Below are 58,459 nucleotides of genomic sequence, written 5' to 3' on the forward strand. Positions count from 1 at the left end.
TTTATCTGTTTTTAAAAATCTAATCAACATGAGCATGGACAAATATGAATGCTGTATGCAAATGCATGTTTATTATTAGTGAAACCATACTCAACATAGAGCATGAAGACAAAATATACATGTAAATGATTTAAATTAATTATGGTGTTTTGATTTTGATTTGATTTTGATATGAGACTCAGTGCATCAGTAAAACAAATGTTGAATAATTAAATATGATCATATTGAATAAATGTGTGTTGCATTAATGTTTTTATTATATAATATATATATATATATATATATATATATATATATATATATATATATATATATATATATATATATATATATATATATTATACATTAAGCCTAATATTTAAATAGTAGAATTGCAATAATTTCACTCCACAAGAAAAATTAAGCTTTTCATCTGGAATATGTGCCACTTAATGGCCTCAATTGAATGTTTTGGTATTGGTACACCCTCAAAGGATGGTGAGACAAAGGTTCAGTCGCAGGCCTGGCATCTCCCATAAGAGTACAATACGATAACAAGAGTGACTCTTAATGCACATGACTGTCAATCATCCATGTTATTACACTAAGTGGGTAATCATATTCCAAACCATTCTAATCAAAACAGCAGTGAACTGAAATTATTGTTAGGAAATAAATAACACAGATTGTTATGTGTCTTTAAAACAAACATGGCAAACAACTTTTACATAATTATGGATGTAATCTGCTGGATGAACAGGTTAAAAACAGATGAGTTGTGTTCAGTCACCACATGTTCTCACACACAGATGGAGTCTGGTGCACACTTCAACCACATTTCATCCATTAATAATGAGTGAACTGAGGGAGAGACCAAGAGAACAAGAAGTAGAAACTGAAGGGAAATTATAAATTAGGTTGGATATGGAATCAAATCAATTAATTCCTACATATTAATGGATATTTCCACATAGGTTATTTGTGTCTTTTTTTCTAGTTTATCTAGACAGTAAATGCAGGTTTTTTTTTTTTTATCCCTTTTGTATATTTTATATTATTTGCACTACAGCTACAGAAGGCACTAAATGTGTGATAATTTTCAATCTTAGTAAAAGTGCCTGCATTGGTAAGCAACCCATAACCCATGCACACACACACACACACACACACACACACACACACACACACACACACACACACACACACACACAACATATATATATATATATATATATATATATATATATATATATATATATATATATATATATATATATATATATATATATATATACACAACATTAAAATTACACAATTGCTGAATTAAATCAGATTTTGCAACAAAAGTGCTGAAGTACAAGCTTTATAAAAGTCCTGTAATATGCCTGCAGTTAAGTAGAGGTGATTTATGGGTATTTGCATTTTTATTCAGCATCATTATTCAAAGATTTAATTTCAAACTAAACTAAAACACTGGTTTAAGACTGTGTTAAAGTACACTATTGATTTTATATATATATATATATATATATATATATATATATATATATATATATATATATATATATATATATATATATATATAGTGAGGAAAATAAGTATTTGAACACCCTGCTATTTTGCAAGTTCTCCCACTTAGAAATCATGCAGGGGTCTGAAATTGTCATCGTAGGTGCATGTCCACTGTGAGAGACATAATCTAAAAAAAAAAAAATCCAGAAATCACAATATATGATTTTTTAACTATTTATTTGTATGATACAGCTGCAAATAAGTATTTGAACACCTGTCTATCAGCTTGTTAGTCTGCCTTTAAAATGTCCACCTCAACTACATTTATTATCCTAAATTAGATGCATTTGTTTGAGGTCGTTAGCTGCATAAGGATACCTGTCCACCCCATACAATCAGTAAGAATCCAACTACTAACATGGCCAAGACCAAAGAGCTGTCCAAAGACACTAGAGACAAAATTGTACACCTCCACAAGGCTGGAAAGGGCTACGGGGAAATTGCCAAGCAGCTTGGTGAAAAAAGGTCCACTGTTGGAGCAATCATTAGAAAATGAAAGAAGCTAAACATGACTGTAAATCTCCCTTGGACTTAGGCTCCATGCAAGGTCTCACCTTGTGGGGTCTCACCAAGGAAGGTGAGAAATCAGCCCAGAACTACACGGGAGGAGCTGGTCAATTACCTGAAAAGAGCTGGGACCACCGTTTCCAAGGTTACTGTTGGTAATACACTAAGACGTCATGGTTTGAAATCATGCATGGCAGGGAAGGTTCCCCTGCTTAAACCAGCACATGTCCAGGCACGTCTTAAGTTTGCCAATGACCATTTGGATGATCCAGAGGAGTCATGGGAGAAAGTCATGTGGTCAGATGAGACCAAAATAGAACTTTTGGGTCATAATTCCACTAAACGAGTTTGGAGGAAGAAGAATGATGAGTACCATCCCAAGAAAACCATCCCTACTGTGAAGCATTGGGGTGGTAGCATCACGCTTTGGGGGTGTTTTTCGTCACATGGGACAGGGCGACTGCACTGTATTAAGGAGAGGATAACTGGGGCCATGTATTGCGAGATTTTGGGGAACAACCTCCTTCCCTCAGTTAGAGCATTGAAGATGGGTCGAGGCTGGGTCTTCCAACATGACAATGACCCGAAGCACACAGCCAGGATAACCAAGGAGTGGCTCTGTAAGAAGCATATCAAGGTTCTGGCATGGCCTAGCCAGTCTCCAGACCTAAACCCAATATAGAATCTATGGGGGGAGCTCAAACTCTGTGTTTCTCAGCGATAGGCCAGAAACCTGACTGATCTAGAGAAGATCTGTGTGGAGGAGTGGGCCAACATCCCTCCTGCAGTGTGTCCTGTCCTACAGGAAACATTTGACCTCTGTAATTGCAAACAAAGTCTACTGTACCAAATATTAACATTGACTTTCTCAGGTGTTCAAATACTTATTTGCAGCTGTATCATATACATAAATAGTTAAAAAATCATACATTGTGATTTCTGGATTTATTTTTTTAGATTATGTCTCTCACAGTGGACATGCACCTACGATGACAATTTCAGACCCCTCCATGATTTCTAAGTGGGAGAACTTGCAAAATAGCAGGGTGTTCAAATACTTATTTTCCTCACTGTTTATATAGGCCAGCAAGGCCTTCTCTGCCTGCCTAAACACTATCAGAAGCACTGACCTACATTTACAACCTAAATTTTACTATTTCTTTCATGAAATTTTATTAATTTATTCCCTACTGTTTATTCTCTTTATTTTGTAGCATTTCTTTTGGTTGCACTGCTTCCAGTGTGTGGATGTGGATGTTAGATTTTTTGTCCAATCAGATTTCAGCCTCTTTGTGCTGCCATGGCAATCTAATCTGCCCAGGGCCTTCAGAATGGCCCATGTACCTTTGACTAATTAGCAATGGGCCTGTTTCTTTAACCAATCAGATTTATTTAGCTAGCTGGCCAGAATAGCATTCTTTCCATCCTCTGATTTGTTGGCCAGAGAGAAACTGTTACAAGTTTCACTGGCAAAACACATCTGTAGCACTCTGCACATTAATACATCTAAGATTTTTTATTGCCCACAATGGCTGACAGAGGAAGAGAAATTGATTTGTTATCGGAAATTCTTAAAAATACATTTTCAAGTAAAGCTAGACATCATGAGAAACTAGCTAGCTTGTCTTAGCCTTAAAGGGTTTGTTCACCACTTCCTTACCGGTGCCTATGAGCTCTGAGGAGCATTGAAAATGATAAGTATGTATGTCTGGTGAATAGGTTGTACTTAATTAAATTTTTTAATGTTTTTGTCATGTTATTAGACAAATATTGTTCTGAACTGCTCCAGATGATGTTGGTGGCACAGTTGCGACTGTAGTGTGGAGGTTTGCAGCTTGCCTTAGTAAAATGGTATTCACCCTCCATATGTGAAATGCCTCTCTCTCTGTAATGCCACACATAGTTATATTGCGTTTTTGTATTGTATTGATGATTTTTATAATTGCGACGTGATAGTGGGGGTATTAAAAGGGTGGATTAAGTCGAGTAAGTCCCCACTGAAGTCCCAGGTACCAAATGCACGGCCCATCACTGTTATATAGTGATATAATAAATGTAATTAATTTAATGTAATTAAGAAGATTAAAATCTACACATTCATTCAGTATATTAAATTTTTTTTAAATGGTTATACGACCTACAGAATGCCTTTGTACATGTGTGTATGTACAGTATGTGTGCGCCTGTGTGTTTGTGTGTGTACCGACATTATGTTGACAACCTACATCATTGAATAATATATGGTCAATTCATATTTTTATATATATATATATATATATATATATATATATATATATATATATATATATATATATATATATATATATATATATATATACAACATTAAAATTACACAATTGCTGAATTGAATCAGATTTTGCAACAAAAGTGCTGAAGTACAAGCTTTATAAAAGTCCTGTAATATGCCTGCAGTTAAGTAGAGGTGATTTATGGGTATTTGCATTTTTAATTCAGCACCATCATTCAAAGATTGAATTTCAAACTAAACTAAAACACTGGTTTAAGACTGTGTTAAAGTACACTATTGATTATGGAAAACTGGAGGCATGTTAGCGGAAAACACATATTACCTCAAAACCTGGTGATAGTTCCTCCTTAGAGATAAATTCTCATTCTCACTTCCATGCACACACACACACACACACATGCACATGCATCTGCACATGGCTAGGCAGCAGAAGAGTATCAGGAGTGTAATGGAAAAAACGTCACTGAGTAGAAGAGCTAGAAGAGAAGCACAGTAGAGAAAAACCATCTGCCAATCAGACACCTCACGTACCACATACTGAGACTGTACATTCCTCATAACCCTCATTGGGACACACTTCATATGTACCTGTGATTACAACTCCACACATTTTACACATACGCTCTGCACATATTTCACACACACACACACACACACACACACACACACACACACACACACACACACACACACACACACACACGCACTTTTAAAAACGTTTCTTACATGTACTAATGATTTGGTGCCCTCTACTGGATCATCATACAGCACATGAATACAGTTATGCCACTTTTCTAGCAAATGCAATGGGCACAGTTCAGTAGTAAATCCAAATCCAGATAAAAATATATGTATGTCAAGTGCGTAAGTCAGTTTTTTTTCATGCTATTAGTCATAATAGTAATAATAGTAATAATAGTCATAATAGCTCTGGGGGATAGTAGGTGCTACAAGTATTGCAAAACTATTTAAAATATATAAAAATTAAACCATTGGGATTGCTATGTGTTTTTCTTACAGTACAGCACTAGAGCCACAACAAAGTTGTTTTAATGGCAGTGTACCAGGTATGGTAATGGCAGTGTAAAACCAGGGTGCCAATACTATAATCTTTAGTGAAAAGTTTGAATGGAAACTTTACCAGATGTATTGCACCAAACAGTACGCCTTAAACAAATGTAAAGTATGAAAGTATGTAAAGTTTCAATTGTGAATTGGAAGCCACGTGTACTTCTAAGGGGAGTCTAAGTTGTAACCATATTAGAAATGTATAAGTAATTCAATGGGGCAGGACCAAATTAATAACAACATAGCCTCAAACAAAACTAAATTTTCTGACATATGCTAAAGGCTACTAAACATTCATCCAGCATTCCGTTTGCTAGCTCATTGTGTGGTTTTAGGCATAAAAACTGTGTTTAAGGTAATATTATATACCAAAGTTGACAGGTTCAGCAACTGGTGTTAGCTATAAAGTAGGATCTAGGCATCTGCTTGGTATTGTTAAACATGCCTGGCAATCCTGTAATTAATTGCATTTCCTCCACTGAAAAGCTATCATGGGGCAAATAATGTCTGTAGCACAATGGACCTCTACTAGCCTTTGCTGCAATTCCCATTTCTTATCACTTGATGCAATAATAGCTCTTTGGAAACTAAGAGGGGCGGTGAATGCTTTGTGATAGTGGTGCAAGCAAATCAACATTAGCATATATCTATTGAATAATGAGGCTCTTTAAAATTGCTAAAATTGATTTGCATGAAGCAAACAACCATAGACAGCACTAAAATGTCACATTCTTCATGTATGATGATTTTTCAGACTTAAACTGCACCTTCTTTTATTTGTTTAGTTTCTCGGAGGTTTCCCTTCAGTCTACTCTTTAGGAGATGAAATGCTGCTCACCTGGGTGAAGTCTAGTAATTGAGTTAGCCAGTCTTAAACCTTCCTCCTTTTTTACCTGATGAAGTCCTTTGTTATGTTGACATGTGCTTTGTGTTATTGCTTTGCTGCATGATGAAGTTCCTCAGAATTAGATAGATTGCATTTCTCTGTAAATTGGCAGATAGAATTCTTCTGTAGACTTTGAAATTCATTCTACTGCTATCATCATGAGTTACAGCATCAATAAATAATTAGTTCGTTTGTTTTAGAAGCAGCCATGCAAGCCCAAGCCATGACACTACCTCCACTGGGCCTAGAGCTCATATGTTTTGGATGATAAGCAGATCCTTTTGTTCTTTTTGGGACATTCCTAAATTATTTGGCTCTGACCAATTATTCCTCTTTTACTCAGCTACACAATGCCTTGCTTTTATCCCATAGACAGCTCTCTGGACTTCATGTAAATTTTTAACAACAAATGCTGTCTTCACAGGTGAACACCAAGAACACCAAGAGCTCAAAACAAGAAACACCATTCTTAAACAAGCTGTTTAAGGTCATGTAAACATTAGTACATTTTCGTTTGAAAACGCATATTTTTCTCTCCGTTTTGGCCTTCTGTGTTTTTTCAGATGTGTTTTTTCAGTTAACAAAAATGTAGGTTTTAAAAAAAAAAACATTTCCAAAGTGGATACATTTAGAAAATTGTAAAGAGCAGAAAAGTAAATAAACACCAGGCTAAAATGACGCAGGTCGAAGCATTTTATGATTTGCACATGCACAGTAAGTGTTTTTAGACGAAAACACTGTTTTCAAATTTATCTGAATTAGTGTAGATGTAGCCTAAGTTGAAAAAATTCTAATATATATTTTCCTATTCAACATTTGATCTTAACTAAAATTGATTGACTACTGGTAAAATATTTTTTAAGGAGACTGAGGAAACAATATTTTTTTATTAAAAGCACAGGAAATTGAGTCAGAATTAGACTGTAATTTAAGTGTAGGTTATTAAGCCAATTTATGAATACATCATTTGAGAATGAATAGATAATGCATTCTAAATAGTTAAAAAAACAAATGTGTATACAGAAAGCACAAAATTTGTTCCTCTGATTCCTCTGATGTTTACTCTGATCATGTAGTCTGGTAGTAGCAGTGAGAAATTACCGTAAGCTTGTAGGTGAAAGACCATGATCATGTTAATGCAGTGGTCCTCAACCTTTTTTGCGCCACGGACCTGTTTAATGCAAGACAATATTTTCACAGACCGGCCTTTAAGGTGTGGCAGATAAATACAACAAAATAAAATGATACGTATTTTCTAAATATAATAAAAACGTGAATCTACTGTGTTTTTTGTTCATTTTGCTAGCTTGGGGGTTTCAATTTAGCAGTAATGTATTATGAGTTACGGACCGGAGCAGCCCCTTTAAGAAGGTAGCGGTTGTAGGTATGACATGTGACCGAGTGTTAATGAACGACCCGTGTTCATGGTATTTACAGCATTCTTAGTAATTGCAAGGCGTGTTAGTTTGGGTTTAAGTTCAAATATTAATATGGATGTTTGGATCTTGGGCCAAGTAGATAAATATACAGATAGTTGCAGTGCATAACAGCCATTGCAAATGACAGCATTGAAGATTAACTTTATGCAGTTAAGTGGCATTAAAGCATTTGTGACTCGTACTACAATCAGATTAAGTTTAAATGGAAAGCTTGGAAAAATGGCGTTGAGCCATAAGCCAGTGACTTATTACTGTATAAAAGCCAGTGCTGAGGTTCAGATGAAGTCTGTATGCTTTGTTAACTCAAATTCCAGGTCTCCTAAGTAGAAGGAGACAGCTGAAGCTCTGAGGCTGTATTAAGGGCAAATTCAAAGGCATTTTAGCAGGACGACATGTCCCTATATCAAATAATCGAATTACCTTCAGGCAGCTGACGCCACGCTGCAGCGCAATTGCCCTTTATTGAATAAACACGCCCCGGCACGGCTATAAACTTCAATGGCCTTGTCTGCAGTTAGAGTCAGCCCTGATGTCTCACATACACACGTGAACATGTACACACTCACATGGATTGAGTCTCTGTTATGGGAAGTACTGTGTGTGTCTCAGAAGGGCAAAGCTGTTTTACAATGTTGTGCATTACATAGTTTAATTTGGGAAATAAGGCCATGCATACAAACGTACACACATGTGCACGTAAAACTATACACTGACGAGACAGGTGATTTATCACTAAACTAATAACCACTTTTACTTTTCTTTCATAAATCCTGACATGGCTTTGGCTTTATAACCACACAAAGCCTGTCAGGCAGCCAGATGGGTTTATCACTCTGGGCTTGGTTGACTTCACAGTGATTTAATTAACACGCTCACTCACAGCTTAAGGTTTTTAATAACCACAAAAAAGAATCGATTTATAGCTGTGATACAACCTGTATTAGGTCTAGGTTAGCTTGATTAATACTTTTGTCTTCTAACAGTACCGGAAAAGGTGTAATTTTCTTTAAAAAAAATAATGGAATAGTGTGCACTTCTTCAGTATCAGTTAAAATTAAATTTTGATAACTTTATAGAATTATGGGAGTATGAAAGACAAAGGTTGTTTACTCATAGTCAGCACAAAACCATGTAGTCTTTCGGGCTAATACAATTTTCGGTTGACTCAAACTCCTTAATTATTGCTTTGTAAAAGTGCACAACCTTTTGCAAATATCAGTGGAGGCACAGTATAAAATCATGCACACTGAGCGACAATCCTGTGAGTGGAAACTCCTTGGTAGATCCAGGAAGGATACAGTAAATCTAGTATTTACACGTACAACCATCATAAGCAGAAAGGCATCTCAACAAGCACAAACCATTGACCTTGAGGTGGATGGGCTACAACAGCAGGATACTTCATTGGGCAATGAACTGCAAAACTAGAATCTGAGGCTCTCTTGGGCTCATTTGAAGATTAGTACAAAAACCACATCTGGTCTTTTTCCAAACCTCAGCAGTCCAGGTTCAGACAGTGATTAAATGCATTGTACACCTGGCACATGATTGGCTTCTCTACTATCCCCCTCCAGAGACAGTGTCACCTACTTAAAACATGTATTGATTGTTTTCAAATCAAAGACTGTAATCTAAGGCTAAAGTTCATTATGCACAGGGAAGGTCTTAAACTATCATTGCCAATGTCATGCTGGTAACTTGAGTTGCTTCTAATGATTAGGTGCGAGTATAGTAACTGTACATTTTCAAAGTCAGAGAAAAATAATTACCAGCGGACATAAGGGCAACTTGAAGTAGCAGTTTGCTATTTCTTAAGCTGGACTGCATGTGCCAATTGTTAGGTGGGAGATAGAGAGATAGCTGTGGGAAAAGATTTTATTAAAAGAATGATCAGATTGCAAAGCGATCCCAAAACAGCAGACAATACATAAGGTTAAGTATTGTTAGAGAGAATCAAAAAGAATCTGCAAAAACTGGCAAAATTGACGAGCAATAACAAGTGGTGATACCTCCGTTGCATGCACAGTACTAAACAAAAACCTTGCTGTAAATGGTTGTGATGAGTGCAATAGCATTAAAACCACTGACAGGAGTGAATAACATTGATTGTTTTCTTAGATTGGCACCTGTTTAAGGGTGGGATTTATTATGAACCATCGGTTCATCGCTTCATGATGTCTTCACAGTAAATCTGAAAGTCTTTAAGGATCAGAGCAAATTTGACAAGGGACAAATTGGGATAGGACTGAATCAAAACATGGCAGGTCTTGTGAAGTGTCTGGCCTGATAGCATTGAAAAGCATTTATAACACAAAAAGTTTACGCTGGCTGTGATAGAAAGGTGGCAGCAAACACAGTGCAGTGTGGTCCAGAGTGCTATACAAATCCCAGTTCACCACTAAAAACACCTACAATGGTCATGTCAATATCATAACTGGGGCATGGAGCAATAGAAGCTGGCCTGGTCTATAAATTTTGGTTTCTTTAACATCGTGGGTGTTTTTATTGTGTACATTTATTTTTTTTTTTTCGCATTATTAAAAAATTCCTTCTTGATTACATGTATAAAGTCATGTTTAACTTTCAGATGCTGCACCATTAAAACTACATAAAAGTGAATATTAGAATTCATCATTATAAGTATTTGCAATTTTGCAATTTGGTGTGTGTGTGTGTGTGTGTGTGTGTGTGTGTGTGTGTGTGTGTGTGTGTGTGTGTGTGTGTAAAATAATTGCTTGTTTATTCATTAACTAAAGGTGCAAATGTCTAGCTTTCTTCATCGAGTGTAACATCAGGTGTTTGCTCTATGCTACTGAACTCCAGGTCTCAGGTAAAAAGTGTCAAAGGACAATAAATAAATTCACGTGAATGCTTTTAATTGAAGAAAGAAAGCAGGTTAGACCAAAATATCCCTTTGATAAAGAAATAAGAGCCAGATTTGTAGCATTGTTCCACAATACTACTTGTATCTTCATGGGGTTCTAATTTAATAACAAACTAGCATGCTAACCTGCAGAGCAGCACTGTGGCAGCATGAAACAAATTACAAAGTCTAATAATCTCCTGACCTCTGCATACAGAAGAAGGTCACAGCTTTGGAACAGCCCCATTGAGCAATAAAACGCTACCAATGGAACTGAATATGCCAGCGTTTTAAAATGGGGTAAAATTTTGCTAACTTTTTTAGACAAAAATTAGATTTGTATTTTAAAGGAGAAACAGTAGAAAAAAATTGAGTGATCCAATAATGCTGTACTATGATTTGTGTTCTGGAGCATGTCTCAACCTGCTGTGGTGTGTTTTTAATTTTGAACCTATATTATGTGGCTTTATATTTATAACTATGGGGTTATAGATTAATGATGCTTATAGTGTATCAACACAATATTCTATTATGAAGCTGAGGTGTGATCTCTGACAGATCTGTTTAATTAGAAAACAGATACTTGAGCCTTATCCATTTTCACAGACTGGCATTAAATGCTAAGGTGCCAAGTCCAACCTCGTTTACACTGTGTGTGTGTGTGTGTGTGTGTGTGTGTGTGTGTGTGTGTGTGTGTGTGTGTGTGTGTGTGTGTCTCTGTGTGTCTGTGTGTGTGTGTGTGTGTGTGTGTGTGTGTGTGTGTGTGTGTGTGTGTGTGTGTGGTAAAGGGACAACAGTCTCCTCAAAGATCTCTTCTGATCAGATCTAAATCTCATCTAAAAGGCTGCATGAATAAATATGTCAGTGGAAGGTCCACACAAAGACACAAATACATTTATAAAGATGTGCATATTTGTGGAAATGTTTATGTATATGTTTTAAGCTTGTTATAAACATTTTTAATCCAATTTCACCTGCTGATACAATCAGCATGGAAGCAAGAAGAATTATTGAAAAAACCTGCCGCACAGGTAACCGTGTTTTGCTTTAGTTTCAAGTAAGGTCAATAATGAATCAAGGACATTGTGAAATTCATCCAGGGAGGTGAAAGCCTCCTGGTTTCACATTACAAGTCACTGCTAGTGCAGGCAAAATCAAAACCACTCTGCAGACAGGATTGAAGAACCTTGAGAGTAAGTACATATTCTGATCACTGAAATATGATTTTAATGTTTTATTATGTTTCCAATAAAGTTAAAGAATTGTTTTTAGCCACATTTGAGGCTTTTATTAATGACTAACTTTCCATTAATTGATTACAAACTGCAGAAGCACAGAAAAGGAATGAAACTTTATATTTTTAGAGTTTTAAGTAGCTTGAAATATATTTGCTGCAATTAAATATATTGAGAGGTATCACAATTTTGAAATGATACCATAGCAAAGGCTTTTAAATCAAGAACAATAGAGCAATCGCACACAGTTTGTTTGTGTATTGCCACGGCTATTTATAATATTTGCTTATTAACACATTATGATGTATTTTTTGGGGGTAAAAGGGAAGAAAAATAGCAAAACTAATGTGGCTGATTTTATGCCTGGCAGATTGGAGTTACCTGTGCCAGTGTAAAAGTGATACTATAAATTAGAGCTGTCAATATTGACATGCTAATAACTTGTTACCCCAATTTTTTTGGGGGGTAACATTTAGGGTAACATAAAACATTTGGGGTAACATAAAACATTTGTTTTACTGATGCGCCAAGTCTCAAAACAAGCAACAAAATCCGCCATTATACACACATCTGGCAATTAAAACAGTGGGGGTTTAAACATAGGAAAAGTTCAGTTTGGTGTGCTTATGATTTACTTCATTCAAAACACCATAATTACTTTAAAACATATACAAAAATATATTGTCTTCATGCCATACGTTGAGTTTGGTTTCACTAATAATAAACATATATTTGCATAAAGCATCCATATTTGTCCATGTTGATTAGAGTATTAAAAACTTGAAAAGTATAAATTTAAAGTACATTAAGAACAGATAAATATGTGTGATTAAGTTGCGAATAATCACGTGTTAACTCGTAAACAATTGTGCGATTAATCACGATTAGACATTTTAATCGATTGACAGCCTAATATAAATCTTTTATCAACTTTCTTTCATTGTAGCGACATTATCTGAATTTGATCAGAGTATCAGCTGTGCAGGATGAATGGAAGCATTCAGAGGCGTGTGGTGTCTAAAGATGGCCACAACAACATCCGTATTGACAATGTGGATGGCATGGTGAAGCTCTACCTGCATGATATTTGGACAACAGTGGTGGACATGAAGTGGCGCTACAAACTCTCCCTCTTTGTGTCTACCTTCCTCACAACCTGGTTTTTCTTTGGCCTGATTTTCTACCTCATTGCAATGACAAATAACGACCTTAACACTGAACAGGCATTAAACCACACACCTTGTGTGATAAATGTGGCCACCTTAACTGGTGCATACCTATTCTCCTTAGAGTCACAGACTACCATCGGTTATGGTTTCCGACACATCTCTGAGGAGTGCCCCCATGCCATCATAACACTGGTGTTGCAACTGGTGCTCACAGGCCTGGCTGAGATCTTTGTAACTGGAGCTTTTCTGGCCAAGCTGGCACGGCCAAAAAAGCGGGCTGAGACGGTCAAGTTTAGTCAGTTGGCATTGATTTCCAAGTACAAGGGCCAGGTGTGTGTGATGGTGCGTGTGGCCAACATGCGCAAGAGCCCACTGGTTCAGTGTCAACTCTCAGGCAAGCTGCTTTTTCCTTATGTCACTGAGGAGGGTGAGAAGATCCAGCTCCACCAGGAGTCTGTCAACTTCCAGTTCGACTCCAGTGAGCAGTGCCCTTTCCTTGTTCTGCCTCTTATTTTCTACCATGTGCTGGATGAAAACAGTCCTCTGGCCAGCCTCACTGCTGAAAATCTGAAGGTAAGAAACTTTGAACTGGTGGTCACCCTGAACGGCACTATGGAGTCCACAGCTTCCACCTGCCAAAGCCGTACTTCCTATGTTCCACAAGAGTTTCGATGGGGCTATGAGTTTAAGCCTCTGCTATTTGGCACACACAAGGGCAAGTACGTTGCAGACTTTCACTATTTTGATGAGATTCAGCTCAGCAACGACTCCTCGCTTCTTCAGGACCCAATAAATGAGAAGCTCCTTCTTGAGCATGAGTACCATAAAGACTGAACAGAAGAAGAGAACACTGATGAATAAGGGCAGAGGACAACAGTTATAAGTGATTGTGCTGTTAAAAATATTTCCCTACTCAGACTATTAATTAAGATGATTATTAATAGAGACACATAAGAGAGTCCTTTCCTTGTTTGTTAATCCTTTTAGGAATAGTATAAAAATTTCTCTAACATAAACCCCATCTTAAAAGTCAGTGGTTTGGCAATATGTTTAGCACTACACCCTCTTTGTTGTACAGATCAAAGTGACTTCAAAGTTCACAGATAATTATGTATTCATCAGATTACATGGATTTACTGAATAGGACACTACATAGTGAATAGAGTGTGGTCACAGCATGCAGATTTTCAGCTAAAGTTTTGTAACACACACAATAGCAATGAAGGAGGTGAGGGTTATTAAAATGCAATGAATAAGTACAGCTTACAAAAAGGATAAAATCACCTACAGAATAGTAACAGATAACCATGACATGACAGAACATACTATTTCTATACTGAGCTAGTGTATGGATTTTATATGCAGTTGCTTAACAAAATGTTATTTGCTGTACAGTTAAATTATAGCATCATAGAAGAACAAAATGAATCATTTAACAAATTTAACTAAACTGAATTTCAGTTACAGCTTATACTACAGTGCTCTCATTTTTGGATTATGACATTGGATGATATTTTTTACTCCTAAGAATGTTTCGAACAGTCTCATGTTTCTAGATTTGTTTTGGCAACATACTGAATGGACATGCAAAAGATTCTTAGGAGAGCCTGTGCTTCTATTTACACACACACACACACACACACACACACACACACACACACACACACACACACACACACACACACACACACACACACACAGATTCTTTTGGCATCAGTTATGATTTTATACATATTTCTTATTGGTTATAATTAGAAATATGGTATTGATTTGTAGTTGTTATTTAAAAGTACAGTAGTTTGTAATAAGAAATGCATCTTCATCTTGCATCTTCATCTTCAGTACAAATATAAATTCTATGTAGACAATTTTTAATAATTAATAATCTTTAAGCCATTCACTATTAAAACTTCTTCCACTATAAAAACTAAAAAAAAAAAAAAAGAATTTATACTATTTTAGCACTCAAAGCAAATAAAGTTATTTAATAAAAATACAGATGTTCAGTTATTTTTTATTTATTATAATAACACAATGTCACATAAAAATCGAGTTTGGTTTTAAAATAGTTTATTAAATTTTACTCAGTAGAAAATCATATAATTTATGAAAGCATGCTTTCCTCCATTTGTCAGCAATCTCAGAGCATCAGTCCAGTTGTTCAGGTGTTAGAGATTTTACGGATCTATTTTCACTCAATTCTGTAAATGCTGCTAACACTGAGACAGGCCTGAATGCCAAACCACACCAGCTTTCACAAACAATTCATTTGACATTTGTGCACATGGCTTATATTTGTAAACAATCATATATAGAGCTTAAAGTTTAAAGGCCACAGCTGTTCACTTACTTTTGCTAAATTTGGTCCATGTTTTTTTTTTTCACGTTTTAAAACTATCATATAAATGTCTGTATTTAGCTGGCTGAGATCAACTCGTAGTGTTTAAATGCATAAGTTATATATTTGTCATATAAAATGAAATATAACACTGAAATGTATAGTTCAATCTAACAAACGCACAGCGTTCGCGACTCAGAAAATAATAACAACACATAAACTGGTACTTTGGTAAAAACCTCCACCAATGTGTGAAGAGCTTCTTCAATAAGGCGCTGATTTCAATAATCCACCTCTGTCTAAAAATGTCTGAGGTCATTTTAATCATTTAAAGAATCTTTCCATTTCCAGTATAATTTTTTTTTTTTACAAGCTCATTTTCATGGTCCTTCCCTTTATGGAAAATGACCAATAAAGTAAATATTCCTTCTCTTTCTCTCTGTAATGCCATATGAACTACTGTGTAGTATAAAACTGATAAATATGGCAGTTTATATTCAAAGCATTAACACTTAATACTTTTCTTTACATTCCCTCCAACTCAATCCCTGACTAATACTTAACATTTTTCTTGTTTTCTCTCTATACTTTTCTCTTACTTTCACAGCTTACCCACCTGTTTTAATTCATTTACAACTTAATTAATTTACAACTTACTAACTTTCTCTGATATGTTTGTTCAACTTAAGGTAGTTTAATATTTAAAACATATAGATTAATACATTTCATGCACCTACATTTTTTTGTCTTTGGTAAATTAAAAGCCCTTTTTACATGAATGCAACTTATCCTCTTTCACTTGTCCTCTTTCACTGCTTCTGACCTTACAGTCTTGAATATGCTGGCACAGTCTTGAATATGCTGGCCATCTTTGCCAGCCTTCCAGGGAGCATTTACAAGCTACCTGACCTTCAAATATTTATTGTATTATATTCAATTTGTGCGAGACCTTTTGTTTGCATTGTTAGTTTGCATTCTTTGCATAATCTGAGGCAATTTAGACTCACTGTTGTAAATGTAATTGAGAACCTCCTATAACAAAAAAAATTATTGGTTACAACATCTTATCAAATTTTGGTTTCTTTAGGTTTTTGTTGTTGTGTGCCTCCTCCGTGTCTTACTTCCTCCTCCTGTGTAGAAAATTACACCACTGTATCCAGTTCCCTGGCTCAGCACGAAGCTGCTATTTTCAGCCTCTTGGGAAAGCTCCAGTTCAACTCAGGAGAAATGCTGTGATTTTTCTGCCCACACCTAGTAATAGGTGCCGAGATGAGGGGGCATGTGGGTGGCTGGATGGCGTGGACTGGGGTAGAGGCCGGCTCCTGGTGAGTTCCAGTAAGGGTTTGGCGCACCAAAGAAGCCGGAAGACGTGACGGGCAGTGCTTGAGGGTGAGGTGAGACAAAGTTCATTTTCTGGGTATGGGGGTGGTAGGAGCTCATATAGGGCAGATCAGAAGGGTATTTGTACATGGCTGACTCAGGAGGATGAGGCTGTAAGGCCTGGGCAATGCCGTGGAAGTCAAACTTGTAGGCATAACGTTTGCCATGCACTTTGGTCATGATGTTTTTGTCATAGTAGTAGCGCAGAGCACGGCTCAGCTTGTCATAGTTCATGTTGGGCTTGCTCTTACGCTCTCCCCAGCGGCGAGCCACCTCGTCCGGGTCTGTCATCTTGAACTCGCCATTAGTGCCCTCCCATGTGATGCAGCTCGAGTTCGCACTGTCTGAGAGCAGCTCCAGCAGGAACTGCCACAGCTGGATTTGGCCCGAGCCTATGGAAAAAATTACACAAATACACATTGTTACATTCACACTCACATGATGCCAAATATAAATACAACAGAATATTGTTTGTTAGATAGATAGATAGATAGATAGATAGATAGATAGATAGATAGATAGATAGATAGATAGATAGATAGATAGATAGATAGATAGATAGATAGATCTCCCCATAATAAATAAAACATAAAAAAGAAAATAGAAAAAACATTCTTAAATCCCAGAGAAAATCCGACAAATTGAACTGCAGATTGATAAATTCTTCAAACTGTTAAAAAAAATACAACAAGCATAGTTCATTAGCTGCATACTGCAACTCCCAAATTTTTAAATGTCAGTTAAGAACGGTCTTTGGGCAGGTGAGCCTCAGGCCTACAGGCCTACTGTATATAGTATATACTGTATCATCATAATATTTCACAACAATCAGACTCCCCCTTACCCAAGTGAACAAAGACCTTTGTGGTAAAACTACATATACGCTGTTTGGATGGTCTGTTCTAGCTGAGGTGGTGGGGCTAATTTCTGGATCAGAAACCTGATATATAAAAGCCAGCCAGATCCACTGCTAGGAAACACTGTAAATCAATTTTGGAATTTTTTTTATCAGCCAATCCCCCCACCTTCCAGACAGCTCTCCTAGGAGATTCAACAGCTACCAGCACAAAAGGGTGAAGGCTTACACATGCTTTCTCTTTGACAGATGAAGTGCTGCTGGTGCTGCATCATGGGGTAGCATAACACATTTTGTGTAAAAAAAAAAAAAAAAGCCTCTAGCCTCTTCCACTCAGAAATGGCCAATTTTGCCCCCATGTCTCCTAATTATGGGCAACTGTGCAACTTTCCAGATTCAACTTTTAGATTTTCTGACAATAGGACGAATGATTTTCTGTTGTGCCACTTGGGAGTCCTAATTATGACAATTCACATCTAGGCTTAGGATGCAAACTTTACTGATATTATAATTTAGTCAATACCTGGGTTTGCCAGTCTGCTGCTTGTTGGACCCAAAACCTGATATGGATCTGACATATGCAAAATGTTCGGTTAGTGCATATAATGTAATGTCAAATTTTTAACAGTTGATTAATTATTGCAAATGTATTTGCATGAATACTACTTTACTGCAATATACTAAGTAATGTGTCATTGCATTGCCATGATGAGCATTGCTTGTATTATTTCCCAGCTCTGATACATTAAATTGACACAAAAAAAAATTATTCTCACCAAGCTGTGGCCTCTGCTCCTCTGTTTTGGTGACAATGGCGGGTGAGGACTGTGCAACTAACACAGACAGAGGCATCGAAATATCACAATGTTTCTGATACTGTACAACTAATTGCCATAATTTGTTACTATTTCAGGCAAAAGCCAGTGTCAGTCAAACAAAAACATAATCATGCCTGAGAATTCTGGTCATTCTTTTGAAGTTTTTTGATCGGCAAAGTAAAAATAACAGTCTTGAATTGTTTGTATTTACCTTTATTAGTTGATGCTGATTGGGGTGGCCATGCAGATCGTCTTGCAGCTTCATAAGCCAAATCTGAAACAGAATGGAAATGACTGCACTATATACTATATGCAATTGCATTTAACCCCACAGGAGGGCGTATTTTTGTGTGCACCATATCAGTCTGTCAGTATCAGAGAAAGAGAGAGAGAGAGAGAGAGAGAGAGAGAGAGAGAGAGAGAGAGAGAGAAGTAAGAAAAAGCGGTGTGCCACATTTCACGACAAAGGGGAAAAAAACAGCACCATGATTGAATATGCATACTTGAACATGATGCATTCTGAACTGCAATTAGTCTCCTGATTAGACCATGTAATGTTCTTATAGTAATCAGATATAAATAGCGAAGCAGAGACAGAACTGACCTGGTCTTGCAGGGGCTCTCGGAGTGTCAGGTGGGTAGACAGGAGCATTGGGGAAGATGAAGCTTGCACCTCCTGCACAAGATAGTTCTGATTACAACCAGATCATGTATAACACATCCCCACAGTATACAGCTGAGTGTAGATTTGCATCCTCAAACATTCTGAGGTGAAAATGGCAGCATTTATTTCATAGGGGCCAAAAATGGCATTATTAACTCTGATTGGTCAAAATGTGCTGAATCATTTTGTGAAACAGCATGGCCTAGGAGAGTTCTGCAATTCTTTCTGTATTTTCTGTTTTCACGTTTAAATTCTACATAAAAAAATAAGTTCAACTTTCTGTAAGGACACATTTAATAAAAAATGTTGGAAGAAGGCTGAAGTGACAGTATTTTTTTATAAAAGTCAGATGTTAAGAGGTTTGTTGAGGTTGATTCCCTAAAACGCATAAAACCGTTAATGAGCTATAGAATAACTAGTTTACCATCACTTCAAATTTTACTTCGAATGGACCAAACTTATGATATTAAATAATTGTTGAATTTGTGTTCAATCTACTTGAACTCAAACTCATAGTTAGGTGACATTCACTTTAAACCTGACTGAAGCATGAATTAGTCCTTAGTTAATGTAAATGTTTATTAAATACAGAAAGAAAGATGCTTCTAAACTGGGTGTACACTAGGCAGCTGTATGTATCTGTTAACTTGTGACACCTGAGTGGTATCACCCAAACCGGCAAGCATTTTCAAGTGCAAGAAAATTAAATAAACGTAGCTAACTTCAGCACAGCATGCATCTGAAGGCCCAAAACAAACAGGCTGTAAGCAGAGTGCTTGATAAATCTAAAAAATGTTTCAGATCAATGTATTAAAGCTGTGCAGTGAATATTTTGGCCAATAGACAATGCCAGATCAGAAAATTAATTCTCTGTGCTACCAAAGCTGACTGGTGCCACCTGCTGGCCAAAACTTCTTCTGCACAGCATTTTGGCTCCTGCTCCTCAGTAAAGCCACTAGGTATGTTGGCTGTGATGCACATACGGAGCACCTGTCCAGTTGGCGAGTGATGCATGAGCCTTCTTACCTGTGTTACGTGCATGCATTAACCGTGGCGAGTTTTGCAAGGCTTTGTCAACATCGTCTGAAGTCAAATGGGGAAGTGGAGCTGAGGAAGAAAACATTCTTTTGAAAGAGGGGAGTGGCAAAATACAAAACATATAAATAAAAAAAAAACCAGCAAAAAAAAAAAACATGTGGTGTTCTAATGAGATAGAGAGAAAAAAAAGGAGGTAGATATAGAAAGAAAGAGGGACAGGAAGAAATGAGTGAGAGGGAAAGTAGCAGAAAATGGGAGGGGAACATAAATAAAGAGCTCCTGGTGTAAGTACGGCACATGCTGCAAAATGCCAAATGAAACATTCAGTCAATCTTTAAAGTTAATAGCATGCAGTGTTCCACTTTTCATGAAAAATGTTTTTACCGTGTGTGTGTGTATGTGTGTGTGTATGTGTGTGTGTGTGTGTGTGTGTGTGTGTGTGTGTGTGTGTGTGTGTGTGTGTGTGTGTGTGTGTGTGTGAGTGAGTCACTCACTCTCCCGTAGGTAGTGCAGATGAGACAGTAGGATGTCAGCATTGTAACTGGGCGTAAGTCGCTGAAAGTTCTCTTTGCTCATCTTGCAGAGCTCCTTGCCATCAATGTTGTGGAAGAGCGAGACGTCCACCTCCAGCAAGCCATACTCCCTTACAGCCCACTCCAGCCACTGACGCACGTGATCTGGTGTCCATAGTGTCGGGTCTACAACCACACACAAGCAAACAGTTATATGTTATGCATTTTGTTGATGTGCAGGTGTATTCGTATGCATATTGTTGCACTCACATATGAACAATTAACTATAAACAGTTATAACAGCTCATTTCAGTTCATTCATTTAGTAACCACATTATAGTGGTCACTGTCAGGATAGATTTGTATGCAGTCCTAGAAACAATGGGCAGGAATACATTTTAGATGGGACACACACACACACACAAACACACACATACACACACCCACCTGCCTACACATACTCACACACAATAACTCACACATGGGACAATTTTGCATAGCTAATCCATTTAACAGCATCTAAACCAAAGAACCCAAAGAGAATTCATTGGTGCACTGGAGGAATATAAAATGTATATGTTCTATACAAAACAGACAGTAACCAGTGGTGGACAAAGGAGTTAAAGTAGAGATACACTAAGTAAAATATTACTCCAGTTACAGTAAAAGTGTTCCCTCAAAACTTTCACTTGAGCAAAATGACAATAGCATTTGCTTTCAAATGTATTTAAGTACAGAAAGTACTGAGAAAGTACTGAGAAAGTAATGATTCATTATGGCTGAAATGTCCTATAATCATGTTTGTCACAAAACTCTTGCTTAATCAACTTACACTTTAAAGTTACTATTTTAAAGTAACATCAATCTATTAATAGACATCAATCTATTAATATAATTATATTAATTGGTCAAACACTGATTGATATCTATTTAAATTATCATGAGAATTATCATTTTCCACCACTACATATATTGTGGCAAGTTAGAGTCAGGAGTTTCTTCCATTATTTATATAATTGCCTCCTTACAACTTAGGATCTAACAGGGTTTCCAGTTAAATCCTGAGCTCAGGTTACAGTGTGTATGCAGTTTTCTTGATGTAACCTGGTGGTTGGTTCTGGTGTTTTTCTGGTTTTCTCTCACCTCTCTAAAACTTGCCACATTATGTGTGATGGACAGGAGTCCAATGCAGGATGTATTTCTGCCTTGTACACTAAAGTGCATATTCATTATTATATTGATTAATAAAATGTCAGTTCATCAAGAATTTTAAATCACTAGGCAATAAATATGATTGATTATGATGCTAAAGTCTATAGGAACTTTTTCTGAACTTTTTGTAGGACACCTTTTGGTCACTACATAATTCCATATTTTTTTTTTTTCATTTATTTATTATTATTATTATTCTAAAATATAGTACAAACAAAGAAATATTTATAATTATATAATTATTATTGTTATCCTATTTGTACTAGTTTTAAATAGTACTTTGAACAGAGATACAAAACACTTCTGTGCATTTCTCAATATAAACAGTAGAGGGGAACAGTGGAATACAGTGGAGTGGAGTGCAGGACACTCACTTCTTCCTTTAGACTTGCTAAAATAAGTTCATTCTGATTCTGTTCTGATTGGACAGGACGGTATTACTTGTCGTGCCTAAAATCTGGCCAATCACTTAAAAAGCACATAGAGTTACGGTCTGAGTGTGTAACACTTCCGATGCATGGCCATGATGTTGTTTTAATCTTTACTAAACCTTTCTAACCTTTCGTAGTCTCACTGGGCTCTGCTGACCCTCCTTTTATGAGGGAAAGCTCACAAATCTGTTCAGCCCTGTGCATTTAGGGATGTGCTTCCTGCCGCTGCATTCCTGTGTCCCCTGTGTCCATTGTCCCTCTGCAGAGTGAAAACAGGATGCACTAAACATGCTGCCTTGCTGTGCCTGTCAGCTTTAGCTGAGGAGGAAGTTGCATTTGGGCTTTTGGGGACAGAGTGTGTTGCTCAACCTGAGAGAACCTGGCATCTGATGCATTAGAACACACCAACGCAAATACTCAGACACACGTGCCCGCGTTCGCATTTACACACACACACACACACACACACACACACACACACACACACACACACACACACACACACACACACACACACACATACAGAGAAAGATAGAATTGGTAGTACTTCTAAAAATATGTGTTGTCAGGTAACAGACAATTGTGAAAATTATATTATGAAAATTATTCATTATATATAAATATATACTATGATATATCATAAATAGTCAGGTAGTCAGATAGATCTGTTAATTCTGAGCCAGTGTGTGTGTGTGTGTGTGTGTGTGTGTGTGTGTGTGTGTGTGTGTGTGTGTGTGTGTGTGTGTGTGTGTGTGTGTGCTTGCTGGGGAATCTCTAAGCTTTGTTAGGAAAACCTCTTTCTTTTAGCAAAGTTTAATGGACTACACCCACTCAGGGTTCTGACCCAAGGAAGAAGTCCAGACAAGCCTAACACACACACACACACACACACACACACACACACACACACACACACACACACACACACACACACACACAAACAAAAAATAGCTTAAGCAAATCTAACTAAATGAAGACAAATGAAAATAGGTAAAGCTCCAGTTTAATGAATGGCTCATGCATCAAAGAGAAGAAGTGTGAGAGAGAGAGAGAGAGAGAGAGAGAGAGAGAGAGAGAGAGAGAGAGAGAGAGAGAGAGAGAGAGAGAAAGAGAGAGAGAGAGAGAGAGAGAGAGAAAGAGAGACCTGCAGGTACAATGACTCTGCGCTCGTTGGTTGTCATATTGGGCGGGGCAGCATGTTTGTCCTCCATGTAGCTGATGCAGGTCATAGGAGCAGCATCGCCTCCACTTGCCATCTTTCCTTTACCCACACTGCAGTCATCTGGAGAGGTCCTGTATACACACACACACACACACACACACACACACACACACACACACACAAACAGAAATGAAAATATTTTGAAGTACAAGCATAATCCAAGCATTTGTTCAAATAATTCTCTTTTGTACAACAGGCAGATAGAAGGAGTATCAGGCAGATACACAGAAGTCTATAAAAGTAAAGTAAATCATTACTGATCTTTGCTGCGCATTACAGCTCTGAAAGCCAGAAAATGAAGACTGAAGGAGCTACACATATTAAATTTATGGTCTTTCTGGATCCAAGATCCACCGCTGCTTTTCATTATGAGCTAAACATCTTGTGAGTGAATGTTTTGCGCCTGCATGACCACCACTTCCTGTTTGGTCAGCGGACTTGTGGCACTTGCAACCGAATTGTGGCCACATTTGCTTCAATTTTATTAAGTTTACATGAGATGTGGCTGCCTAGAGTTTCGTATGTATAAACATTAGTCTGCAAATAACAAACATTTTACATGATTATTACAAAAGGATGTGTCATATTCTGGGAATGAAAGTTATCCCAAAAAAAGCTAAAAACATTTTTACTGGCATCACACTTATTAATAGCATAATAGGTGAGACCAACTGCTGTCAGATATATATAATTGTTTTCTGGAGTTCCTGATATCCAACTGGATTTTATAAAGCCTGAACTTATGAGCAAAAAATTTAAAAAGAATTGAATGTTATCTTTTTACTTTTAATAGTATAATTTGTTCCTTATATATATATATATATATATATATATATATATATATATATATATATATATATATATATATATATATATATATATATATATATATATATATATATATATATATATATGGGAACACATTTGGCATTAATGACATTAACTCTTGATATACCAGTTCATTCTAAATACAAGTGAAAAAAAGGGAGGATAAGACCGTCACTTAGCAGTCTCACTGTTTCAGAGTGGACATTTGTATTCATAAATTGTTGTATCTTGAAGGTGCAGTCTGGCCTAAGCCTGAGGCAGCAGATGTGCAGGATCACTGCTGGAATTTCCCATCAGACACAGAACAGCTTGCCAAGGACACGAACAGCCTACAGCTTTTTAAACTATTCCAATCATCTGTTAGCCACCTATTGGTCTTCTTTGGAACAGCAACTCACAGTAAATAGCATTGCTCACTAAAGCCTATAAACACACCTGTACACACCTGTAACTGCAGACTCCATCATGTGCCACTAAGGTCTTTTTAAGAACATTGTTCCCATTTATATCTGAACTGTTTAACTATCTGAGCATAACCATTCATTAAAAAATACTTTGTTTCAAATCTGTGTCTCAGGCCATTTAACAAGAAAGCTCCAAATTGTCTCTCACTTGGACAGCAGGATGGTAACCATATTGTATTTTATGTCCTAGGATCAGTTCCCACATTTTAGAGTTGAGCAGGTTGGGCAGAAGATCACATGGTGTCACTCGTCCAAGAATTTCTGTCAGGCTGTGAACAGTGGCCATAAAACCATGTGGTGGTTGTGTTTTTTTTTTTATAAAGAGCTAAAGAGGAGATTTAACAGAAATAATTGGACATAAATGAAAATATGAGCATTCTTTCTAGTATATACTGGTGCGTTCAATTGAAACTTTTTGTGAAAGATTAAAGGTGAACAGCTGCTAATTGTCATTCAAGTGCAGAACACATCAAACACAGATATACACACAGACATGCAGCTACACACAAAAACAAAATTATTCTTTAGTTGATCCTCAAGTTAATTTAGAAAAATGGCTAAAAACATATGGGGTCAACGCCTTGACCTTGACTTACCGGGACTTGGTTTACTTCAACTCTATGAGAAGTAATTGGCATAGCCATAATTACACAGTTGCTAAACAACTTGTAAATATTAACATCAAGCACTGACTAGCTAATGACTGACAATCTAGTTAGCTTGCAGCTAGTCATTAAACGTTTTATTACAATATCAATGTAAACTAACCATGAAAACAAGACAGGAATTAAGGAATACCATAATTTCCCTCAAATGTGTCTTTATAAATCGGATATCAAGTATTGTTGCAGTGTATTTACACTTCCCTGTGTTCCATTATATTAAGAAACATAACCAAGTAATCACATTGCTAAATGTACGTATAGAGCTCCTAGGCACATTAATTGTGCATCACCATTTACAATGTCAATGTATAAAAGTTATAATAGATTAACCACAAAGATACACTGCAAAAGATTTATTTAATACAAAAGTTAACACATATTTACACAATGTAGAAATGGTTCATGTTAATTATGACTAAATTTTTCTGATCATGTATGAAACAAGTTTTAGTTCTTATAGTTCTTTGTGCTTCACATTGCCTTCTAAAAGCCTATATTCTACCGACCTCCCTCGTTATAACCTGTCTTTATTGCTCAGTAAGTCAAAAATCTTTTCCCTCTGCATCTATCTTATCTATAATGAGGTTTAATGAATAAATATTTTGCAACAGTATTGCAACATATATATTGCAACAGTTCATAAGGTAAAGTAAGGGCTTCATAAAACAGTTGTTTCAAGTTTTGGATTCTGCTGCAGTTCAACGTGTCACTATCTAAATGTGTCTGAGTCTGTGTGTCTTTCTATGTGCATGCTGGTGGATTCTGAGCCCTGTGTGAATTTGGCTGCTGTGCTTCTAATGGATCCAGATGGATATATTTCAGCCCACAAAACCCAAACAGCCATTTCTCTATCCCACACCGCCCTTCTTTTCTGCACTGGTAGCAGACATCTCAAGTATCAGTTTTAAGCAAGGCAGGCAAACTCACTCGTATTGCTTGTATTAACCAAACAAACCAAACATACTGACTCAGTGACTCACTGACATGCTGACTCACTTACTCTCGCTTACTCACTCACTCACTCACTCACTTACTCACTCACTCACTCACTCACTCACTCACTCACTCACTCACTCACTCACACACTCACTCACACACTCACTCACTCACTCACTCACTCACTCACTCACTCACTCTCTCACTCACTCTCACTTACTCACTCACTCTCTCACTCAATCACTCACTCACTCACACTCACTCACTCATTTACTCACTCTCTCTCTCACTCACTCACAGTCACTCAGTCACTCACTCACTTTCACTCACTCACTCACTCACTCACTCACTCACTCACTCACTCACTCACTCACCCACTCACTCACTCACTCACTCACTCACACACTCACTCTCTCACTCATTCATTCACTCACTCTCTCACTCACTCACTCACTCACTCTTTTTTCTAATTCTGTAAAGCTGCTTTGAGACAATGTCTGTTGTGAAAAGCGCTATAGAAATAAACTTGACTTTACTTCACTCTCTCTCTCACTCACTCACTCACTCTCACTTATTTACTCACTCACTCAGTGAGTGCCTATTTGGCCTATATAACGTTTTAGCATAGGTTAAACGAGAGTAAGCACAATACAAGCCAATTATAGTGCTCACCTTGATCCGTTCACCTGACCCACTCTTCCGCCTCCTCCTCCATTGCTGCACTCCATCTTGATGGTGACACGGCCAGGTGGAGGGGTGAGCCAGTCCTGCTGTGTTGCTCTGGGACTCAGCTTACTCTGGCCATACTCACTCACTGCTGATGCTGTCATGTCTGGCTTGGCCTGCTGGGCCACGCTGTAGACACACTCAAACAGAGATTGGTCCTCACTCACCACCGACAGCGCCTCCTACAGACACAGAGGAAGTAGAGAGAATATAGTAAAACTTTTTTTTTGGCTTCTCCTATTAGGGGTCGCCACAGCGGATCATCAGCATGTTTGATCTGGCACATGTTTTTACACTGGATGCCCTTCCTAACGCAACCATCCCCATTTATCCGGGGACCGGCAACCCTCCCTGGGGAGTGGCTGGGGTTGGTTCCCTGACCGGGGATCGAACCTGGGCTGCAGCAGTGAGAGCGCCACATCCTAACCACTAGACCACCAGGGAAAGTAGAGATAATATAGTATATATGAAAAATTACTTCATCCAAGAAGTAGCTGAAGTAGACAGAAACTATACTCAAGTAGAGGTTGTGTAAGTGCTGCCAGTAAAACAATTATCCCAGTAACCAATTAGGTTAAAAATACTTAAAAAATGGAGACTACACTCTTAAAAAGCATTCAAAATCTCATCTAGCATCGTAAATGGTTCTTCACTTTGTCTTCTAAAGGTTCTAAAAAGGAAAAAAAATAAATACCAAGTAAAACCCCTTTAAATGTTAGAACTGTTAAAAAACTTTTTTTTTTCTTTTACTGTAATTGCTACTTTTAATCGAAATAATATACACATTTGCCAGTCACTTCAAAGAAATTCAATATTTAAGATCTCAGTCACTTTAACAATAGCATGGATGAAGGTGCCATACAGGCTGAGTTGAGCATTTTCAAAACAATATGCTCAATCTTTGGATACAGGATTTCAATTCTGAAGGGAAATCGAGGATAATTACCAGCCTGGATTCAAGATATTAAGCTTTATTCTGCTGGCCACTCTTTATTACAGTGTTGAACAGAAAAGCTTGAGTTGGATGATCTTACAACAGCAGAGGACCACACTCCTGTCAGCATGTTAGTGAAATGTGTGTCCTACTGTGAAGGTGTGGCAAGCATTTAAGACCCAAAGCAACTAATAAATGAACTCATAAAATGTACCCTATTAAATAGATCAAAATCGGAGCCAAAATTGGAGTCAGAGACTGTGCCATAAACAGAGCTGACATATAATTGCAAGTGCACGATTAATTTTCTAAAGTGCTACATAAAATTCCATGTTAAGTAATATTGTGAAGTACATTATTAATTAATGCTGTATGTATGTCAGGGCAATGTAAAATGTTAAAATGCAGTCATATCATTTCTGCAAGGATACTGATTTTACTATTATCGCAAAAAGATGTAGGCCAGGAGAGATTGATTTGCTATTGGCAAGCAAGCTGACATTTTTCACCATTTTAATTGAAGTAATTGAATTTTAATGGAAAATGTTAGATAGATGGTAGATAATTTTCATCGAGCTCTGACATGTGCAGTAAGTTACCCATTTAACTGGAGAAGTGCTCTTGTTGTGCAGCCAGTGGAGTTTGCTTAAAAATAAATGTCTGTCTAACCTTATATAAGCTATTTCACATGTTCACTAAGGTATGGCAGTCAATAAATGATAAAATTAAGCTAGTGTAAGGTACCTTTGTTTATGTTATCTCTGAGCGACATAGTGGAGAACATGCAGAGGGTCTGTTGGAACAAGTTGCAGCAGAACAGGAAATCGACTTATGTCAAGAATGGATACTGTCAAGAGTTTCAGGTTCATTTGGGTTCATGAGGCTTGATTGTCATGTCCAAATCTGTCAATTATCTCATAAACCCTGTATTTTAATTTATAAGCAAATAAGTCCTACAAACCATATTAATTGTAAGGAAAGACATAGGGTATAGATATGGGGTATGAAGATATTGGGATCTCCCTCACATTTAAATTACCTCCCTGCTATGACTATATCTACTCATATATGCAGTCATTGGCATTACTGAACAATCCTTTTTTTAGTTACTCTTAATAATTTATTTAAGTAAATATAATAAAGAACGTCCAATGTGTTACTCTATTGATTTAGTCACATTACATATATACTACAATATGAATTCCCCAAAATGAAAGCTTCTCAAGCCCTGGCCCCTTGTCTGTGCGATAAATCGAGCAGGTCTTTGCTCAGTGAGAAAAAGAGGACACCATTTTAGGAACCAGATTAAAAAAGCACCCTAACAGTTCTAGGATCATGACTCAGATGCAAAGGTCATTACTTAAGTGTTGGGCTGGAGCAAAAAGAGGCGTCAGCTTGCATTTGCAGAAACCACACCCACCCATTTCCCACTGACTTTGTTACTGTAACAGATATACACACGCACATACACTCACTCAATGCCCGAATTCCAGCCTCACACTTCCTCTGTTTTTTTATCTTATGGAACAACTCATCGGGACAGCCATTACTGGAAGTCAGCATAAAGCCTGTCTTGAAGTAGTAGGATGGTTTTGGGCACAGAGAACTTTAATCTGCTCAGAAGGGCTACGGAAAACTGCAAACATTTTGCCAGACTCAAATGAAAACAGCTTTTGTGTTCATGTTTGTGCAAATTGTGGTTCCAAATCATCCATTTTTAGTGTTATATAATCAGCAACTATGAAATACTTAGAGTTTGTTGTTTTTTCCAACTGTTCTACTGTCAGCCATTTTCAGAGTCTGTTAGTCCTTTAATGTCAGTTGAAGCACAAAAAACAAAGCAGTGTTTTTTCCATCCATCCTATCAAATCTACATATGATTTTGCTTAAATCAACATTGTGAAATTTTATTAGATGGAAACAGCATGACACCTTCGATGTAATCACCTAATCAGCAGGAAATAACATAGCTCATCTTTCAGTAAGAGAATAAAGAGTAAAGCTGAATAAAATCTGAGGACTCATAGTTGCTGTGTGTTTTTTCCAAGGAATGACTAACCTACTATGCATTTAGTTCCAGAGTTTAGTCCTGTATATTTAAACCATACATGGCAGCTCTGATAAAGCTATTGCTCATATGTGCTCATTAATTGTGTTCGCTAGGGCAATCATAAAGTGGTGATTTTGGGTGACAGGTTTGCTTTCTAATTGCAGTAAAACTGGAAGCTCATTCGTGCTGAAAGCAGCAGCAGTCAGGAAGTATTCTGCTGGTACTTCCTGCATCAGAACTCCAGATAGTGAGGATAATGGAAAAGAGGAAAGACCTATCCATCCACATTCTAATTGTGATATGGCCATGGACAGAGTGAGTAAATGAGTGAGTGAGTGAGTGAGAGAGAGAGAGAGAGAGAGAGAGAGAGAGAGAGAGAGAGAGAGAGAGAGAGAGAGATTTGGGTGGAGGTGGATGACGCACTGTCATTAACACCATAAGCTTAGAAGGCCATTAACCTCTAAAAAGGTCAACACAGCGCCTGTGCCCTTACATTTCCCCAAATCAGCAACTCACAGGCACTGTTGTTTTCATAGCCTCTCCCTCGGTCTTGTACTCATCCACTCACTTCTTTCTCAGTCCCTCTCTCATTTATTTACTCTTTCACTCACTTACCTCTCTCACACATCATTTTCTCACACTCACTTATTTACTCACTCAATTGCTCTTATCCTACTTTTACACTCTTTTTTAATTAGTCATTCCCACCATTTTTTTTTAATACATACTTTAACTTTCTACATTTTTCTTTCTCACTCACTCACTCACTCACTCACTCACTCACTCACTCACTCACTCACTCACTCACTCACTCACTCACTCACTCACTTACTCACTCACTCACTTACTCACCCACTTACTCACTCACTCACTCACTCACTCACTCACTCACTCACTCACTCACTTACTCACTCACTCACTCACTCACTCACTCACTCACTCACTCACTCACTCACTTCGTTCTTTCACATAATATTTTACTCACTCACCCTTTTTTTTGTTTTTATTTACTTGCACATCAATTTACATACTTTTCATTTTCATTACCTAACTCACTAAATAAACTCTTGCACAATGTAATTCACTCACTTTCTCTCTCTGATTTGATTTTACTTCTTTTCCCATCAGCAGCTCACACTTTAAATCTATTTTCCCCCACACTTAACTTGCTTAAACTCTTACTCCCCTTATAATCCTCATTTTCTCATTTATCTTACTCCTTTCTTTCCCACACTGACTCCCTGACTAAAGAAACCCATGAAAAAAGTAATGTAATGTATTATGTATGTTATGTGCTAAAAGGTTTAAGCTGATATGTCATATTCATCATCATGCAGCATGACCATCATCACCAAAACAAACATTGTACATAAATAAATGTAATTTTTTTTTTTGCTTTGTCATCTACTCCTAAAAATACTTAAACAGTAACTCTCATTGCAGGATTAGCGAAACTCAACAGCACTCATCCACGGGGGTTTTAAAATTTCTGCTCTGCCAGGAATTGTTTGCAATCCACAATCATCAAAAAACGAATGAAATTCCACACAAACCAGTGTTGAAGTAATTAAGAATTCAGTTTGCTTTTAATAACAGCAACTAAAAATAATTAAATATCTGGTGTCAGTTGTTGACAAAAGTTAGTAGGGTTACTTTACACTGTGCACTTAGACCATAAGCAATAAACAATAACCAATAGTTGAATATAATGTATGGCATCACCAAATTTTTTAAAATGAACAAACAAAGCAAACGACATGGCAACAGAATATTTCAGATTTATTTATAGTAAGAGAAGAAAATTGTTACTCTCATGTTTACATTATATATTCCAAGTGCATTAATTTCTAAGAGCTTTCAAAATCCCGAACAGTTCCTAGTAAATTACTGTATAAATATGATCTTGCTCTTGTTCCCTGACGAAAAACAGTAATAATGTTTTCAACTAATCTAAGTCAAAGTATTACCATACTGTCTTGAACACACGCTAAACATGTTGCATCATCAAATGTTTTACGATACTGTATTGATGATATACTCATGATAACCTGTGATTAAACCCAGACTATCTAGTGTAGAGACATTTACCAGGTGCCGTGTGTTTTGTACTAAATTAATTTTGGGACCTACTTCAATGTATTCATAAGTGTAGAGTATAATGAATTGTTACATCTATAACAGAAAAACATCTATAAATTCTGCATATTTTATAATATCTAATGACCAAAGATAAGATGCATATTTGTCTCAACAGTACTAAAGCCATGCCACATTACTACTGTGAATGATAAAAGTGGATACATTGGATACAACTAAAGCTGCTGTGCAGTCTTAAGCACACAACAAAGTTCAATATGTTATTAGTTATGGATGTGGCTTCCTGGTAAATATTCAGTAATGGCAGTGTACTTTGAGTTTGGGAACCACAAAGAAGTTACATCAAATTCCCAAATTTTTTCCAAGTTACATCAAATTCCCAAATTTATTAATAAAACTTAATGAAATGCTATTGCTGTTGTATTACACAGATATAATTGATATATTTATAGTGAGTGCTTAAATGTAAGCGTATAGATATAATGTAGGTAACAATCTGTATATACATATCAATGTCAGAGTAATAAAATGCTTTGAAATCAAGCATAATGAACTTTTATTTGTAAATAAGGAGGATAATCAAGGCAGCAAATCTCTTTTAAAAACATTTTTGGTAAACTTTTGCAAGATATTTATTACATGGAATATATTTATTTAATATATTAAATGGAATTGCATCATAAATTAAAGTCAGTCAGCATTTAAATGAACCTCGTATGACAGAAATGCATTCAGATCAGGAATATCGAAAACTCTCTTAAAGGTTTGATTTTAGCACAGTAAACACAAGAACTACATTTAATGGTCTTTTAGATGAATGTGCATGTGCAGTAATGTGTAAGTATTAGAATGAGGTAATACAGATTGCTGCATGCTGTTTAAAGTTGTGGGTTAAAGAACAATTCTCTAATGACAAAATCAAAACTCACTATTTATTGGATCTATACTGCTTGTAACATTATAAAATACTTCAGGTCAAATGACAATATGTAGACAATTATCTACTCAGAAAACCTAAAGCAAAACAGAATGAATAAATTCTTCTGCATATAATAAATTTATCACCATTGAATATCATGATCAAGATTACATTTTTTTTTTTTTTTTTTTTTTTTTTATAAAAATGCACTTTAAAACATTTCTCTAATGGCAATACAACTATTTTTAATTTCAACTAATAAAAACAAAACGATTTCACATAAAAAACATAAAAAGCAGTAGTAATTGTTTGAAGTTTCTGCCAACTTATCTTTAAGCTTGAGTATATTGTTTATTCATATACTTAAAATTCTGCCTCTAGAATGAAAAATACTCAATTACAAAATGTTATAGAAAACATTTTATTTTATTTTTTTTACGTTTTGACCGGTATGGAGATTAGTTTTCAGTACACATCGTGGTTGTTCATCTTTTGTCATTATGCCGATGGTTTTTCTAAACTGTGCGTACTGTCAGAATAGGAAAAAGGAAATTTACAAAGCAGCGAAAAGGAAATCTTGTTGCAGTGGCATGGCAAAAAGGGTGTTACCCCCTCCCGCTCAAATCTGTTCTTTGAACAATGAAAGCGATTTTAAATACTAACATTTTTCAAGTCATGAAACTTTGAAACTTACCTTAATCGTGCTCGCCATTGTAGCACAGGACTATATAGTCCTGGTTTTTTTTTCTTTTTTATTTCAGTTGGAATGTCTATGTGTGAGGTTTTTATTTCTGGCGATGAGTGTGTTAAGTTGAGGTTCCACTGAGCAGTGTTTGGAGCGGATGAGATTGTGCTAACGCTGGAAGTGAAGTCAACCAATAGCAGGAAGAGCTTTCTATTGGTTCTGGCCGACACAGCTCGAAGAAACAGGATATTTGGGAGAGGAGAGATAAGGAGGCCTGAAACAATGTTGGTATCCTGTATACCATGAGTGTGGTTACATTAAGAGACAGAGAAAAACCTATGTTCACTTCACCTACAGTGGGGAGTCCTTGAGAAGAAGGCATCCTGGACAATATGACTGTCTATTTAATGTTACAGCTTTAACTACAGTTTTCTCCATATTTATGCACAGAGTTACTACAATATATTAATATAGCAAACATAATAGAAAAATAGTTGGATTGGGATACAGGAGTATAATAAGAATATCATGGGTAGCTATTTTGATTGAATATAATTTTGTAAAACTGAAGAAGATGATGTAAATTTGTTGCAAATAAAAGGAATAAGGGACAACCCTGGGAAAGCTAAGTGGGCAAAAACAATTACTTTATAATAAAGTACACCAGCACAATTATGATAAAATCAACAATAGTAAGCATAAAATAATCATAATTATAGCACTGCAAAGTTTAGTTAAGTGTCATATGGTATAGTGTATATTAAACTTTATCACATTGTACTATGTACTATGCAATGTACCAGGCTTTAATGCATTATAAAAGACAGACAGAAACACCAGTTACAGGCAGGATGCAGTTTTTGTCAGGGTTGCAGGCAGAGAGTTCGGGAAACAATGAAGTAATACAGTTTCTACTTGACAGATAAAAACAGTTCTGATTCTGAAGTCAGACATCGTACTGAACCCAAATAACCTGTCCAAGCACCCAGCTGCTTACCATACTCTGTGTAATATAGCTGCGATTAGATAGCAACACACACAATCACAAATTGCGTTGTGAATATTTGTGTCAGTATACATATGGTGTGTGTGTGTGTGTGTGTGTGTGTGTGTGTGTGTGTGTGTGTGTGTGTGTGTGTGTGTGTGTGTGTGTGTGTGTGTGTGTGCTCAGCCATGTCTTGATGCTCGTGTGAGCAGTGGTGCGTTTCTGGGCTGCAGATGGCATTGCGTAATGGCGGTTGCTTTGAGGAAGTCATGAAGTTACGAGAGGTTTGTTAACAGTTAGTGACAAAAACGCTTTATTTGCTTCAAACTGCCTCTCTACTTCCAGAAAGACAAATATAAACCTAATGACAGAATTATTATTAATTATACTGTAATCATTATGAATGACTGTATTTTAATGCCTCAGCTAAAACTTTCGAAAACCCCCCCTCTAATGTTCTGAAGAGATTACATAAAAAGGATTTCAACACATTTGATAGTTAGGAACAGAGCAATAAATATTGCAAGAGTGTTAATTCTGCAACACTATGAGAGCAGTGCATATACCTATTGTTACAACATGATTATTTTATTATTATTTTAAGAATTGTTGATATAGCTATTACTGGAAATTCAGGAGGCATTGTTTTATTTGATACATTTAATTAAAATTTAAATTACAATACAATTTATAGCTATTTTTATGATTGTATTGAAGCATTTTTTACACTGTTTTCACATTTGGCAAGCATCTATATTTCATCGGAGTATTTTCATTTTGGGAAAGTTTTACTTTTGTAACACATATCATGCAACATTGACTTGAAGAGAAAAAGCTTAAAAATAATCTGTTGTAAGATTACAGTCGTAACCTCCAGGTTCTCGTAAGAGTTTGCATGGAGTGAGTGTTCTCTCTTTGTGTTCCTGTAATAATAGAAATCTCTCTAAAAATGCATAATATGCAGGAAAATGGAACACTGAATTGCTTAAATTATTATAATATAGTTATCATCGGTCAGTGCTTTTAATTAAAAAGTACAATAAAAAGCGAGTACAGTGGAACCTCGATACTCACAACCTTGACACTCGCGACCTCTATAGTTCGCGACTTTTTATTTGGAAGCGGACTAAGAGTAATTCACGAAAAATCTGATAGTTTGTGAGAAGCCGCAAGTGGCTCGAAAGTGCAGAGTAAAATTTCAAAACAGAGTTTGTACTAATAAATTACATAAAAAGTTTGAAACTATTTTATTATTGTATTATTCATTTAAAGTAGTAAACAAAACATTTATGACAAATAATTCACAATTTTGTTGAGTTTACAGTACAGTACATGTACAATTCCCCTTGAGAAAGGAATCATCAAAAGGAGAGTCAAAACCTCGCAATTTTTTATACTCGCGAGGGATAATAGAATGTAACCCCCACGAGCATTAAGGTTGCACTATACTTATATACTTTAAATAAAAAGTATAATGTATTTCATCCACCACTGGTTATTAGATTTATTTTCGTGTTAATGTAAATTCTAATTCTTGTCCAGCTTGCTAAGAGCAATGTGTTAAACTTCTGTAAAATTTGATTCAATTCAGTGTAGCAATTATACATTTTCTTCAAAGGAAAAAGTTCTACAGTATCTTGCACTTTACAGCAGGGGCCATCAACTGTAGAATCGTGGCTTCTGTAGCAGATCTCATTTAGTGGTGGCCATTTTAGCTATGGACAGCCCAAAAAAATTTGAAAGAATTCCCACAGACCTCCATATTTTCAGTTGCCCACTCTGGTCTAATTAGAGAAGAAAATACATGGCTAGTTAAAAAAGAAGAAAAAGAATAAAAAGAAAAAGTTCATGGTTAAAACAGAATGTTTAAGGATATTGGGAAGAGAAGTATGTGCTTATCCTCTGCTCCCAGTTTCAGAACAGATGTCTCATCTGTTCAGAGTCCTTGACTCTAGTCAAAACAATGCAAAACACTTGTTATGTTTTGTCTTATTTATAGCCATGGAGTAATCATAGTTTTAAAAAAGCATTAAAAGGTAGCTGTTGTCGCACTTTAGTCATTTTAGTTGAGCTGCAAACAAGGAATTTTACATCGATTAACCTTTACAGATTTTAGTAAAAGTTTTATGTTGAGAAAACCAAATCTTTGTTTATTGTATGTTTTTTTTTTGGAACATAACGGAATGGTTAAAAAAAAATGCATTGTTGAAATAAATGTTTTTGTCAGAAAGGTGGGGTGTAAAAGATTATATTTGGTGTATTATGAAAGGGACGTAATTCTCTCGCTATCACTGTCTCTATTTTGTCTGTTTCTCTTTTTCTCTCTCACTTTCTGGAGTAATGTTTGATTTTTATGGCATCCTGCAGGATGTCTGTAGGAAGTCACCTATGCTCTTTCCCTAAGTGAGCCGCATGGCCGAGTCTGTATTTGCGTATGTGCGTTGTAGTGGTAATGCTGTTCATTGGGGGGTGGGGGGTGGTAAACAGGGAAGGGCACTTCCACAAGAATGTCCTGTACAACACACACACACACACACACACACACACACACACACACACACACACACACACACATACCTTTATCGCCTCTATAAATGCACATTTTAGTGTGTCTACTTAACGCTTTCTATTTAACATTTCCTTCAGTTTGTTCGCCTTAGTATGTATGCGAAGAAAGTGTGTAAAAGCACTCATTTGCATAAATTTGGTGTCCTAATGTTGAACAAGCCAAAGAGCATCAAAAGCAAAAAAGGTGATCACAAACTCCCTGCTCACAGCACCTCCTACAGACTCACACAGTTACTGCAACAGGGTCAAGTGAGCATTGAAAAAGCAAGAAGATAGGGAATTATGGTGTGTGTATGTGCAGCTCTGTGTGCCCTGATTGTGGTCCATAAGGTCTCGAAGGTATCAGGTTATTATCATCTCTTTCCACAGCCTTTTATAGCGATACTTACTGCAGTAGTGAAGCGGATTTTACGAGCTCTAAACCAAATCTGTGCCAAAGTTGACGATATACTTCTCTTATTTAGAACATTCGTAGAGAAATAAAGATGTTGGCTTCATTTAACAATTTTAGATGTACTCTGCGAAGACCAGTGAAAAACCTGCATTTTAGGTTTAGGGCTGTTTTAAGAGCAGCATGTAAAATTGAATTACATCTGTACATACATCAAGTGTATGTTGGCAATTACATAGCTTTATTGTTTATCCACCTAAACATAAAATGTACTGCCTGGTTTTCAACATTGGAAATCCAATCTATCCCAAGCCATCCTCAGCCAATTGACTAATTCTTGCTGTTGAATGTCAAATTAACAGGCTTAATAGGCTATTTAATAATTGACCAATTTCAATGCATAACGTTTCAAACAGTTCAAGGAAAATTAAAGGGATTATTTGCCATTTTAGCACTAACACAAAGGTTTTTTTTTTTGTTAATTGCTCCCATGTTAATGTCATGGCTGGCTGAATGAAAAATATCCTGTAAAATAACATTTGTGCTCATAGACAATGGCATATCCTGGCCTTTAAATAGAATTTTCCATAGAGAATAACAAAATTCACTGAAAATGTAAGCAATAATATTTTGATTACCAAATCAAACTGCAAGCAATTATATTCTGATTTCCAGTGTGTGTTGTTATTGGGATTTCCCTCTAACCTTCTAACAGTGGATAATTGGATTCATGGATCCTTTTGTCTAGCTCCTGAAGTCACACTCTGTGGATGAGCTAGTTTTACTGGAGCCCCATAGACAATACAAGAAAAAAAAAACTAATTGGACAGTTATTCAGCCAGAATGTGTTAACAATATCTAATTAGTACTATGATACCTGCAACAAACATGATTATATAAACCACACTATAATATAGACTATACTTTGCAGATGTAGCTTTAGACTGTTTCTAAAGGCTTTCTGGTAACCACACAAAACTGTAATCAAACAACAGGTTGTGATAAATACTGGGAAAATGTGCTTTTAATAACGTATTGTGTTTCTAAGCAAATGACACTTCTTGTGCAAAGTTATTATAGCACTTCTGCTACTAGCATTTCCCTGAACCGAGTTTACTTGCAGTGCATGAATACAGAGCAAGTAAACACACACTTGCACATACACTCGTCCATATACTGTAGACACACACGGTCACTCTGTTACCACAGCATTGCGGACTGATGAATGGTGATAAAAGAATTTCTTGATTTGTGTGAAAGGCAGGAAGTGGTCTTGCCTACAGTAAGTTGCATGAGGGTGAGTGTGCCTGGCTCCTTTTCTGCAAGTCAATCTAGTAAACCTTGGGGAAACCCTCTGGCACCCTCACCACTGGGCTCTTTCTATCAGCAGAATGTGAGGTTACTGGGCCACACGACTTAAAAACACACAAAAGCACACACTCAATCATTGAAACACACACATGGACATTCACATAAACGGTTCTTTGTTGCTACAGGAAATCATGGCTGAAGGTATGCTGTGCCAGATGCCCTGAGGAGAGGAGAGAATTCCTGTATTCTCACGTTAAACGGAGGAGAGCGTTTGGGTGAGGGGTTTCATATGAGATGTACAGCAGAGCTGCAGATATAAAATCCACCCATGTGTATATCTTAAACAGTAGCGATTCACCACATTTGTTACGCTTAAATGCAGGCATGTGTGCATAATATTTACGAGGAAATTTCATAAATGCAACTCACACTTCTAGTATTTCCACTACATCAGAAGTGCACTTTTTTGGTCAACTCAAAATTAGCAGCTAAAGCTAAATGTAAATACAGTGCAATTATGATGTTCCTGTAAGCGTTGTCTTTTTTTTCCTGACAATGTTTTTGCATTGTTTGTTTAAAAGATTGCATGGCTAGGTGTTTACTGGTCTAAATAGTTGCAGTCTTTAGTTAGCTTCAGAGCTCAGTAGTCCATATTTTCTATTTGCCTTGTGATTGAAATCACTTGACCAGTAAGTATACACATTTGTATTTCCAGTTCAGTTTAAACACAGTTGAAACAATGTTATTTCTGCTTCTAATGTAAAAATACATACAAATGAATGATTTATTGTATTGAACATTGCCAAGAGGAGCTTTAATATAAGACTAAAGCTTAGTTCAGTAATTTTAATTCATTGTCAATTAATGTCCAATTGATTTTAGGACATCTAACGTCTGCAAAAACATTAAATATGCCCAAAAAATAACACATTTTCAGAGGTTTCTTGTCCCCATCTGACTACATCAAGCATGAGCAAATCCCTCATTCGCCAAGCTTAAAAGTTCAAGAACAATTCTCCCCTAGGTTTAAAAGTATGCTAAAAAAAAAATGTTAAGCTTTTAAAGTACCAAATCTCACTAGATTTCACACTGATCAACATTGCATTCATTCACACACATGAGCCGCAAAATACATCCACAACACAGTATCAATAGCCAGGTTCGGAAACTTAATATTCTTGCTGCAAACTTTCAGACACTACACGCATTGCTTGTGTGTGCTTGTATGTGTATCTGTGTGTTGGATGCAACAGCCTGGTTCATCATCACACTGGAAACAATCACTCTAGAGAGTGCACCATTATGTGAGGGTTAAGTTTTAAAAAATACTTAAATACATTCACGCTTTACCTATTAATGTTTAAGGTAAATCTTTTCCCCAAACCAAACAATTCACAAAAATACATTAATTACTGTGATACATGAGAGCAAGATCACATGAGACAGGCAAGGAGAGGAGAAGAGAAGAGAGGAAGAGGCAAGGACAGGAATGAAGAGGAGAGGAGAGAAAAGCAAAGTAGAGGAGAAGAGATGAAAGGGGAGAAATTAAAAGGAAGGAGTAGGGGATAAGAGGAACGGAAAGAAGAGGAATGAAGAGGAACGGAAAGAATAAGAGAGGACAGAAGAGAGGAAAGGAACGAAGGTGAGTGGAAAGGAGGGAAATTAAGACAGGAGAAGAATCATTACCTCAGAGAACGTCTACCCTCTTGCCACGGCGAGCTCATCTGTGCTGGCCTGCTTGCCGCCACTCTGCACATGCAAGCGTGTGTGCGTGTGTGAGCCAGCGTCTCTGTCACAGCTTGGCAGAGGCCCTACTGGAGGACTCCTGGATAACAAATGTCTGGGAGTTCGGCAGGTTTTCTGCACATGCTGTTCACAATGAATGTGACCAGACCACAAGTCTGTCCCCTTGACACACAAGCACACGCACACACAAATAAGGAGAAAGAAAAAAGACCAGAAAGAAGAAAGCCACAGTCTGATCCCAGCACAAATAGCATTCCTGAATGCCAGATTTCTTGGATCGGTGCACAGAACTTCTGGCATGCTCCTTTAGCTGGAGCGAAGACAGGGATAAGATTTAGCTGCTGGGTGTGTTTATATGTTTATATTTATTTGTATGAGTTTCTGTGAATTTTCTCATATGCTTAAACGCCTTTTCTCCTATTTTCCAACTTCCAACACCTCAGAGAAGACCACACACAACACACCACATCTACCAATGTGTAAAAAAATGTTTGAATTTAGTTTCAAAAGCATCTATACATATGAACCATTTCTATGGCAGCTGGCCAGTAGAGATGCATGGGTATGCAGGGATAATTAATGAGATGAACTGATTAGTGGCTATTTAATAACAGTTAGAAAAATCTATTAGTAATTAGTATTAGTTATTAGCATGCCATTACAAGTTATTGGGGTTCACAGTGGTGCAGCATTTTCCATGTTCCCTGATTCAAGCTTGAGTTTCTGTGTGTGTGAGGTTTCACGTTTTCCCTAGTGTTCATGTGCGTTTCGCATGGGTTCTGTGGTCTGGTGTTTGCGGCTGCCTATAAGTGTGTGTGCATACTGCCTTGCAAAGGGGCATAACTATAACCTATACACTAGCCTTTGCAATATATATTTTGAATTAACCAAGATATATATTTATTGATGGTTGGTTAGAATTACTTTTCTTTTTCGAACTAACTTCTTCACAGAACAAACAGTTATTTCACCTCAAATAAATTGACTATAGCCTGCAGACAAACATGAGCATATCTTCAAATTAAACACCCAAAAAATGGAATTCTTGCTTTGTCAAATTCATTTTTCACTTGTACAGTAGTTCATTGAGGTGCATACATAAAACATATCAGATTGCAGTCTTTAAGATCATGAAGCCTTAGTCCAGAAAAGTGGACAAACTATATCAGGTGTTTAGTGGCCTCTGGCCAGGAGTACTTGTAGTACGATATCATCATTTTTTTAGAGGTCGCAATAAAAACTGGGCCAGGTTTAGGGTTAGAGATTCCCATGTCTGTCAGTGCTTGACAAACTTTTCAGAAAGCACAAGCCAGACTTTACTGTAACCCCAAACCACACGTAGATCAGGAAAATAGATTTAATACTGGAGATGAAGATGATCTAGAGATAGCTGATTTTTGAAATGGACTGGGAATTATAAAAGCACTTCTTCAGCTGTGGACCATAGTCATGACTCAGACTTCTGTTGCAGTAAAGGAAGTATACTTCATGAGCACAACAGCTTGGATAAAGGTTAATTAATATAACATTCGATCGCATACAAGCACGCAGTCACACCTGACACAGCACGCACATGCTGAATTGTACTCTTTTCCACATCTGTTGTACTCCTCTGCCGTTTCGCAGTGTAGTGTGAGATAATGTGAGTTAGTAAGAGAAATCTGGAGTTTTCATCATTTTATTTTAAACCAGCTTGTCTGCAACCGTTCTGCAGTTAAAGTCACAGAGATCACGCTTTTTCCTTTATTCTCATTTTTGATGTGAACATTTCTTGGCTATTATCTGCATAATTATATATACAGTAAGTGCGAGTGCAATGTTCAGGTGCTCCTATTCCAGTGGGTGATAAATATACAAATTCTGAATGTTTAATTTTATATATATATATATATATATATATATATATATATATATATATATATATATATATATATATATATATATATATATATATATATATGGATGTGTAACTGTAATAATACCTTATGATTGGCGGTATGTGGCTCTTCCTCTGTTCCAGTCTGGACCATGTCCCCTGGAAAACATCGAAGATCTCACAACCTCTACCTGAGACATCACACACACACACACACACACACACACACACACATACAGAAAAATTAATATTAACGTATTAATACTCATAATGTGATGCATTCATAGTTGCACAATTCCATCCGGCAAATACAAAAAAAAAAACATTCATTAAAGAAGGATGTTCAGGGTCATAGATGAACTAATTAGTTCATATTGTTTATATTGTAAAGGAGTCTGGAAGTGTTTCACTGGACCATAGTTTTTGTGTGACACTGAAAATGGTGCTACAACAGAAATAGGCCTGTTTGCAATTTGGAAATAGCATGATTCATTCTGGTTCAGCTGAGATTAAAAATGCTGTGTTGGTTAGATCTGAAAAGCTCATTGTTGTAACTGTTGTTACAAAGTTTGCTTCTCCATTAGATTTATTTAAAAAAAAAATTGCACAGAACTCGATGTGTGCATAGTAAATGAGCATGTAATAACTCCGTTTGGCAAGATTCTAATAGTTGTGGCCAGCTAAGTGCACAATATACTGTACATCAGACAGTCTGGGGCAAAGTGTCTGAGTCTGGAAGCCAAACCTGTGTTTATTTTTAGCAGTTGGTGCCCAAACTGTGCTTACTTTTGTTTGTTATTTATATTAGGAGCAGTGCCAGGATGTTGAGGAGAGGGAATGCTTGATCAGCATCTTCACCTGGCACGAATCTAGAGTGGAAATGAGCCTTAGCATGTGAGTGATTGGGTATGTTTGAGGTGGAGGATGAGGTTCATGCAGAATGAGGTGGGACAGGGACATGAGGCTGGTTTAGAACTGTCAAATCATTGATTCCTTTCTAATAAATGGTAGAAGCATTAATGTAGGCAGTGCTGTAGCATCAGCCAGATGATGTCAGACAGCACTACAGCCAGCGCTGCTTCCTCAGTGGACGTTCTGTGGTGTCTCCTTTCACTGGCTTGCCGTCATTTTAGTCTTCTATCTGTCTCGTTTCTCTCTGTTGAGGTTATCACAATAAAGCGCACAGAGCTTAAAAATAACATAGAGAGAATTCCAGAAGGCTCACAAAACTCAAGGAACGTTCCAGAACACCCACGGGACACAACCACTGGAGGATGCAGTGCAAAAAAAATTCACAGACAGAAAAGTCCCTGAATCTTGTTATACAAATCCATTCCCATATTCACTATGTACTATAAAGGATAAGGCATGTTAACTATGTACTATAAAGGAAAAGGCATGTTTGGACTTGAGTGAATATTCTCCTCCAATTATAAATGCTTAACAAATTGTGGTTTTACTTCTAGACATCCAAAATATTTGTTGCTGGTTGTCGCATTTGACAATAATGTCATGTGTAAACTACAATGGTTTACCCAGGCAATTCTGTCATGCCCATTTATATCCACAAAAGCTAAGTGGGATCTACACTGTCTACAAACCCAAATGTGGCATAACATCTTTATTTTCATTGTGGCTGTTCATGAATGACAAGCTAAAGTAAAAATGTTAGGCAATGTCAGATGGGAGCTACAGTGGTCTAAAAAAAAGTTGGTTAAAAAGGGATACAATAATGCAACAGTAGTTTGTATTTTTTTTTGGTTTGCTAAAACAATTCACTGTTGTAAAAATAGTTTAGTGTTTACATGTACAGTATTTATTATTATATGGACGATTATTTTGCACTAATAAAAATCTTCTGTACTGTTCTATGTTGTTCTTTACACTAAATGTCTCACACATCTGTTTTGAAAAACTGGTTTTGTCCCAGTTAGTTATGTGTAGTTCTGTCTTTCATGTTACTTTTTAATCTATTTTGTCTTATATAGCACCTTGGTCCTGGGTGAATGCTGCAACTTTCTATGACCTTTTCAGATGTATGCAAAGCAACATAGTGAGGACTTAATACCAAAATTGTGCACATTAGTATGCATACTGTATATATTAGACCTACAGTATATACAGACTTCAGTCCTATTCAAAGCGTAACAAATTCTGTCATGACAAAGTTTGGACCCTAAAATGTTCTTACCGTGATACAACACTCCGATTGTTTTGGCAATAAATATACATCCACAAAAAATAAAATTATAAATACAAATAATTACTTAATAGTATTAAGCATTAATTTGTACAATGTGAGATTTTACCCACAGACATCGTCATCTTTATTTGACATGCTTTCCTAACCTAAAGCATTTTATTAGCATATCAACAGCAATATTTAATATCTCCTTTGTAGCTTCACTGAGTTGTATGAAATGCAATAAAATAGGACCTACTGGATCGAATTAATTTCTAAGCTGCTGAATAATGAATGTGGAAGCCAAAATGATCAATGAAATCAAATTTGCAGTGGTTCATTTGATGATAGCAACAACTATATATGTCATCAAGTCTTTTTTATTGTTAAATTGTTTCCTGCTTTTTTATTACATCACATTACAGAGAAGAATAAAAGCAATCGGCTTCTTTAGTCTGCATTGTCCACCCTGATTTGTATGGCTTGTTTTAAAAGTCAGTGGGCTATATGTTAATGAAAAACAATAGACCTCAGGTGTTTTACTTACAAAAACAACCTGGAGCTCAACACGTTTAAAACAGTGGAGATGATTGTGGACTTCAGGAGAAATCCCCCAGCACTTTCCCCACTCATCATCATGAACAGCACTGTAACACTCAGTGGAGTCAGTCAAGTTTCTGGGTACCACCATCTCTCAGAACCTGAAGTGGGACAATAACATTGACTCCATTGCTAAAAAGGCCCAGCAGAGGTTGTACTTCCTTCACCAAATGAAGAAATTCAACCTGCCACAGGAGCTGCTCAAACAATTCTACCACTCGGCCATCATTGAGTCTGTCCTGTGTAGATCTATAATTGTCTGGTTTGGTTCAGCTACCAAATCAGGCATCAAGAGGCTACAGCGGACGATAAGGACTGCTGAGAGGATTATTGGTGCCCCACTGCCCAATCTTCAAGATCTTTACTCATCCAGAGTGGAGAAAAGGGCTAAGAAAATCACTTTGGACCCCACACACCCAGCCCACTCTCTCTTCAAACTGTTGCCTTCTGGTCGGGGCTACAGAGCCTCGTCCACCAGAACAGCCAGGCACAAAAACAGTTTTTTCCCGCAGGTATATTTAGCATGAACAATTAAAATATTCATAACTACATATTGTCCATCATAACTGACACATTCGTACATAGATTTCAAATGGTCCATGGTTAACAACATTTTTACTCTGTATATATTGCATTATTTAACTGTCTGGTTCACTATTCTGTTACATTATGTCTGTACTTCTTCTGCACTGAAAGCTCCTGACTCCAAGTCAAATTCCTTGTTTGGGTAAGCATACTTGGTAATAAAGCTATTTTTGATTCTGAAAAATCTGGTAACCATGGAGGTGTGAACCTATTTGCATAATCTAAATAAGGTGCACATAAAATCAACTTAAGCAGATGCATATAAGCCATCTATGCATAAACCTACATTTCCCCACATATTTTTAAGTTGCAGACTATGAATTTTAGATTGACAGAACCTACTCTAAAGTTTCAGATCACAGTGTGTGGGTGCATTTGGTGAATTAATGTGAAACATAGTAAAACCCTGAAATTAGAAAATAAGCTAAATTAATATAAATGTTTATGAGCTTGGTACTCATATGGTGTGTGTTTTTATTGTTGATAATGAGAACATTAGAGTTGTTAGGGTGTTATTAAACTCCTTGTGAGGGCGAATAGGCAAAATAATTTTTTAAAAACAGTTCTACAAGTGTTTTAAAAAAGAAATTTAAATGTTTATTTTCTACAGGACATCAGCAGCAGAAAGCAAATCAAATAAGAGTTTTTTTTTTTATTTACATTTTTATTCTTATATTACTCAGACAAAATGCTGGAACAGCATTTAAATTCCATGAGACTAACTGAGCACCAAACCCCATTTTGTATCATTTAGTACCAATTGAAAGACATTTTTATGAAATAACCCACCCACATGAATGTAAAAAACAACGAAGAGACCTATTAGACCAATAATAAAAAAATAAAAACATTAAAAAATATATAATAAAAAAAATAATAATAATAATAATAATAATAAATAAATAAATAAATAAAAATAAAAAAAAGATACTAGATACCAAATACTAATACTATACTAGATTGAATTTCCCATGTGGTACCTAATCACTGCATAAGCATTTTTTCCAGCTTAAAAATTAATACTAATTATTTCACTAAGCAAGCTTTAGTTGTAACGTGGCATGTTTTTATGTGTGTGTGTGTGTGTGTGTGTGTGTGTGTGTGTGTGTGTGTGTGTGTGTGTGTGTGTGTGTGTGTGTGTGTGTGTGTGTGTGTGTGTGTCTTTTTTTTGTGTGTGTTTTCAAGTGTGTGGTCTTATCAGACTGCTTTAATAGTCCTTAAAGTATTACCCCACTTAGCAAATTAGGTACACATGGTTGTGCGGTTGTGTGCAAATCTATGGTTTGGATTTTACTCTCCTGAGCTATTTTAGTGTATGAGCTCTCTCCAGCTTAGTATGCTGTACTTCTGTGTTCTGTTAGCCTGTGGTACATCATCTAATGCTATACTGATATATATGACCACACCATTAAGGGTTCGCTTACAAGCACGTAATTCCTTTTAATCATTGTATGACTTTAGTGAGAGATGTGCAGACATACACATAATGAAACACAGTTCATCACATCAACATCAGATCCACTCTAAAATACCCCATCCCAAATTCAACTTAGATTCAAGTATTTTTTTATTGTTGTTTGTTGCTCTTAAACAAGAGTTTGATTTTTTTTTCCAATCAAACATTTATCGTCTGTATTGACTTGCCCTTTTGTTTCATTTTGAGTCTCCTCTCTTAACAAAGAGAACTAAAGAAGTTGCAAAGACAACAATAAGTGTTGTTTTATATTATATTCACAAAAAGATACCAGATAAATTAGCAGATCCAGAACTCTATATTAAATTTGTGATGCTGTCTATAAAATCCCATTGGATATTTCTGGGGCTAATTTCTGGAAAATAAAAAAAAAATACTAATAATTAGGTTATTAAGCAAAAGTATGTTAAAATAATGATCTATTGGGTTACTTTACCTTAGCTGTCTTGCTTCAAAGAACATTAACAAACAAATACAGCTGTAAATGCAGTCAATGTGCCAAAAGTTGTCCAAAACGTTTTACACAATGACTGATAAAATTTAATTATCTGTTATAGTTTCCCCATTGATCTCTAAAATCAATTGACATGAGCTTCATTGTTTCTTTACTCAACTAAACTCTGTTGAAAAAAAGGTTTGTGAAAGTAAGGCCAATGATTTTGTTCTAGCTATCGGCTGAAGTTTTTTAATCAACAGATGAGTGTGAGATGAGTGTTTTCCTGATAGTTACATATTACCTAGTGTGTGGAACAACTTAGTACATCACCTTTAGGGACAAAACATTTTCAAAACAGCAAAAATGCTGCAAACATAAAAATAAACTATAGTTAAAGTCTTAAAGTATATTAAAGTTAATAGCACTATGGCGCTTAATTGAGTTAAGATCTGCAGATTGATCTTCCACACACACACACACACACACACACAGTGTTTGTTGTTAGAATTTTCACAGCTCTCACAGTTTTTGTCATCAACTTCATTGAATTCATTTCTGTTTTTTTCTAAGCTTGAAATAGAGTCTTGTACAATCACTGTAAGTAATGAAAGACAAACCTGGGCTTTCCATGAAACAGAAATCTTTTTCCATGTAAAATAAAGGTTTTTTTTATACAAATGCCACTGATTAAATATTTTGGTTAGAGATTTATCCACAGTGTCTTATAAAATAATTATTATTTTATAGAACTGGTCATACAAATGATTAAAAAAGGAATTTCCTATCCAGTGGCATAATCTGGCATTGCAAAACTGGTAAGTAAACTTAACTAGTAGCAACATAGAAAACTAAAATCTATCTATAAATGTATTGTTTAATCATCTCATGACTGGTTCGTGTGAATCTTAAATCACCTGTTACTCTCCTTCGTCATAGTATCCTTTCCAGTTGAGGGGTTTGAGCCAGTCATTCAAAGGAACTGGCATAGGTCTGTAACTGCAGGCTTCTGTCAAACCACATGTCCATTTTTAGTGCTTAGTGCCTTCAAACGACCTACTGAGCATCACAGAGTGAAAATCTGAGTCACCTGGTCGGTAATAACGTGTTGTGCCATTACATACTTGGAAATAAAAAAAGACATCATTGTGTTTGTTGGCTAAAGATTAACTGAACATAATGTTAGGAAAATGGCAGATATTCAAGACTTTCTCACAGCTTGAGGAAAAAGGGGTAGCCACATTGAAACTGTAGTGAAGCTAATTGTGTGCTAAGGGTTTAATTCTAATTAAAATGTATATCTATAGGACTTTTCTGCATGTCCTATATGTGTTTAAATTAATATACATTTAAAATTAATTGTATTGTAAATGCTTAAAATGCTATACCAGCTGTGTATCTTAGTCCAGTTTTAACAGAAAAACTAGTCTGATTTTTTTATTGACTGCATTTTATTTATTTATTTAAAAAAAATTATAACTAAGTTTGACATATTAAGATATACTGCTTTTAACAACTTAATATTTACAGATTTGCATATAAAATAAAGACTGCTGTTAAATGCTTTGCACACCTGCAAGTGCACATGTTCTGAGCATAATAGCTTAGAGTTTAGTCTTCATGGTCAGCTGCAATAAATAACATGATTACTGCTCATCTGACTCCACCAAACACATTTATTGGATATTTTAAGAGCCAAATTATTCAGTCTTTCCAAAAGTTTGCCACAATCCTCCCTCATTTCAAGTGAAAACACTTGAAAAGAGAGAAGTGGGTTTAAGTGGGCCAAGTGCATGCATTCAGTCAAGCCATGTGACAGCAAAAGCAAATTCAAGCACATTCAAGCACAAACTAAGCTTATTGCTAGTTTAGTCATCACATTTCACAGCAGATCTGTGACCAGAGCCCAATAAATTCTCCAGGAAAAAATGTTTGATGGCCAAGCGGATTCATCTTTTGCTGCACTGTTACTGAACAAAACACTCGTTCCTGACTGTCATTTATACATGGACACACTGAGAATACAAAGTCCTACAGATCTGATCAATCCAAATGAAACAAAACCAATATAAACTGACCCAAAAGTTGACATAAATCAAATTAAACTTTAACATGTTTCTCAACTCTTGGTAACCTTCAGGAAGATCTTTAAAGATCTTTGTTCCATTATAAAGTAGCTGAACTGGCATAGAAGCAAATATTCTGATACTCACAATCACACTAGCATTGCAGGAAAGTTATATTATCCTTTCCCCTTATCTGCCTCAGCTTGGCCTATGTAAATAGCAACTTAGGCCTCAAATTGTAATTTTCTTATACAATGCACACACCTTGTTTATGCTCTTACACACAATGCCAATATGGGATCACATCTCGAAAAGAGGTCCTCTTCTGCCCACATTTGCATAACACACAATGTGAGGTTATTTTTTTAATTGCTCAGGTATTGAGTGTGATTTTGTGATAGTGACCAAGCTAAAGCATCTGTTCCAACTTCTGATCACGTCATTACAAAGAAAACCAAAAAATTCTGGCCTGCTGCTATTTAGAGAGATTAGGCAGACTGGAGAGCATTGTCATCATTCTAGTCATACTGAAGTATACTTCGGAATGAAATATTATTTTCCAAGATGTGGGTTCAACATTACCAATGTGACTACAGTGAATCACCAGACATTTTGGTGTTTTTTTTCTTTTCTTTATAAGGCACATTTAAAGCATGCAAAGTGTTGGTTAAAGCTGTCTGAGATACAGATAGATTGATAATATACTTCTCCTATAAAACATTTGATATTATAAAACACAAGTGCTTGATAAAAAAAAATAATAATTAAGAACAATTTGTACTGTATTAAATTGGATTAACTAAACGTGAATTTTAAAAGAAAAATCATTTCATTGACTAAACTGGAGTATTTTCAAAGAAAATTCATTTCAATTAAATGCAAAGTTTCTCTGAGACCAATTAGGAAACTCAATTTCAACTAATTTGCAGAATTAATGGGAGATTCACATGCTATTATCAAGTGACACCTTTTATTTTAAAAAAATGACTACGATTTGTTTTTGTGTTTGTAAGAGAAAATCTTACAAAGACATAAAACGGAAAAACAGTCAAATTTAATCTCATCTCCAGCTTCTCTGGGAACTTTTCAGGCAAGCCGCCCGTACACAAATTGTTAAAACAGCACAAGCAAAGCCACAGGAATCAGAGTCTATTGAAATAAATCTAGGGTCAATGGAAATAAACGTTTTTAGTCAATCCGATTGAAGAATCTATTTATGTTAAAATCTTCTTGTTACAGAATGGTGCAGTTTGAGACCACAACAGATGTACATATTTCTCAGCCAGTCCCTCTACACCCCTTAGAGAAAGTTTGAGCTATATCCCACACGTCAATCAGTAGCCCTGACCAAAGCATGAAAACATTTAGGGGACTCATATTCCTTAGAAGCATTTTATTACATTTTGAAGCAAATTTCACAAGTTTGTCCAGACCAAGCAATGGCCTTCAGGGTACAGTTAGACAACATTAGGCAAAAGATTTCCACTTCTTCATATCCCCGTAGTATTATAGACCAGGAGGCTACAAGAGGTAACCAAAAGACGGTAAATTAATGTTGATTACCTGCACTTGAGCCCTTTGTCTCCTTTAGTCTGGCCTATAATTAATTTAGCAATCTGTTAATTTACAATTGCTCTGGCTTTTGGGTTAATCATTGCCACCCAGCCTTAGGTTAAAGTATGCGCTCTTCTAATTTAAGTACTGCTCTGCCCACCTTTTTCTGGCTGATGTTTGCTCTACATGAAATACAGTCTCTTAGTACACCTTGTCAGCTTGACCATAGAGTCCTATGATTGTGCTCTGGCATTTCCCAGCCACTGTGACAGAATCAAGAGCAATTTGTTGTGGTTGAAAACTCAGTTTGCTGTATCCTTCCTATAAACTAGTTACCAAAACAATCTAAACAATCTAAACAAATCAGTCATCACCTTCATCAGCCACACAAGCACAGGACATCAACCTACAGCCTGACCTTTAAGTTTTGAGTAACCTAACAAGAATTAAGATTACTTCCCATGCACTCACTCACTCACACACACACACACACACACACACACACACACACACACACACACACACACACACACACACACACACACACACACACACCTCCACAAAAGCTGCTCTTGAATGTCTTGGCACCTCTCGAAGTGTGGGAGCACTGTCCCCATGCAGGAAATCTAAAATTAGTTTTTACGGCCTGTAATAGAGAATTTACAGCACAATGTAATTTGCAGTCTACATGAGCAATAACTGTGGCAGAACAAAACACATAGCTAAAGAATGAAGCTCACTTATAGTGTTATAGGTATGGAAAAGGACACATCTCACTGAGCCCCCCCCCTAACACACACACACACACACACACACACACACACACACACACACACACACACAGCGTTCAGGCAAGATTGATATTGCATTTGCAAGTGCAACTACACAAGCCATTACACATTAACACACATACATACACATGGTTTCAATTAGACCAATGCTCTGCTGTGCCAAGTGTAGGGGTTTACCACTTCATTCCTTTCCTCTGGTTCAGGCATTACGGACACGCTAAAGGAGGGCCGGCACCATTCCTGTGTTTTATACAGTAGCTGTTAGCATTGTAGCGTAGCAGGGTGTGTTCTGTATAAGAGCATTGACACTTTATCCAAGAGACACAAACACCCATTCAACACTTATGTAGGGGAGAATTATGTAAGGACTAAAAATCTTCATTAGTCATTGTTGAATGAATTTTCATACACAAAAAATCCTAAATCAGATTTTCTTAATAATTTATTCATTCATTCATTCATTCATTCATTCATTTTCTCCCGCTTATCCATAATCCGGGTCACGGGGGCAGCAGTCTAAGCAGGCCCCCGCCTTCGACTGCTGCCCAATCCTCAGAGCACCGTCCCTTACGGTCCCTCCTGCAGGTGGTGAGCCCACAGGAAGGCGGCCCCACGTCACTCCGACGTCACGGACCTTAATATTTCCCTCGTAAGGGACCCCCGGAGCATAGAGGGTTAAGGGCCTTGCTCAAGGGCCCAAGAGTGGCAGCCTGGCGATACCGGGGCTTGAACCCCAGACCTTCCGATCGGCAACCCAGCGCCTTAACCGCTAAAGCCACCACTCCCACTCTTACATAATTTAGTCATGGCCAATTCCCACACTCCAGTCACGCACCATCATGTGAAAGCTGCCAACCAGGGAGGGTGAAGATCTTCTCTGAGACAAGTAAAGCAGTGAGTAAAGGCTGAAATAAAGTAAAGGGGATGTATAACACGCTTTATAGGGAAAACAGTTATTCGCCCACTTCTGCATGCATGAGTTTACAACTGACTGTGACTGGCTAGTGATGCTGAGATTTAATCACAGACCACTGACCAACTGCAACAAGTGCCTTTAGATGTGATAGCACTTTTTATATGTGTATGTATTCATGTAATGTTTTTAGAGGTAAATAAAAAATCAATAAATAAATTAAGCTAAATAAACCAATAGCCAGGTCCCGTAGCCAATGTATTAAAGATGTCAGGTTGAGACTAAACAAATTTTAAATCATTACTTCAATAGGTATAGTTTTATTTTTGTTTTTAAGTAAACCTTTGTGTTTTTAATTTATTTATAATCATTAGATAAAAAAACATTTATTTATTACTCACAAACCATTTAAAATTCAGGGGTAATGTGGATTATTAGTGGCTACATTACCTAATTTTGTAGCATATAGGAATTAATATCTCTCTGTAGATCTTAATCAGATAAATACAATACTTAAAAACAGCACAATGACACTGTCTACACTGAAGACATCTGACTGTATGGATAAAAAAATGCTAAGCTTTATATTTAGTCATTCAGTCAAATCAAATCACATAATAAAGCATCATATCATAATTGCTAAACCTTTGAAATCTTCCCAAAGTGCTCCCATTATTTAATTTCAATTTGTCTAGTTAAATTTTTACAAATGTATTACTTTTTAAGGTATTTATAGATTAGACGTAGTATTTTATAATGTTGATGTTAGTATAAAATAAAATGTTAAATAAATAAAGAAAATAAACGGAAAATAAATCAGACAGCTTATTAATGCAAATTTCATTTCTAGTTTTTAAGTCATACAGAAAATCTGTGGCTATAAAGAAAAAAAGCCATATGTGAAAGAATTATTGATGTCTCAAAGAGAAAATGTGAAAGGGAAATTAAGAGAATATGTCTTTTATCATCCTCCCTTCTTCTTTAGCTCAGCCAGATCTGAGAGAACTGTTCAGCCAAAAGCTAATCGAAAAGTCGTGAAAAGTGAGAGGACAAGAGAATTGAGTTGGCATTTAAATTCGCCTTTTTGCTAATCCAGGACCATCTTTTCCTACTAGCTAATGATATCTTTGTATTTAATATTGTTTAAAACACATATGTAATCATAAAAAAATTTGCTATTATACAGGGTTATTCAAAAAGAATCAACCGATATCATGACACATAGTTTCAGTTCTCAAGCATCGTCATGGAATGAGTCCGTTTTTTTATTATCAGTATATATATATATATATATAATTTATCATTATCTTAAAATATTATATCATCCTATAAATCTATAATATATTACAATTGTAATATACTGCTTTTACACTATATGACCAAAAGTATATGGACACCAGCCCATAACACTCACTTTGCCCTCACACCTTTCACCATGGTAAAAAACACAACTCAAGAATTGTTAGGTAAGTAGATTTATAAAGTGTTGTAAGAGAAAATAGGAGTTTGAAGAGAAAAAAAGGTTGTATGACTATGGCACTTCTGCATCATAAAATCTACTTTGTGACTCAGTTGTTAGTTCTTGGCACAAAAAGGTTGATTCCCCGGTCAGTTGCACCTCACTGGCAGTTACAAAAGGAGAAAAAGTACCAATGATGAGACATGAAGGCTAAAATGTTCCATCATTTATTTACTAAAAAATACTAAACTACTGAAAGCTTGCTTTTTATAGATTTATATGTTATGGATTTATAACATGGTAGACATGGAAAGTGTGTTTTCACTTTTTAATATTATGCTGATAAACACCATACACACCTACTGTCCACCTGTACACCTGCACAATAATGCATTTATCTAATCAACCAATCATGTGGCAGCAGAACAAAAATCATACAGGTTCAGGACAAGAGCTTCATTAAATGTTCACATCAAACATCAGATAAAAGAAAACAGAAATTGATCTCTGTGACTCTGATTGTGGCATGGATTTTGGTACCAGATGGGCTGGCTTGGTATTTCCGAAACTGCTGATCTCCTGGGATTTTCACACATAACCATCTCTAGTGATTCTACGGAAAGGTGCCAAAAACAAAAACACTGAGTAAATGACAGATCTGTAGTGTAAAACAACTTATAGTTACTCTTTGTGGGAAAGGAAACACCTCAGCATGCATCAAACCTTGCAGTAAATGGGCTGCAAAAGCCAGCCACGAATAGGATTCTGAGGTGTGCGTTGTTGGTTCAGAGATCATTTTCTTCTCACCAAGGTTGTAAAGAATAAATATTTTAGTTACTATTGAATTCCTGGAGCTCAGACCAGCATGGTCATTCTCCTCTCTCATTAACAATTTGGTTTCACAGGTGCCACTTGCACTACTCTGTGTTAACTCTACAAACTTTTATGTGGGAAAATCCAGGGAGCAATTTTAGAAATACTCAGATTGGCCTGACTGTCAGTGTCACAAGCATATTTTCTCCAAATTCAGATGTTTGATTGGAATATTACAGTTTTTCTCAGTTGCTTTAGAGCATTTCTCAGATCAGAAATAAAATTCTCATTAAATCAACCAATAATCAACTAGTTGTCTAAAATAGGCCAACGGTGAATTTCATGAATCTTCACTTGGTGAGCGTATGCAGACAGAGCAAAACACAGAATTACAATTGCTGAAAATGAATGAACAACCATGAAATTAACAAACACTAGTACAGTACAGTAAAAGTGTGAATCCTGTTCAGTCTTATGCAATCAATGTAAATCAAATATGCAATTAAATAAATACATTTGTGCTGCTGAAATTTATTTATACCATACAGAGGAAATTCAGCCTTGGGTATTTTTCTATCATTGGAATCCAAGCCGCAGTTTACATAAGGAAATACTGAAACTGTGCAGCATCATACTGACAACATGACTAAACATTTTGACAATCTTGTTTGTAAACAATGATAAAAGGACTTGTTATTCTGATGGCAATAAGATGTTCATTGAGACAAATACTTACTTTTGAAAGATGAACTAAGGATTTGGAGAAAAATACAGGCTTTTGCAAGAAATCCAATGTATTGTAATGCTTGTACAAATTGTTTTGGGAATGCACTTAGTGGTTTGCAAATATTTAGGATGATTTGAGAAATGCTGCAACGAAACTGAAAAACTGTAACTGAAACTATTACCCTGTAACTGCATGATGCTATGCAATGTAGGGGTTTTAATGTGATTGGCTGTTGGAATTAATCTAAAAGATTATGTGTCGAAGTGTTTCCTATTAAAGTGAAAATTGAGTGTACATAGTGTCGCATGTGTAGTTTCAAATCACCTACGCATCATGTACTGTCTATTCCAAATCGTGGGGTCTGTATGGTCAAAGTGAGCACTAACTGGTACCAAAATTTGTCAATTTATCAAACTGCGTGTACTTGTAAACTGCTTTAATTTACTGTTGTTTCCAAGAAAATCTTTAAGCAAACAAAAGTAATTAAAATAAAAATTCAATACCACATTAGCACGCGGGAAAAGTTTGCTTTGTCGTCTAGACATTTTTTACAGCCCTGAAAGTTAAAAGGAACTTTTTCAACTTCAGGCTCGAAAATGAAGTTTTGGCCACAACCAGTGGAAATACCAGATGTTTTCCTCTTCTTCTTAAAAAGAAAAGCAGTTGTTGTTGTTTTGGTTCTTTTCTGGTAACAGCAGCATTGTGCTCCAGCCTGCTGCCTGTCAGCACAATAACACCACCAGGTGTTGCATAAGAAAAGCTCAAAGGGACAAGGGTTTCTATATGAAAACAAGTTTTCAATGTATGTAGAATAAAACATGTGGCACCTTTATATGGTTTATATAGTTAACCTTTGAAAATATACATACAGTATGAATTTGTAGTTCTCTAAATACTCTAGAGTCTAGACTACATGAGAGACTTTGGCATGCAGCTTCTATTGACAGCTCTGACAGCTTGTCTCTTGACCTAAGACGAAGGTCAAGTCCCAAACTGCACACTGACTTCCTAAATAGTGTTTAATAGCTGGGAAACGGAAAAAAAAGAAGGAAATAGCAGTCTAAAAATGTCAAAATAATAAGGCAGGACAGTAAACTGCAGAATGCAGTTTTATCATTCACCCTATGTAGTGCGTAAGTATGTGATTTGGGACGCAGCCGAGGTTTATCAATGAGCAGGCAATCAATGAGCGGCGGAGCTCCGACTCGTGAAGTCGGGTTTTATTGTGTGGTCTTACCGTTAGCAGACGAAAAAAGTCCGGAGAAAGCTGCTTCCTCGTGCCCTCCCGCTGACGGTCTATAAACATTAATGCAGTTTGTGAGAAAAGAAAAAGCAAACTAACAAACAAAAGCAAAAGCCTCCCGGCATGAGAATGAGCTGAAAAGCTGAACGCTAGTAAGTTTTCCAAAATACTCCGAGAGAGAGAGAGAGAGAGAGAGAGAGAGAGAGAGAGAGAGAGAGAGAGAGAGAGAGAGAGAGAGAAGGAGAATTCATACACTCATCACTCTTACGCTTTTACTCTCTTCTGGATGCTCTTTTGCCTGCAACTGGAATAGGGTGTGAAAATCTCAATGCATAATCCCCACAAATCAGAATTACATCAGAAAGTGAATCTCTAATGGATTTATAAACTACACTATACTCTATAAGTGTAGTACAATGTGCTGTATATCTACTGGTTTATACAATGTGCTGTATATCTACTGGTTTATACAATGTGCAGTATATCTCTACTGGTTTATACAATGTGCTGTATATCTACTGGTTTATACAATGTGCTGTATATCTACTGGTTTATACAATGTGCAGTATATCTCTACTGGTTTATACAATGTGTAGTATATCTCTACTGGTTTATACAATGTGCTGTATATCTACTGGTTTATACAATGTGCAGTATATCTCTACTGGTTTATACAATGTGTAGTATATCTCTACTGGTTTATACAATGTGCTGTATATCTACTGGTTTATACAATGTGCTGTATATCTACTGGTTTATACAATGTGCAGTATATCTCTACTGGTTTATACAATGAGCTGTATATCTCTACTGGTTTATACAATGTGTAGTATATCTCTACTGGTTTATACAATGTGCAGTATATCTACTGGTTTATACAATGTGCAGTATATCTTTACTGGTTTATACAATGTGCAGTATATCTCTACTGGTTTATACAATGTGTAGTATATCTCTACTGGTTTATACAATGTGCAGTA

The 58,459-nt window shown here is 36.4% G+C and overlaps 2 protein-coding genes across 6 annotated transcripts; one reads left to right on the plus strand and one right to left on the minus strand.

Annotated features, from left to right (window-relative positions):
• Window positions 1-11,651: 11,651 nt before the first annotated feature.
• kcnj15 (potassium inwardly rectifying channel subfamily J member 15) lies at window positions 11,652-16,353 on the plus strand. The gene is made up of 2 exons (XM_083569172.1): window positions 11,652-11,776; window positions 12,765-16,353. The coding sequence occupies exon 2, from the start codon at window positions 12,805-12,807 to the stop codon at window positions 13,819-13,821; it is 1,017 nt and encodes a 338-aa protein (XP_083425298.1). The 5' UTR covers window positions 11,652-11,776; window positions 12,765-12,804; the 3' UTR covers window positions 13,822-16,353.
• On the minus strand, window positions 15,041-42,830 carry erg (ETS transcription factor ERG). Of its 5 annotated transcripts, none has more exons than XM_083569118.1 (10): window positions 42,746-42,830; window positions 27,024-27,259; window positions 23,381-23,529; window positions 20,576-20,779; window positions 20,070-20,150; window positions 18,984-19,055; window positions 18,591-18,653; window positions 18,338-18,394; window positions 18,085-18,132; window positions 15,041-17,097 (listed from the first exon to the last, which is right to left on the minus strand). In XM_083569118.1, the coding sequence occupies exons 1-10, from the start codon at window positions 42,791-42,793 to the stop codon at window positions 16,577-16,579; spliced, it is 1,479 nt and encodes a 492-aa protein (XP_083425244.1). In that variant the 5' UTR covers window positions 42,794-42,830; the 3' UTR covers window positions 15,041-16,576. The 5 variants fall into 5 exon arrangements, with proteins under 5 accessions (XP_083425244.1, XP_083425247.1, XP_083425245.1 ...); XM_083569121.1 differs by lacking the exon at window positions 42,746-42,830 and adding an exon at window positions 40,704-40,885; XM_083569119.1 differs by lacking the exon at window positions 42,746-42,830 and adding an exon at window positions 33,772-33,957.
• Between the last annotated feature and the right edge of the window lie 15,629 nt (window positions 42,831-58,459).

This window comes from Silurus aristotelis (assembly GCF_946808225.1).
Source record: "Silurus aristotelis genome assembly, chromosome: 18".
NCBI lineage: Eukaryota > Metazoa > Chordata > Actinopteri > Siluriformes > Siluridae > Silurus > Silurus aristotelis.

Coding starts and splice junctions, on each gene's coding strand:
- erg (XM_083569118.1), bottom strand. CDS start 42,793: ATGGTCCAGACTGGAACAGAGGAAGAGCCACATACCGCCAATCATAAG. Junction 23,530..27,023: donor GGTCAGGTGAACGGATCAAG/GTGAGCACTATA, acceptor GTGTGTATACAG/GACCTCTCCAGATGACTGCA. Junction 19,056..20,069: donor AATGCATGCACGTAACACAG/GTAAGAAGGCTC, acceptor TATCTTGTGCAG/GAGGTGCAAGCTTCATCTTC.
- kcnj15 (XM_083569172.1), top strand. CDS start 12,805: ATGAATGGAAGCATTCAGAGGCGTGTGGTGTCTAAAGATGGCCACAAC.